This window comes from Aphis gossypii, chromosome X (assembly GCF_020184175.1).
Source record: "Aphis gossypii isolate Hap1 chromosome X, ASM2018417v2, whole genome shotgun sequence".
Lineage (NCBI taxonomy): Eukaryota > Metazoa > Arthropoda > Insecta > Hemiptera > Aphididae > Aphis > Aphis gossypii.
Window position 1 is genome coordinate 12,201,723 of NC_065533.1, and position 72,089 is coordinate 12,273,811.

A 72,089-nucleotide genomic window follows, 5' to 3' on the forward strand; every position below is an offset into this window, starting at 1 on the left:
CACTCAACGTTGTCGGATGACAATAAAAATTTATCGGAGTTTTCAATAAACTATAACTACCTACCGTCTGTATAATTACATGGCAATTATTACGAAGTTGGTCTTCGTCGGAAATCCCCTTGTTATACAACATTACATTAATAATATTATATTATTTTTTATTTTATTTTAGTTTTTGACAAAAATAAATCCATTTAATACTACATATCGTACATTATCTATTAATTATTAAAATAGTATAAATTCTATTAATACATCGTTGTTAGGAAAATTTAAACTCTAAAGTCAATATAAGGTACATTAGAACGGTGTGAATATAAGTTGTAGTAAAATGATCGCCTAGAAACTAAAATTAAAAATTCCATGTTATTAGTTACTTATTTTTTGATCTCATAATTGTATCCTCATACTATCGAAATGTGTACGAACGAACTATCAAAATAATAATTGACTTGAATTATGACGTAAATCACAACTCATATCTTTTAATATCTAAGATGGTAATGACATTTTTCTTAGTACATATTACATATATATATATATATATATATATAGATTTATATTATAATATGTACACACGCATGTTATAATATAAATTAAATTATATAATGATTAATATTTAACAGAAATATTATAATATAGGTAATTTAATAAATATGAATTTATATAATTATATATTATGGCAGGTAAGTAAAATTTTAGTAATTATTACTTAATATATTTGTAATTTAACATGATTCTTTGGACCCGATAACTTTTAAAAATGTACTAAATACTATTTATTCAATTTTAAATTGGATTTGAAAATAATTTGTAATTTGTCAGTAATGAGCTTGAACAGATAAATCTATTATAGTGTAGGTAATGGAATATTTTAATACAAATCGTAGTTGTGTTTTCCAGTTTATCTGCATAAACCTAAATTAGGCTATAGATTTTTAATTTTAGAATAAACCTAATTTGAATTGACATTATTAAAATATATATTATTTGATTTATTTGTATATTATAGAATAATTAATAATAGTTTAGAAAGCAATAAGTACTAATAAAAAAAAAATATAGAAGTAGTTCCTATATATTATTACTACTTGGCCAATTATTTTACTGCATAATTAAATTTTTTAGCATTAAACATATACAATTATTATAGCACTACCTCATGTTATTTCATAGTACTAGATATAATGTTAATGCTGATTCTAAGAACGTAAAAAGAAAAACGTAGATATTGAGTGTTTTTATTAAAACTCAGTCTTGTAAATCATTTTGAGATTGATGAAAAACAAATGTAAGTACCTACTAACATTAAAACACCATACCACATATGCTTTTGATCTCAATGTGTTAACGTTTAAATATATAAATTATGTATAAAGTAAATCCACAAACAAAGAGTCACAGCAAACAATGCTTCAATCGAGTGAAGGTATTTTACTTACTACCTCTGCATTTGTAACACCATACGCTTTTGATGTTGTTGTGTTAAAATTGTGTTTTATATATTTTTACATATTTCTACATACCGAGCAGAAAAACAAAATCAGTATAAGTTCAATCGAGTGAAAGAGTTACTTACCCCATGTCAATGTCTCCTCATTTACCTTAATTTGACACAATCCTGTGTTTACCATACAATAATAACTTACTTGAATCGTGTGCACAACTTTTCATTCTGCCTATTATAGTTGTGACTCAGTCATTTGACTAGACAATATATAATATTAAAATGGGCACTCATAATTACACAAAGTAGGTATCTTAAATTACATTACAAGTAAGGCTTTTATAATAATTTTAAAATCATCTGGGCATTTTTTGTAACCACCGATTTCATGTATGTAAAAGTATCAAATTTTAAGAATTCATAAATCGAAAATTATATTCAATAATTACTATAATTCATGATTTTGAGATAATACAATGTTAAAAAAATTAAAAATTTGTACAGATAAGATTTGTTAGATATCAGTATTTAATTCATTATTATAATATATTCTATAGTATTATAATAAAAAAGTGGCTGGAGTAGTGGCTATGAGTTGAGTTGTGTTTTCAGCGTCACAGTGTTTGTGATCAAAATTCAAACAGTATACTAAAAGTAATCGAATAAATTGAACTGTTGTGATAATATGACTTGTTAGCATCTACTCAGTCCAAAAAGTTTTTGACAAAAACATTTATAAAATGCTGAAATTTTGATTTCAGGTATGTATTTATCATATTTGTTGTACTTTTAATTATTTATATCAAACAACTTCATCTCAAAATTCCTTTCAAATAGGCCCAGGGCTGGATTATGAATTATGCCTTCTAAGCTATGGTCAAATACTTTTTTATTTTTATTTAATAATAAGTATTTTTTTGAAAGGTAACATTATTTTCAATGGGATCATGAAAAATAAATTTAAATTTAAATAAAACTTTTTTACCGGTATTTTTTAATAAACAGTGTACGTAGTTATATTTATGTTATAAGAGTACTTGATTTCTAAAACGCTGTACATTTGACCCTAAAAGTTTAGGTCACTGGACGATGAATGTTTTGAACTAATTCTTGCGTACATTTTATTACCTAACTGGCTAGGTACCTAGTCTTGATATATTTTTATTTGAATTTAATGTCGTATTTTTTTTTTTTTTATAATTCATTAATTTAACTGGAAAAGCTGCTCGCTTAGGTGTAAATAAATATATAATAATAAAACACGAGTAACGTTTGCATAATATTTGAATGCGTAAATTAATACGTTATGTTATTAATACATTTTCTTTTAGATTTTACTATGTTTGTATAATTTTTATTTGACTCTGTTTGTACAGTTTAATTTGATAATAATTTAATCCATTATTATTGTACGATTTTACGTTCTTGTTAACCTCTGCGTGTCATGTAAATATTGCATGCGCAAACTAACAGAAAACAAAATGTTGTAATATTATTAAATCAATTAGTATATTATTATTTATTTCGTATCTTATTTAAGTAGAATGTATTAAAAGTTGCGGTAAAGTTGTATGTCGTACTTGTAAGTTATTGAACGTTGCTTTGAAACTGCATAAAACTAATAACTATGTACTGAATTATTAGGACTGTCTGTTAATAATTTAAACAAGTACCTATAAACCATGTTATGTATTATTAAAACCATGAAAATGACCATTTCACAAAAAACTTTATTGGTTAGGGGAGTTCAAGTTAAACTTAAAAGTCAAGTGGAAGTGTGTGAACGTTTTGAACAATAATATGATTGGTTTTTGTGTGCATGCATATTATTATCGATCGCGGAAGTTGCTCTTAAATTACGTTGTCATATTTTATTCATATTGTCTGTTATTTCTGTTTGTTATTTTGTACAAGTTGACTAACCTGGATAAATATTATTACAACACATTTGTATTAAGAAAACGCATAATAATTATAAATCTGAATTAAACAATCGAGTTATTTATTTAAAAAATCTAAAAATTAAATTATAAATGTCAAACATTTTTCAAACTTAAATTACCTATTAAAATCTTATAACTAGATTAGACACATAATATGACTAGAACATAAAATCGATTTTCATCAAATTTGTGTAACTTTTTTGTGTACTAATTTTGTAACATTGTTGTTTAAAAGTCATTATTAATTTTTCATTGTATATTGCATATTTGACTAATTTAATTGTCCCTTTTTCAATGTAATAAACTCTATGGTTCTATTTTAAGATAAAATAAATAATATATTATTAAAGTATATTATGATATAAATTAATCATTATTCTCTATCTTACATGTTATCGATGTTTTGTATGTTTTATTTTAAATTTTGATTTTTACACAATTTATTAAAATATAGGTACAATTATTATTTTTTATTTTTAGTTATATGAGTATATAACTTAAGTAAAAATAAAAATATTTAACAAAGCTTCCGATAAAACACAAATCAATTTGTTATCTTTTATGATTGATTATAAAAAATTATATATTATACCATTACTCGTGTGTTTTCTTAATATAAATATTTTTTGAGTTATTTGATTTCGTTTAAAGGTTTGGATGTTTACGAACTAAAAACTAAAAAAAAAAAATACACGATATTTTATCGTATCAAACTGATAGGTACCAAACTTCTTAACATAATTTCACATCAATCGATACTTACATTTTTAATATCTATATAAGACAGTTCATTATTAGTTTATTTAAAATTATGTTCAACTGTGATTTATTCTATCAAACATTTTATGAAAAACGTTATAAGATATCTTTGGTATCGAAAAAAAAAACACTATATTTATTTTAATATAACTTGTAAAATTATTGTGGATTGTAATATAAAAACTGTTCTGATTAAATACTTCAACAAAAAAAACATAATCATTCAATTTCCAAAACAAGTACTTAAAACTTTTTTCGTTTTAACGTTGTTAGGTTTGGATTTTATATCACACAATTTCATAACTTAGATCTAAAATTAATGAATTTATATTTAACATAAAATAATGAAAAATTAATTCAATATTTTTTAACATCAGTCTGTTGTATATTTGTTGTGTATTTTATTAGATGATATTATTATTTTAATGGATGTATTATGTTAAACGTTAAACTGAGTGTTTATAAAAAATTAGTTCCGAAAGCGGTTATTATGGAATTAACTGAAATCTATGTAAATAATTAGATTCATATCCGAACCTAAAACGCAGTGTTTACATAGTAAAAAACAAATTATTTTTTAAAGCATAACTTGACATTATTTTATTATGTTCTTATATTTATAATTTTGTGTAAGTATATAGCCTATATAGATGTTTAAATTTAAAACGATGTGTACTCATATAATGACTATAGACTTACATTGCAATGCTAAACAAAGTTTTATAAAAACTACAAAACTAACGTTATTGGGAAAAATTCTGTTGACTTTAAAAATTATCTACGATTATAATAAGTCATTTGATTGGCAATGATTGCACCGTTTTAAGTGAAAAAAAAAGTCATAACAATAGGTATGTATAATGTGGTTTTCAATCGAAAAACCATCGGAATTTTATATGCGTATGAGGTATTGTATTGAAATCATTATCCTTATCACAGATTTGACGATTTGCACCGCAGTCAAGGACAATTCATATTCAATTGAAAAAAATAATTCTTTTTGTGATTTACTATAAAACTCGAAACCAAAAACATAATTTATTTGTGATTTTGATTTAAGCTTTAAATACTAATACTTATTTTTTTTAGATTTTTGTTTCGGCCATGATAAATAATCTTATTTGGCAATTTTTTGCAAATGTTCGTTGTATCCATGTGGACAGTTTCACGTGTATTCTAATGTTTTTGATGAATTGATGTTTATCATACGATTAACTTGTTTTTTTTTATGTTGAATTCTACGAGTTACGATTCTAAATTAAATGTAGATAGGTAGATATAGAAAATAAAAATAAAAATACAAATAAAAGTATTTCAGAGAATTTTTTATAATATTACATTATTTATATTGTTGTATATTTTATATAGTTGTTTCTATTGTAAATATTTATAAAACAAGATTAAAAAAAATCGTATTACATATATTAAATTTAGTAATAAATTTTGGTTTCACTACATTTAGATAGCCTCGAAAAATAACAACAAATAGATTTCTATCATATTATATAATATTACCTACCTATATATTATTGTGTGCTGTAGTTGTAACCCGGTGCAATATAATTTTGAAGTGATACCTGTTATGTTCATCGTTTAGACATGATGTGTTTTCCATCACATTTAAATACGTATAAATGGATTTCGTTCACTTTATTTATAATTTTCCCACATAAACTAAATTATAATATTATAAAGACGTAGAGCTATTTAAAGTTTAGATAATATATTCCTAAACAAATTATTATTTTGCAGAAGAGGTATTTATGTTTTTCCGATTTCAATTTCGGTTTGGAATACCGGCATTAATTTTTCCCAGTTTCGATTTCAGTTTGGGTATCGATTTCGGCTTTTATAGGTTTTACTGGTTTCAAGCCCTGTGGCTTATTGCAATTGGAGTCTGGTCCCTGGCAACATCGTACATGGCAGCTGGGAATGCGTATAGCTTTGATTTGCCATAAACAGACTCCTTCGAGTGGTAATTTTTATATTTTTATAATTTTTATATTGATCAATTACATACGGTTGGTCATAATTTATCATAAATTGTTGTATTTTTTAATTACCAAGCCAGATTTATTTTTGTATTAAAAAATAAGCCTGTCGCAATAGTTGATTACAAAAAAAAAACTAAAAACGTTTTTTGTTGATTTGTTTATAGTATTATACTAACTTATTTAAACAATACGTTTTTTATTTTAATTGAGAATTAATATATTTGTTTCAAAATTAAAAATTACAAAGTTAATTTAGTTTTCATATTATCCAAAGTTTTATTAAAACTATTATAAGAAATTGTTCATATTATAATAAAAATTAAATGGATATCTCAATTTATTTTTCTTTATTAAACTCAAAGAAAATAATTTTATATAACATAATGTTTGATTAAAGTTAAACGAACTATTTTATTATTATTTTTATTTTTATTTATTTATATAAATTTAAATTTTGAATTTTTTGATGTACTTTATCATACTTAGATCGTAATTTAAATAAATATGTCCGTGTTTACGTTCTTTGAAATTGTTGATATTGAAATTTATCTTAAAATGGAAAATAATGATACAGTCCTAGTAAACAATTTCCATATTTTTTATTAAAAACATATACTAGTAGATAGATGATAAAAATGACATAGGTAATTCATTTACATATTTTTAGCATACACGTATAAGAGGGTATAATGGACTAGTAATGGATCCTTTGTCACTGACGTTTGGGGTTTTTCTTTCTTTTGATAGTAGTTGTAGATGGCGACGAGATAATGAAAAACGTATAGGTACCTACCAACTTTTACTGTAATAAGATATTATAGGTACGAGAAGAGCACAACGCACGTGCAGAATTGAAACTATGATGTCTCGTTATAATAATAGATCTAACATAAAATGATAAAATGTAGATACATATCAATGCATAATGTATATTCGCAATAATAATTAATTCCCGCGGGACGAGGTTATGTGTGTGGCATCCCGTACTACTTTATAATTAATGATTTCAAAGATACAACAAAACTGCAGGACGAAACTCGTTTATAGTCATACATACTTCACGATTATTATTTATTTGTAATTTCGTTCGGGGATGAAAATTAATTGTTATTTTCGATTTTGTAAAATACATTTTTCCAATTCAGAAATGTGTTTTGTACAAAAAAAAATATATACATAGGTATATAATATGATATATATATATATATTATATATATATATATATATTTATATTTAAAGCCGTTTGAAATAGATTCCATAATCATAATAATACAGTCAGTTCCCCTGTCGTCGTCGGTTCAAATTCAAAACGAGAAAAAATATTAGAGGTCGGAGAAAACTATGTGGTTTTCATATTATTTATGTATATTATACGCGAATTCGCTACCCCATTAAATTTTTATTCTCGATGATTTGAAAATGTAGTTAATTTATTATAATAATAACAAAATGTAAATGATGTAATTTTGAAATTCGTAAGCCAGTCAAATACATATAGAGAAATAAATACATTTAGGAATTAGATAATTTGAGAGGGTGATATAGTGTTCTGAGTTCCTTAATTATATAATATCTAATCTTAGGGTCAGATCACGTATCCCTACAATGCTTTCCGAGTGACCTATAGTCACATAAACAATAGGTTATTTTCTATTTTATTAGTTTCCTAATAGTTTACGTGTATACAAATTTAAAAATTGAACATACAATCATTTGCAACTTTTGAAATTAATATAAAAGTGGAACGAAAGTAGTAGGAAAAGGCCGCTACTGGATACCCCCCGCTTCACCCCCCCGCCCTCCCAGCCGACCCACCATGCCCCACCCTAACCCCCCCGAATCGTTACCCCTCCACCCACCCCCCGCCTATACTGCCCCACCCTACGTCACAGGGCCCCCCCCCATCCATCCACCCCCCCCCCCGCCTATACTGCCCCACCCTATGCCCCACCCTACGTCACAGGCCCCCCCCCATCCACCCACCCCCCGCCTATACTGCCCCACCCTATGCCCCACCCTACGTCACAGCCCCCCCCCCATCCACCCACCCCCCGCCTATACTGCCCCACCCTATGCCCCACCCTACGTCACAGGCCCCCCCCATCCACCCACCCCCCACCTATACTGCCCCACCCTACGTCACAGGACCCCCCCCCCCCCCCCGCCGACCCACCATGCCCCCCCCCACTATCTACTACGTAATCGGAGCACCGTCGCCCCGCCCATCACACTATTATCATGTCCTATTATCGGCGTCGTCGACGGTGGCGCCATCTGTCCGAACATTTCGCTGACGCGGTTCTTCCGCCCCGTATCAGCTGCTGCTAAATACGATATGTGTTATCACGCTATCATTCTTATCTTCGACGGTGGCGCCATCTATCCGTACATGGGACTGACGCGGTTTTTTTTTCGCCTCGCATCCGTGCGATATCTCCATGTTATCACGCTAAAACCCCGCCACTTGCACCGTATTTCGTGAATAGGTCAAGTTTAAATATTACGACGACGACGCGCGCTTTTCGGGCCAGCTAAGTACAATATTATTTTAAACAAATCAGTAACACTCTATTCGCTTAACGTGTAACAAGTGAGTTTCATTCTAAAGGACAAAAAATGACAGGCAAAATTGAAACTATCTCTGTGGCTAGCGGCAAACGCGCGAGAAAAAATATACAACACATTCGTTAATAGTGCAACCGCCTAACGATTTAATCGACTCCACAAACTTCATCATAGACTTTGCGGGACGGAAATCCATCAACATCGGACTGACGACGCCGCGAACGTTTTCAACGTGACCGTACAGATTATAACGCCATCGCGACATGTATGCATTACAAGTGTTTTTCTGCAACGAATTTTCTCACTAATGCCGTACATTCTCTCGAATATATCTGACCCGACGGTTAAAAGCCGCGATAGACTTTTTCTCAAAGACGAAAATAACACACTGTCCAGAACTACTTATCGCGGTGAAAGGATGCTAGCCGTCGAATCGCACTTACAACAAGGATGTCGCGTGCTGTTGAGCGGGAGCGATCTATTAAGAATACACGAAATGCAATGGGCCATCGGCGAATCGATCTCACGCAAATCTAACGTCACGCGATGCGCAGTTATGGTTCAGATCGATCAGATAGCTACTTATCTAAGTACAAATGTCTATGCCCGATAATCGTCGACCGCAGAAGAAATTTCAACAGCCACCCACAATATCCACCCCGATCTTCATGCGTTGAATATATTTCCGAATATCGAGAACAGTTTGGTAAACCAAATCAAATTATATGCGAACAAACAGTTGGCCATGTGTTGGGCGACTAATATTCAAAATAACGGAATAGATTACATCCCGAGCAATGACGCGGCGACCGCTGACATCGAAGAGGTGATTATTATACAGTACAATATATGTAATAATATAATATTATTTCGTATTACGATAAAATATGTAATTATGTATAAAATATATCTTATAACATGCATTTATACGTTTATTATTTTTCACAGCTTGTTGGATTCCACGAAAACGAGGGGCCGGCCATGTACACATATTAACGACGCCCATATGTCTGACCTCCACATCCCGAATGCTGACCGAATATATTAAGATTAAACACATGTATTATGATATACAAATATATATATATGCACCATCTGTTTGTATAGGGTGCTATTATTTTAGTCATAAGCATAATATAGTTATAAAATAAGATTTGTACAATGCACTATTCCTTACATATTATATTATATTTTAGAAAAAAAAAAAAGTTGTTATGTTTTTTTTTATTATTCCATTTATTACAAAAACATAATTACAAATATTCAATATTGGATGTATAATATATATTATATAGTTATATTACGATATAAGTGTCGTATGCATTCTATGGTAAAATGTGAATACAGATATACCGTACAAGGGTCGAATGCATTTTAATAAATAGTAAATATTATAGTTTCCGAACTTCTCCGGTAAACGGATTGTATTGCATCACTCGATCGTGAATAACTAGACAGTAGGCGCCGTGTTAGCGGGAAAATTATTGGCTGCTTCTATTTCAAGACGAAGATCGACGTTAGAAATTTTTGCATCGTCGGTCTGTCGCGAACAATCTATGCAGATAAATGGTCCCAACTCTTTATATTTTTCTCTCGACAGATACGGCTGCGCGGTATCCCGTTCGTAATAATGTTTTTGGAAATCGGCGTAATTTTGATAGAACATCGTAAATAGGTTTTTGTCGAAACTTTCGTTAAAATCTTCATACGGATATTCGATTGAATTAATATACGCTTTAACGTTTGTCAGCGAACACGCATCGTAATCACCGCTGTAACCGTCCGACACGCTTCCAGGCGTATTCGTGAGAAAAGCGATTATTAAACACCTAGGTTTTTCCACCTGCGAGCACGTTTTAACCATCCAAGAGTGTTTGCTCGTTTGTGGTAAATTCGGATACTCGCAAAGCTCCCAATTTCTAAAAGCACAATTTATCATTTTTTTGCTATCTATGATTTTCATCAGCTTCAACCGCTCCCGGTCGTCGACTTTGATCACTGGTACTTTCCACAACACTCGCGTTAGCTGAACTTTAACTTTCGCCACCAGCGCCTTAACCGACTCGGTAGCCATGTCCCCGCCCACCACGCTGGTATAATGTAGCGCGCTCGTATCCGACATCGATCTATTCAATATTAGTTGTTGACTGCAGTTTATCAATATTCGCTTGTAGTCTTCGCAAAAACCGAAAACGTGTTTTAACGGGATACAACCGCTGAACGTGTTGTCTTTCACGAAATTAGCATTTTTGTTAGTGATATCCCAAGCAGCGTTTTGCAAGATATTCGCATCGGCGGGTGAATACGAACAATAACCCTTCATAGCACTAGTTATTCCCGGTTTTTTAACCCGCTGTACCTCAGTTGAATTTATTTCATACTTCATTTCGTTAAATAAATTTGCTAATCCATTATGTGCGATAGATATCTCAGTTAGGAGTTCGGCGGGCTTCGTTATTTTACCCTCTATATAGATAAAACTATCGCTCGGTAACGTATGCGCATCGCGATTCTGAATGGATATACGTATTTCGTCACCATTGTCGAGCGCAGACGATGAAAACGGTAAAAAAGAATGTAAAAACATTTCCCGTATCGGAGATTCGTTAACATACGCTCCGCCCACATCCAAGAAAGATTTGTCCATTGTTTTCGTGCGATAATATTACACGGAATAGATATTTACTTGTTGGTAATTAAGCGTAAAAATTTACGATTGACTAATGTCAGCTTTTTATTTTTTTTCAATGTTATCAACTTTTTTTTACGACGTTCGATGTGCTGTGGTGTGCTCCTTCTGACCGCCGTAGCTTTAATGCGTCTGTCAGCATTGTTGTTCGCGTATTTATCGACGTTAAACTTCAAACCCATTTTTTATAAGGAGCCGAACGTTCACAGTTTCGCCACGAAAATCGATTAATTTACCGTTTTGGTCGGTCAACGATACTCGTACGAAATCAATCGTATTTGTTTTCAATTTATACAGCACGCAATATTTTGGTATTTCGACTATTTTATAGCCGGGTGGAACGACTGGATAAAATTCGTGTATCGTGTGCGATTGCCGTCCGTTGTCGAATGAACCTAAAGCCAAGTTACATTCGACTTTTATCGTATTGACATTCATAATTTTTACCACGCGATCTGATTCATGTTTACGACCGCGCGTTAAAACTCGCTTATCGAAGCCCAATAACGGGGCGATACTGTCCTCAACGTTCAAGTCGATATCGCTATTACAATGAACTGCACATTTCAAAGTGCTATTGTCGGTCGATAAACTGAAAAAATTTACACCGATGTCCTTCAAAAGTCCACGTATTTTTGTTTCCAGAGTAATTATTTCATAACATCCGGTCGGTATTTTAATCTTTGTCGCCCCCTCCAGCCCACCGCGTATAATATGTAGTGTATCACATCCGGCTTCGACGTTAGGTATAGAATTATATGTCTGGATGCTTAGAAGTCCGATTACGGATTTATCAGGCAATTCTAGTGGTGGGAAAAAATGACATTCCAATTCGGAACTGTTACCGCTCAACGATACTGTTTGCGACGTCATGCCGGCGGCTGTGTATTATATTATATTATTATTGTTTTGCGGTTAAAAATTTTAAACATAAATGACCGCAGTTAAAAGTATCGTATGCCTGCGTTCTCTCATAGTTGTATTCGATATCGCAGCCCTTAAAATATTTTTCCAATTCTAACGGCGGACGAAGATTACCAAAACTATCGAAATACAAAACTGATTTTCCGGTTTTTTTATAGCACACCCAATGCGTGCCCTTATTTTTTTCAAAGTCTAGATTAACGACCGCAGCTTCTTCGCGTCTAGGTGCGACGGGCAACCTGTCTATGCAATATACGCCTCTGAAATGAGATATTTTCGCGCGTTTAGCGTATTCGCTAATTTCAAAATCGTAAAGGGCACGATTGGGCAGAGTTAGTTTTTTGATTTCGGTGACTTTTTATTAGATTTAATTTTTCGAGATTTATTATTTTGTTTTTTTTCGCGTCGCCGATTTTTTTTTTTTCGTTTGTTAGTCCGCGGTGTAATGACGCTAGATTTCCGTGCTATAGTATACGAGCCCGCGCTTTTATACGGCCTTAGATATACGCCTTTACCTAAATGCACAGATGTGCCGACGTCCGATCTAATACCGCGTATCGTTCTAACGATGTTAGCAACGCCGCCGGCCAAGGTGCCGAGCGCCGAGAGCCCGGCCAACACCGGGATTAAAGTTAAAGAGCCCCCCGTTTTCGGAACTCTGATGACACGAGGCGGTTTATTTTTATTTATTTTTTTCGAACGGCTCCCCGCAGCAGACTTTACATGTTTTCGCGCGACAAGGACAGTCGATTTTATTAAACTATTCATATTCGGTGTTCCCGAACACGATTTTAGCGATTTTTTTAACGCTTTTTTACACACCCCGACTATACTAGAGAACCCACAGCCACTACCGATTTTTCTTTTAGCCTTCATACCCGTAGTTACAAACCACGCGGCGGCTTTTTCTTAAAATCGGCGTCTTTTGCCCCCGCTCTGCTCCAAGCACGTTCTTCCAATACACTGTCGGCCGCACTGCGATCGGTCAAAGAATTACTTTTATCGTAAGCTATATCGTGTTCCTTGCACGCCGAATCCAAACCGTTTATTCCCGGCTGGCCGAGAGCGAGTCTTTTTTTTAAATTTGTCCCCGGCCCGCAGTACTGATAACCGGGCAGATGTAATTCAAACGGTAGACTATTTATTACGGTGTTCAGTAGTCCTGCTCCGCTATTGGACTTGTACTTCGAACGCGATAACATTATATGAGCACGTCGCTCGAACGTCACGCGTATTTATACAATGCGGTTTGTCGACCAAGTGATAAAGCTCAGAGTCGATAATATCGATCCGCTATCGTTATGTAATAACGGAGCTGCACCGCGCGCCCCGAGACATGGACCGCTGTTTCCGAACACAATACGCGCGCTAATCGTAGGCCCGTCCGGATGTGGTAAAACAAATCTTATTTTCACGCTTTTGGTTCACGAGAACGGGATTAAATTTGAAAATGTGTATATTTATTCAAAAACGCTAGATCAAGCTAAATATGTAATGCTCGATAAAATTTTGAGCGGCGTTCCAGGCGTTAATTATATAAATTCAGCGAGAACGAAACTGTTATTCACCGGAAAAAGCTCTACCTAACTCGGTTTTTCTTTTTGACGACGTCATAACTAATAATCATAACATTGTTCGCTCATATTTTACCCGCTCAAGACATCATCTTATAGATGTGTGTTACTTGGCACAATCGTATTCACGCGTCCCGAAACAATTGATCCGCGACAACGCTAATTTTATAGTGCTTTTCAAACAAGACGAAATGAATTTAAAACACGTCTACGACGAGCATTGCTCTGGCGATATCAAGTACTCAGAGTTTAAAGATTTTTGCATGGCGTGCTGGCGGGGCGGGCGATTTGAATTCGTCGTTATCAGTAGTGAAAACGCGCGTGATGACGGTCGTTACAGGCACGGCTTCGACAAGTACGTCATTATATAAAAAGACGGCGAGCTTAAATTTGCTACATTAACTCGGGATCATGGATAAGGAGAACAACTCGACAGCATCATCGCCTACGATATTGACGGATATAATTCAAGCGAGGGCGAATATAAAACAAAAATATAACGCGTTAAAAACGGGCAGGTTTGAAACGGATGCGTTAATAAATAACACATTGGTGTTATATCGAGCCTCTGAACGAGATACGTTCGAATAACAAAAGGAAACCTTTCCAGGCCACATCGTCTCCGCCCGCATCGTTACCGTCGAGGGCGACGTTCGCCATTGCCAGATGCGGATTCTATTGTGAATCGTTCCCCGCCCCAAGACTTCGCCTACAGCGTATGTAGATTTGAATGCACGTTTCGGACCTTGGACAAAACCAGTGTTGGACCGAATATACGGTCCAAGAAAATTATCTAACGACGCGTTCGAATTGGGCGGAAAAGAAATACATTTTTTGATAACGTGATACGTATAGAAGGCGATACACGTACATACCCGGTGACGGCGGGACTTATCGATTTGTTATTCCTTAAATCCCCCGAGTCGGGGAATATACACAGGCGGATTTAAATGTGTATAAACTGATCTTAATTCAGACATCGGCGCACAGGACGTTGAACGGTGATCGTATTCGTAAATCTAAAGGACCTAAATTTGGAATAATATCAAATTTGTTTTCGAGAAAAAATAATATTTTAACGGGTGCGGGTATTAATATACGATTACAAAAACACAATATCACTTATTGGAACGATCCTAACGAGTTGGTCGATAGACTGCGCCTACTGTATTCGTCTCTCGCTGCGGGCAACACGGCAGTTCGTAACGAGATAATATCGATTTGCGAAGAATTAGTCGAGGCTAAACTATTGAAAAAAATACCCAATGTCTAAGCGGGCGATTGCGACGGAACTTCACGCGTCGGCCAGAAGGAGCTATCCGCGGCGTCGAGTCATTGTTTACGGTAAAAACGATTTATTCCAAGCAGACCTCGTCGACATGCAACAATATTCCGCCGTGAATAAATCATATAACTATATACTGTTCATTATAGATTGTTTTACTAAACGTTTATTTTACGCGGCTTTGAAGACCAAAAGGGGTGAGGAAGTCGCTGCGGCAGCTGGTAAAATTTTTGCACAGAGCAGACCTAATCTATTACACGTTGATAAGGGTCGCGAATTTTACAATAAAAATTTCGAAGCCCTAGTGAAAAAACACAATATAAAAATGTATAGTACTTTCAGCGTGCTTAAAGCATCGATAATAGAAAGGGTCAACCGCACGATTAAAGCTCGTATGTTTAAAGAATTCACTAGCAGAGGTTCGCACGTTTGGATCACGATTTTACCCGCGTTAGTCGACGGTTATAATAATTCAATGCATAGAACGATCGGTATGACGCTGTAACGTGCCACGTACAATCAGTTGAATGATGTCGATTTGGAAAAGGTTTTGTGAAATAATTGAACTCTCGAAATTATTCTAAGTGTTTTTTATTAAAAATATTCTAAGTCCAATTAATTAATTTAATAAAATTGTGAAAATATTCTAAGTCCAGGAGACATAAAATATTAACTGGGTGACGTGAAGGTGCTTGCGCTAACTCTGGTGGATCACGTCTGAATTGTGCCTAATCTGGGCCCCCTTATATATCGTCCAGGGACTCCCGCGGTACCTTCAGATCCCTGATGGTCATCTGCACCTGCATCCGCTTCTTCCCACGCTTTGCGTCATCCGGCCGATAGCGTGCGTCAATTATGACTATAATATTCTATCGGGTGATTGATTCCGCACTAATATACTCTACCGGGTGGCAATTACGTATCCATAATATGTCACCGGATAGTAGTCACATGCCATTACCTCCCATCGGATAAGAAGCACACGGCGATGATACTTTTGATTGTTCCTACTTTTGTTATTAGAGATCCGGTCCTAGTCCGACACACCCAATCATTGCTTGCCTGGTTGCTCACCCTACATAACTATGAGGATATCCTTTACGTCCCCATGGTTTAGAGTATTGTTGGCTTTGGTAATTTATATATTACATTTAATATAATTATCAGAGCACGTTGCACCTCCCCACGAAAAAAAAGGTTTATGTCTCAAAGACAGAAATCTTTCAAAGTTCAGTACAAAATAGTTAAGTTACAAATTATTACAATGTTATAGTGTTTACAATAATCGATTACAAGTCATTGATATAAGACATACATTACAATTCTCTGTATGCTTTTACATTTAAAGTATTTTCGTTATATAATATGAATATATGATGTATATGTTGTATGTATAGTTTTGATTAAATATGGATTGATTACACTTACAAATGGTTAAATAGTTTGATTAAATATTTTGATTATAATATATTAATTATATATGGTTAGATTAAATATTTGGTTATATAATTCTATGTTTTAAATATGTTGGTTAGTTTTCTTATAATTTATAATTGTGATTACAATAAAATATAGTGTTAGTAAATAGTACAATATAGTGTTTATAATTGATTTGATAATTCCAATAAAAATGTGGTTAGTATAATGTGTTGATTACAATAGTTTCTTATATGGTAAATTAATTAATACAAATAATTTTTTTTTTTACTTATTATAATATATTAGTAGTACAAAATCTATAAAGTTCCCCACAATTCAAATTTATTCCATATCCCAATAGTAACTTATTCGTACAGTATGTTTTCTTAAATCTAAGTGTATATATATATTTAAAACTTTTAAATTTTTATCGTTTCTCTCCCTTTTTTTTTTTTTATTTTACGTTTTTTATAGATCACTTTCTTTTATTACATTTAATTCTATACGTTGCTCCTGTATTAATTCTTGTTTCTGTATTAAAATATTTTTATTTTTCATTATCGGATCAGCTATTGGTATGGATATTATCATTTCCGTTCGTGGTTTAAGATATGTAAAACATATTTTATTTTATTTAATTAGCGACGAGTGTCATCATTTATTGTTAATATATTATTCGCAACATCTATTATCGCGTTATTCTGTAACAGGAAGTGGTGACCTAGAATTCCATCTTGCGGTATTGGAAATTCTTTATCGACCACATGAAACTCTGTTTTTATTTTATTATTATTATGTAATATTAATATTATTGTAATTTTGCCTATGGTAGTTACTATTTTATCGTTAATATCTTTTAAATTTATTTTTTTCCTTTTTTTGTTTACTAATGTTTCGCCTGTTAATTTATTTATTTTTATTAAATTGATTTCACTATCGGTGTCTAAAAGAAGATCTATTGTATTTGTTTTAAAATTAGGTGATTGTAATGTAACATGATTTTCACTAATTACTGATACGATTGTGAAACATCGTTGAGTGACAACTCCTCCGTTACGGCCGTTATTTGGTTGATCGAACGGACGCCGTTCCCGTTCGACACTTGACCATTTCTCGTCCGATTTACATTACGTTCATCCCGTTGCTTACTATAACAGCTAACACTACCGTGTCCTATCTTATTGCAATAATTACAAGTTATCGGCTTTACGTTACTGTTATAATAATTATTATTATATTGACTATTATTATTACGATTAAAATTATTATAATTATTCGGATTTTGTATATTCTGACCACGATTATAATTTTGCTTATAACCGAATTTCTGTCCATCTGGATTATTTCCCTGATAGTTATTTGACCAACGATTTCCGTTATTATTTTTATTTCCGTTCTGATTTACTTTAGTTTCGTTATTTTGTAATTCTTTGTTAAAACTAAATTCGATTTCTAACTGCCTAGCCATTTGCATTGCCAGTTCTAAAGTTTCTGGGTTCCTAGCTCGTAATATTGTTTGTAAATCCATTTTTAACCCGTTTATATAAATTGCTAATGCCTGATCCTTTAGAGTTTGCCTTAAAATTCTCGCCTCTTCGGGCGTTTTATTTGCCAATGTTGCATTACATAAATTATAATATAGCTGTTCTACGCGACCCGTATAAGTTAATACATCTTCGTCATTTTTCATACGAACTGAATTTAATCCTATTTGTAATGTTTGTGGTGACAATTGCTGTTCAAAAGCCCCCCTTAATTTTTTTAATAGTTTCCCAATCACTGGTTTCCCTATACCGACATACTTCTAACGCCTTGCCAGTAATCCTAGTATTAATAAATTTCACTAATAAGGGTATAGTTTCTTTATCTACGGCTCTCACATGCATAATCGCATGCCCGTATGAACGAACAAACGTCTTTTGCATCGGCACAAATTGGTATCATAGCAGTGACCTGCTCAATTGTAGCCTTTACACTAGACATTTTTGTTCTTTGCTTCCTCTTTACTGGTCCTAATTCTGAGTGGACTAAATTTGGTGTACTACGTAACCCTATTAATCTTTGTTCTAATCCGGTATTTGAGTCTTCTCTAACAGTAGTATCTAACAAACTTTTCCCTGTTGTTTTTTCCTTATTAATTCCCTGTGTAGAGTCGCTACCCTCTTTCGTATTTATACTTATGTTTACTAATTTATTTACTTCAATATTTTTATTTAACTCTACTGAGTTCCGATTTCTTTTGTTTTATCTGTTTCCTCTTCCGAACTATTACTATCGTTTTCACTATAACTATTTTCTTCTTTTTCCTTATTCATACGTTTATTTGTATATTCATTTATTATAACTTAAATTAAATATGCTTTATTTCTTAAAATATTTTTTTTTTATTATTATTTTTTCCAATTATTAATCAACATTAATTTCTTTAAAAATATTTATCAATATTATTTTAGTATAAAATTCTCGTAATATTTTTATTATTCCCCCAATTATTTCTATCTATATTTTTTTATTTTTTCTCTAGGATTTTTTATCCTCTCTAAAATTTACAATATACGTCAAGTAATTCTTTCCAACACGATAGGACTTTCTCGCCTATAAAATTCACAATTATCTTTTAATTATAACACGGCTTATTCCTGCCTAATAAAATCTCCGATTATTAAAATCGCTAAATACGGCTCTTCTCGGCCTAAATAAATTCACAATTATTTTTTCACAAAATACGGCTCTTTTGGCCCAATAAAATTCACAATTATTTTTTTCACAAAATACGGCTCTTTTTGGCCCAATAAAATTCACAATTATTTTTCAATATACGGCTCTACTCGGCCCAATAAAATTCACAATTATTTAATTCACAATATATATATGGCTCAAATCCGCCCCAAAATAATTCCTTTCATCAACTTTTAAAATATGGCACTTTTTCAGCCTAAAATAATTCAATACTTTTATTTATCAATATATGGCTCAAATCCGCCCCAAAATAATTCCTTTCATCAACTTTTTTAAAATATGGCACTTTTTCAGCCTAAAATAATTCAATACTTTTAATTCTCAATATATGGCTCAAATCCGCCCCAAAATAATTCCTTTCATCAACTTTTAAAATATGGCACTTTTTCAGCCTAAAATAATTCAATACTTTTATTTATCAATATATGGCTCAAATCCGCCCCAAAATAATTCCTTTCATCAACTTTTAAAATATGGCACTTTTTCAGCCTAAAATAATTCAATATATATAAGGACTTATTACTTGCCTTCCCAATAATTCAATAAATAAGGTCTTAACTGCCTTCAATAAAATTCTCAATTAATATTCCTTTTAATTCACAAAATAAACTCTTTCTTTTTTTTCTTGCGTGTTCCTTGACGTATAATTCACTAATAATTTTTTCTATAATTATTTATTTCCGTATTCTTCACGTATAATTTTCTTTAAATAAAATATTTTCCCCTTAATTATAAAAAATTTTTTTTTAACAATATATTCCTCTTTTTTTTTATTATTTTTTTTTTAAAAAAAAAATAAATTTATTTATACTATTCTTACGATATTTATCTTAAATAATTTTTCCGCATAAAAAAAAATAATTTTCTTGTAAAATATTTAATTTAATAAAATAATTTAATTTTCGTAATAAAAAAAATGTTTAAATTAATTAAAATAATTTTTCTTTCCTTTTATATTAAAAATAAAATTATTGTTATTATTTTCTTTTAAAAATTTTATTCTTCTGCTATTATATTTTATAAATAAAATAAAAAAAAATAAAATTTATTTTAAAACTTAAATTATTATTTTTTTTTCTGAAAATTTTCTATGTCAAAATATTTTATTTATATTTAAAAAATAAAATATTTTTATTATTAATTTTTTGATTGACTTTTTTTTTTTAACTTATCATTTTTCCTGAAAGTTCTTTATGTTACTTTGTTGTATTTCCTTTTGGAAATAATAAAATATATTTTTTTTTTAGATTCTTAATTTATTAATTTTTTTCTGAAAAATTATTTATGTCTTTTTTTTCTTAAAAAAAAAATATTCTTATTTATTTATTTGTTCCTCGAAAAATTATTTATATTTGTAATATTTATATATTTTATAACTAAAATAAAGTTGTATTATTTTATTATTGAATAAAAATTTTATGCGTAAAAATAATCTAAGTGTATTATTAAAATATTAAATTTATTTAATCGTTGCGTTTTTTTTTATTATTTTTTATTTTTGCTTATTCTAAATTTTTCCCTTTTTAAATTATTTATTTAATTTTATCAAGATATTTTATTTAATTTTTCACGGGGAATATATATATACACCTTCACAATTAAAAGTAACTTATACGATGGAGTTTTTAATTCCAAAGGAGACGCGAACAGAGTTAGACGCTTAAAATTATTCTACATTAAGAAAAAAAATTATGCTTACACAACGATGGTTTGAGTTGATGCTTCCATTCTTCTTGATTGCTGAGCCGTGGTGTTACTTGTTGATTCTTTCTCTTTCGGAGTCGCTGAAGTTGACGTTCTGCAGTTGTCTTCTTCAACAGTGATTCGTTGCCGAATGTGCCTCCGTGAATTCTTCGAAGTGGATATATTTTAAATTTTTTCGAAAAATTTTCGAAGTGGAAAAAAAAATATTTTTTTTTTCGAAAATTTTCTAAGTTCGAAAAAATTAAAATTGTTCGTCCAAAGAATTCTTATTTGAAAGAATCCTACCGACTGCGCCAAATTTTGTAACGTGCCACGTACAATCAGTTGAATGATGTCGATTTGGAAAAGGTTTTGTGAAATAATTGAACTCTCGAAATTATTCTAAGTGTTTTTTATTTAAAATTATTCTAAGTCCAATTAATTAATTTAATAAAAATTGTGAAAATATTCTAAGTCCAGGAGACATAAAATATTAAACTGGGTGACGTGAAGGTGCTTGCGCTAACTCTGGTGGATCACGTCTGAATTGTGCCTAATCTGGGCCCCCTTATATATCGTCCAGGGACTCCGCGGTACCTTCAGATCCCTGATGGTCATCTGCACCTGCATCCGCTTCTTCCCACGCTTTGCGTCATCCGGCCGATAGCGTGCGTCAATTATATGACTATAATATCTATCGGGTGAGTGATTCCGCAACTAATATACTCTACCGGGTGGCAATTACGTATCCATAATATGTCACCGGATAGTAGTCACATGCCATTACCTCCCATCGGATAAGAAGCACACGGGCGATGATACTTTTGATTGTTTCCTACTTTTGTTTATTAGATCCGGTCCTAGTCCGACCACACCCAATCATTGCTTGCCTGGTTGCTCACCCTAACATAACTATGAGGATATCCTTTACGTCCCCATGGTTTAGAGTATTGTTGGCTTTGGTAATTTATATATTACATTTAATATAATTATCAGAGCACGTTGCAACGCCGATGCAGGCCGACGCTCATCCGTCGCGGGTAAAACTAAAATACGATGTTGAAAAAACGGGGAAAATAAAATTTAGCGTCGGTGACAAAGTCCGCATTAGCGTGTACAAGGGTGTTTTCACCAAAGGATATTTACCCAATTGGTCTACGGAAATATTTACAATTATTAAAGTGAATAAGACTACGCCGGCAACATTTATCCTTGAAGATTATACGGGGAGCCCGATCGCCGGCGGTTTTTACGCTGAAGAAATACGTAGGACAATGTACCCCGACGATTATCTGGTGGAAAAAGTAATTCGCACAAAGGGTCATCGTGTTTTCGTTCGATGGTTAGGCTTTTCGGACGAACATAATAGTTGGATAAATAAGGTGGATTTAAAAATATAAGCACAGTTACCGCGGTACGATGGACGCGTTTGGAGGTTCACCGACAAGTCGGTTGAATAAAATAATCGCGGATATAGAGGAAAAATACGAAAAAGAGTTCGCCTTACACGTCGATTTAATCGAGATAATCGATGGTAAAATAACGGTACTCGGCGGAAATTTCACAAAAGAGCTAGCTATACATAGTAATATAATTGACACAAACGTGGAAAAAATCTCGGCACTCGTACCGTATATCGATAAATATTTTTCGGAAAACGAAAATAAAATTAAATCTTTTATAGAATCCATAGACAGTATAAATAAAAATATTGAAGATTTGAAAACTGACTTGACGCACGCATACACCAGGATAGTTATACTCGAGAATAGAATCAATGGATATCAGTATTCACTCAAGACTACCGCTAGTAAGACGTTATAATATATTATATATTTATATATATATTATAATATAGCTCTTGCAATCGCAAGAATATTATGACTTCGGCTATTCTGGATATCCAGTGCATACTTGGTCCCCACTCAAAGTACATGATAAAAGAAATGTCTATAGTAGACTTGGACGGGTGGGCTAGCCAACATTGGATTTTTAAACATATTAGAACGCGCGAAAATACGCCAAAAGTCAATGCTGTCAACATGTGGTTGTATCGCAATTACCATCAACTGTCACCGGTTTGCGGGGACGTCCAATATTCGGAAATAGGAAAGATTTTAACATCGTTACATTTCGATTGCATTTACGTGAAAGGTGAAGAAAAACGGCAAATCATTCAAGACTTCATTCCCAATGTCAAAATCATCGAGATGGGCACAGATTTGGACTGTCCGCGACTCGACCAGCTACATGCGGGGCCGGGAAAAAATATACAACCGTGCTGTTTATACCATATGAATTTAGATAGCACGCAATGTACATATAATCGAGTTTTCGCATTGCTTAAATGGTTTAAAAATAATATGTAAAAATAATGTGTTATATTATTTAATTTTTGTATATAATATTTCTGAAATATATGTATATTATATTATATAATCGTGTAAAGAGTTTTATTACGCATATATCTGTGTGCGTGTGTATAACATGTATCTACTCCACATCTGCAGGGATTGACGGTTGGTCAGCGTCACACAAACGACCTCACATTCCATAACACGATTTTTAAAAATAATTTGTAGAATAATATAATTTCATTTCTGTATACACGATATTATTATATAGTCTCCTGCAAATAGTAAATATACATAATATAATGTCCACGAATGTCGAGTTTTTCACACAATCGTATTCGTTAGCCACATCTGGACAACCCTACAGGCGGTGTGTAAAATACCATCATCTGGCGGCGAAGGTCAACCCGTCAGCCGCGTACAACCGAAGCGACACATTCCGATTACAACGCGCAGGATCCGCTCAGCGGACCACCCTTTTCGTCCGTAATATGCGCATATGCGTTTATCAATCGATGTATCCGCTCGATATTGTACACGTCGATAGATTATGGTGGGGATGTCTGCTGATAATAATTTTAGACGAGCGGGCATCGGTCAGTGAATATTAAATCAGTCGTATTTTCTCAACTATCCGAAGCAGTCATCTCTTCATATTATCGTCCATCTACACTACAGTCTAGATTTTACAACATCTCCGTTCAAATAAAGTGAGTTTTGTTTAATAAAAAATAATATTATTATTATATGCAATCGAGTGTAATGTCTATAATTTTTAAAATATCATTCGTTTGTATATATTATATGAAACTAACAGGAGTTATATTTTTCAGTTCTGAATTCATTCTCTTACCACATTCAACAACGTCAATATCCGCAACTATACGATCTACTAAAAATACAAGTGACTCCGGTTCCGTACATTCATCAGATCAATACCGCGAATTTAAAGTGAGTTAATTTTAAGTCTAATAAAATAATTAAATATTTTTTAAAAAATAATAAAAATATCTATTCACGCATAACGACACGCGCATACACACGCGCTTACCAAATTTATTTTTATCTAACATTTACTGTTTCTGTTCACAGTACGAATATGGCATTTTTACAATCGCTTAAGGCTCAATTGAACTCTGTCAACCTTTCTGTCGGGGAATTACGCAAAGACGTTCGTTACCCCATACGGTCGATGAAAAATGTCGAGACAAAATTTGGAACTGCAGTGTCCTGCATATTATCGGACCCCGATGGCGCCGGTTCGATAAATATATTTCTACCCAAGGCGATCCAGATGAATGATGTAGATATTGAAACTTATAATTTAGGCGTTGTACCTCCTGTTAGTCTCATTTATAAGGGATTAAATAGAAGGAGCTTTATCATAGATTTTGAATGAAATCTATAATCGAAATCCTCTATGAACGGTTATCGATAATTTTCTATTATTATTATTATTTAATTGCTTTATTATTTTTAATAAAAAAAAAAAAATTCTAAGTTTATTCTTATTTATATTTTATCTCAACCCTATAATGATAATAATTTATTCGTAATAGTATAAAAGGTTTAGTTATAAGGTTTCGATATTTCTTAATATGTATATCTTAACATGTATTTATACGCATTTAGGAATTGTATAATATAATTATATTTATTTTGCGTGTTGAATAATTATTCTAGCAAAGATGAGATGGTTAAAAAAAAAAAAAAAATAATAAAATATGTTTTTAATTTTCATTTTATCTAGATCCTATAGTTTTAAGGGACATATAATATAATTATATACATTTAACAAGTTATATAATTATTTTGTCCGAGCAATGAGTTGGTTTTAAAAAATATATTAACATCGGTATTCTATAAAATAATATTTTATTTACATAAAATTAAATATATTACATTTTAGTGTTAAATTCAGATATTATTTTCTTTTTCCAATGTGGGGTATTTTCTTTACGGGGAATATCTTCCCACTCAAAGTCACTCAAATGAAATGATTGCGCGTCATCTGAAAATATGATACGTAATTTAAAAAAAAATATATATATAATAATTTTATCTATAATATTAAGACTCACTTAATAAGGGGTTATGTATATATTATATATATATTTTACTCTATACTATACATATTACGTCGAAACACCACGATCGACATTATAACTATATGATTCATAAGAATACTGAAATGGAAATAATAATAATAATTTAAATAAACGGTGTTAATATATTTTAACATCTTACAATACAACGAATTTTTATACATTTAAATACACAATATAATAACAATAATAACAATTTAATAATTTATGCGGTGATGACCGTGTGCGTACGTGGAAATGTTATCGGGTAACACATGACGCTTATCGTCAGCCCTGTTTAAAACTAATTTCATAGTCTTAATCGTACGCAATTCGTGTTTAAACGACCGTATAGAGACATTTTCTCTATACGGCGTGAAAGGCGTGTTGCTATAGCAAAGCGATGGATGCGCGAGCGGAGACGTGGCAGACGTGCAGGTGGCGATCCGGTGTATTTGGGCGACAGCTTTAAGCGCGGAATCGGCTGCGATCATTTTCCCCGTGTCAGAGTCTAATTCGTCTTCGGACTCGTCGGATCCCGCCTCGTCGTCCACGTCGGCGAATAAGCATCGCTTGTGTTCGGCGAGCGTGAGGTGATTACGAATCACGTGCCTCATAACACCTTTCGCGCGAATGCTGACGTCCTGTTCCACGTCGTAGGCATAGGATTTAGCACGCAGAGCTACAAACTCATAGACTGTACTTGAACCGCATTCGAATTTAAAAAGACCTGGGACACGTTTCCGAACGGCTGTATAACACTTGTGATCGCCCGGCAAATTGGATGTATCCATAAAACGCATGAGATTAGGATTGGTGATAAGGTCGTCGTAAAAATCATTTGTTGTCACACGGTAGAATAGTGAATCTGAAACACATACAATAATAATATAATATATATTTTTTTCTAGACTGCATATATTGTATACGTACCGGTATCGGTATACAACAATTCAATCCTATCTCCATAATGACGCTTCATGACGTCATAATGAAATCCGTACATTAAAACTTTACTAAGTTCTAGTACGGTAAATCCTATGTAGATAGGCTTGCAGAAATCCACTTCTTTGCCGTGTTGGGTGACCACCGAGAGATTTTCATTGTAAGTCGTACAATATTTGAATGTCGGTCGATTTATGAGTTTCCGCATTCTTTGCGGACACGAAACAAGTTCTAAGTCGAATCGGCGACGCATGTTCTCCATAGTTTTCCCTATATATACACACAATAGACGTTATGTAAAGTTTAAGTAGTTCAAAGTTTGAAAAAAATTATTTTTAAGCAATAATAATATTTATAAATAACATACCGAACACCGAATTGTTTAAATCTTTAAAAAACTTTTCTTCGAATTTGTTGGTCGCCCGCTTACGTAATTCCGTGTTTAGATTTATGTACGGGGCCAGCCATGGGGATTGTCGGAATTCCAATACTCGATGCGTCTGAAAAGTACGAAAAAAGTAATAAGATGCGTATACACATAATAATAATGATAATATTAATAATCACTTTTTCTACTACACGACGCCGTGGGCCATGGCTTGTTGTAAATTCATATAATGAACCACGTAGTGTTCTTTTCGCAGAAATGTCACCATCAACTTTCGCACAGTGGACCCGCGTGGTATGCTAGCGTGCGGTAGGAACGGCATATCGTTGTGGGCGTCGTGTAGGTGTTGAGGATACGAGATGTCGACTTCGTAAATTCTACCCACATCGTCCGTCTCGCGCATCCACTGTAGCTGGTCAAGTGCAACTTCCGGGTTCCCCGGGTACCACGAAAAATCGCTAATCGGCATATATTTGCACATCCCAAAACCATACAAATTATTTGCTAGAAGGGGAAAAATTGGTTAATATACACGCAAATATATAATTTATATTCTATAATCACCATCTAAGTATATGAGTGACGTTTTAGGTTCGTCGGCATTGTATCCAGGCGTCTCGAGATTGTTGGCGCGCGCGTGGCGCTTGCTCGCCTGCACCAGACCACCGCGTGTACCAGACTCCAAAAACAAAACTTTCTCGAAATCAGTTAAAAGTTCAAGTTGAACTTTCGTGAACTTTAACATGCAGTCAAAACTGAATCCGGGCAACGTGTAGTATTGAGCAGGGTCCAGGTGATACGTGGTCATGCATATATCCCTGAAATTCTCGAACACGTCGGCGCTTAACAACACGTCGACTTTAAGGTATAAATCGCTATAAGCGCCGAGTGAGGTGCAGCCGAAATGATTCCAGACCCTGGCCGCGTGACTATAATCCTCGTCGCTCACGTGCGTTTCCGTCAACGCGCTGTAGAATTGGAACTTATCCGGTAGCGACGTAGCGTCCAATTTATCCCACGAATCTGTATATTCATACGGATATATGCCTTTCCGCGTGACCAACTCCATCTCCGACGGGGCGAACACTTTCGTGACTTCGCGAAACTTATCAAAGTTCGCGGAGGTGAGGTTCTCCGCCAAGTGCGCCAAGCTCGACGCCATAAACCTGCATGTATCTACAAACCTGACGGAGAACGTGTTGTTAATATACTTCGAAAACGAAATATTTTCTCTTCGGTGTTTGCGATAACAGATATTCGGTTAGTGTCGCCGTCGTTCGCTAAATTTGTCACGATGAAATGCGCGTCGTAGTTAGACAGATTGTGTAGGAAGCAAGGTACGAATTTTGGTGTTTTCAACTTAAGATTGCACGTGTTACATAACGTTTTTAAAAAACGTCCAGACAAGTGGTCGTGGTGTGCAGTTTTACAGTTGCGTTCGCTAAACGCACAACTGCACAAGTCACACGTAATCTTTCCGCCATGCACACGACAATCCTCAACACTCATAATAATCGGCACATTGACTTCCTTATACAATCGGGCTATTTTATCAGCTACATTGAGAACGTCACGGACGAAACGCTTGGCTACGTCGTCCTCGGTCGCCGAGCCACGGAAAATGACAGGAACCCTCGGTATGTCAAACTGGTCAAACAACTCTATTGGTACTCCCTCCGCCGCGACAACATGGTACCCGTAGCTCATGGGGTGGTGTGTGTGTATCGCCGTTGTATTGACACCTTGTTTCCGGTCCGTTTTCAGGAGTAAGGCTTCGAAGTCGGCATACACTACGAATGGTAGCCGTTCCGTTTTACACCACGCCTCGAATTCCAGAGTATCTCCCTCTTTCGGCATCAAAGGTACAACCGGTTTGTGCACGCCGCACAGTAAACGGTGCTGGGCCAGCGCTCGCTTTCCGTGTAATTTATATTTTAATGGACGATCCTCGAAACTGGCGAAGCACCGTTTGCAGTAAAATAATCGATGTTGGTGATTATTTTTTTGCGGGCTGGCTAGGCGCGAAAAATTCGAAATGAACGCATAATGGTTGTCACCATCCTTCCCGGTGATTAAGAGCAGGTCGAAATGATCTGGCTTTTCTTCATCCGCGATGTGCAGTGGGTACGCGACAGATTGCGTGGACGACTTTTTATTTTTTTTATTTTTATTATTATTATGTTTTTCGCTATTTCTCACGCCGTATAAATTGACGCTCGTCCCAGGGTTAGACTTTTCAAATAACTTTATCTCCGACACGGGGGTGGGGGTCGATAAAGCAGAAAAGTCATATCGGTGTTCTTCCCTCGTATAATTAGCGCCTACTATCACGCGATTGTCATGTGCTACGTGTTTGGCGAGGATCGCCCACTTAAAACATTGCCGGTCAATATTTTGAGGGTTGATAACGGCCTTCCGGTTCAGAATACTTTCCGGCAACGGTAAGTACGACGATCCCCCCATGGGTGTGTACTCGTACACACCCAAGAGCAATCCGTCGATACACGATAAGGAAAATCCACTATACTTTCCGGCGTAACAATCCTCTTCGGCCTGGAGCGCTGCGAAATCGCGGTCGACCAAACGTTCGACATTACTGTGCCCGTATAATTCACGGGCCGAAGTTTTAAACGCGCGATTTTGAGCAGAATTGTCCAAGTTCGGTATTACGTATGTGGCCTCTAATTTCAGGTTATATTTTATCGGGTTAATATGCACGCACTCGCGTAATTTTGCGATTAATTCGGACTCTATCGAATTGAGGAATGCGCGATAACTGGCTACGTTATCAACGTTCTTCCTAAAATACCATACGATCGCCCGTTTATGCGATGACTCGATTTCGATAAAGCCCGGCGTATTAACCTTTTGCATACGCGCCTTTTTACGTTTGATGTTTTTACTAGTATTTTCCGTGTGAGACTCGCCTTCCTCGAAGGACGGTGGTGAAAGTGAAAGTGGTAGTGCGGTGGTCGCGAGGGATCTTGCGACTGTTCCGCCAACGACAGTCTGTGCGGGTGGTGGGGAAACGATAACCGGTGTGCGGGAGGACGATGAAGATGAGGCTTGAGGCGGGGGAATAGATGTGTCCGCACAGCGGCGGCTAGTCGAGATGTCCGTCGGAGTCGAAACATTTGGTTGAGCGTACGGGGTAGTGGGCGGTGGTGCCCAGTTTATGACTGATGCGCGACCTAACATACATTATTAATATTAAAATAGCTACATTATTATTATTTATATGAGAAAAAATTATTTACCCATTGAACCACCTACTCGTACAGCGCTGTGAAATTCGGGAGTGTTTTTAACGATCTCTATTTTAAAAATAATTTAATTAATAACCCTGATTTAAGCGAATCATCTATGTGTATATTACGGAACACTATCGATTAATATTCAATGTACTTACTATGACAATTTTGTACGTGGATGCTGAGTTTGTCTCGGCGGGTGAATATCTTGAGGCATATTCCACACGAAATCACCGATCCATCGTGAGTTTTGACATGTCTGTTCAAACCACGCTTATGAGCGTACACTTTTCCACAGGTTGTACAGTTAAACATTTTCGAGAATGTAATACAAACAACGTTTTAAAATAATAATAATAATAAAATGTAGACGAGACAATGAATATACGCAAGAACGTCGAACGTGTTTAAACTCTGTAGGCCGTCTGATCTGTATACGTCGGGACCGTTGGCATTTCGATTCAATAACTATTCGGCCGCTAAGAAAAACCAGCGCTATGTTTCGAGGTATATTATACGAGGAGTATGTGTTATATATATAAATTACACACGAAATATGCGCGTCGTGCAAGATGTGTTAACAATGACACTGGTCGCGATATCATACCACACATCTGTATGGTCAAAAACGACGCGACAGCGGCGGGGGCGGCGGTTATCTGATAACGAGGAATAACTGCCCGACATTGAATTTGCTATTCAAATATTTTAATTCATATTATTTTTGTTACTATTATTATTGACGCGTATACACCACGCGCGAACTATTACCATGTATACAGCCGTCAGTCGTCAGTTACTGTGAGACCTTTACACTGGCCGCAAGTGTCTTATTCGCGATCAGACAACTAAAACGAATTGCATGCGATTTTAAAACAAATATTTTTATACGTTGTATTAAAATGAATTTATTAAAATGTTCGACTGATTGCCGATCACTAGTGCGTTTGGTACACGAGAAATCGGATCCGGAATATCCCCAGTATACAAGCTTTTTATCGAGGCTGAAAACATTCGATTCACAACCGCCTCGATCGTATCAAGATAAATATTCGCTGGCTGAATGCGGGTTCACTTATACCGGAACTGGCGACTTGGTTCAATGTCACTACTGTGGCCTATTGCTGGTGAATTGGGAGGAAAATGATGAAGTTTGGCAGCAGCACGCCGTGCATAACCCTAAATGCGTATATGTGTTATTATATAAAGGCGCTCAATTTATTACGAATGTTAAAAATGAATTTAATGACATTCGTAATAATCGCGGTAATAGTAATGATCAAGTCCATATATGTAAAACGGAATCGTATGATGTCGTCGGATAATATGCAGTTTATTCATGCCGATTATAACACGATAACCTGTATAATATATTTTTATTGAATAAACATCTAATTATACTAAACAATTCAATCGCTTTAGTATTTGACTCCGTATCCTGCTAAAAGTATGCATGTATATATATGTTTTACACATTTATGTATATGTTTTTATACGTGTATGTATGTTTTTATACGCATATGTATATGTATATGTTTTACACATTTATGTATAAGTTTTTATACGTATATGTATATGTTTTATACGTGAATGTATATGTTTTACACATTTATGTATATGTTTTATACGCATATGTATATGTTTTGTATGTATATGTATATGTTTTATACATGTATGTATATGTTTTACACTTTTATGTGTATGTTTTTATACGTATATGTATATGTTTTATACGTGTGTGTGTACGCACGGCGCTCGTGGTAAAAGTGGCGGGGTTTTAGCGTGATAACATGGAGATATCGCACGGATGCGAGGCGAAAAAACCGCGTCAGTCCCATGTACGGATAGATGGCGCCACCGTCGAAGATAAGAATGATAGCGTGATAACACATATCGTATTTAGCAGCAGCTGATACGGGGCGGAAGAACCGCGTCAGCGAAATGTTCGGACAGATGGCGCCACCGTCGACGACGCCGATAATAGGACATGATAATAGTGTGATGGGCGGGGCGACGGTGCTCCGATTACGTAGTAGATAGGGGGGGGGGGCATGGTGGGTCGGCGGGGGGGCGGGGGGTCCTGTGACGTAGGGTGGGGCAGTATAGGCGGGGGGTGGGTGGTGGGGGGGTGGGGGGGGGGCCCTGTGACGTAGGGTGGGGCAGTATAGGCGGGGGGGTGGTGGATGGGGGGGCCCTGTGACGTAGGGTGGGGCATAGGGTGGGGCAGTATAGGCGGGGGTGGGTGGATGGGGGGGGGCCCTGTGACGTAGGGTGGGGCATAGGGTGGGGCAGTATAGGCGGGGGGTGGGTGGATGGGGGGGCCCTGTGACGTAGGGTGGGGCATAGGGTGGGGCAGTATAGGCGGGGGGTGGGTGGATGGGGGGGCCCTGTGACGTAGGGTGGGGCAGTATAGGCGGGGGGTGGGTGGAGGGGTAACGATTCGGGGGGGTTAGGGTGGGGCATGGTGGGTCGGCTGGGAGGGCGGGGGGGTGAAGCGGGGGGTATCCAGTAGCGGCCTTTTCCTACTACTAACGAAGCGTCGTGAAGTCATTGGGGGGAGGGTACCAGCTCAGACGCATCCATCAACTTACAATGTTCGCACTTTTGTTGTAATACAACAATGGTCGTATTCTCTGAATAAGTTTAATGGTGGTTGTCAAATCAATGAACATCATAATATAATACGCAAGTCGTAGTCGTCAATTCGCGTTTCGATGTAGAATATAATTTGATATTGAAGTAATAATAAAATGTTTACCTATTTACATAAAATATACTGATCAAAATGCTAACGGAACCTCGTGATTGTAAAATATTATATAAAATTATATAACCGTTAGTAATTTTTCAAGAACGTGTGTTGCGCACGATAAATTTTTTTTTTTTAAAAATTGTTAAATCGATCTCGCGCGCTCGGACTATGACTTGGTAATGACTTAAGTAAAGCCATAGTATATATTATTATTATATTATGAAAATGATGATAAGCTAAAAAATAAATAAAACGAAAACGCGTTCGAGAATAATAAAAAAAAAAAAAAAAAAATTGAATATTTCTATCGGATTTGCACTCTAACATAAATATTGAAATTTATAATGGGTTCATTATAAATTCAATTATACTTCAATATTTTAAATTGCATAACATGTTAATATATAGTCCTCCAGATGGGTTACGCTCGCTGAGCGGTTTAGCCGCGACGGATAACCACCTACAATGGAACATAATAATATATAATAATATTATATATATAATATGAGTTATTCAAATGGTTTGTATTCAAACTACACGGATGACGGTGCAAAATCGTGTCGCGCGCGCGGCGACGGCGGGTACGACCGCCCCGAACCGCACTCGTTTTAATTTTCAGGCGGACGGCCAAGTGTATAATATTATTAAACTGTGCTTTTCCTATAGACATGTTCCGACAGCCGGTTCGATTGCGATGATCCGCTAACGAATGCTGAATTACCATTTATAAAACTACCCTTGAAGTGTAAGGACATGCGACTATGTATATTATGATATTATTATATCATGATTTAATTTATAACTTTTTTATAATATATAATATAGTATTTGTCATATTATATAGGTCATTATATTATACCATAATTTTTTTAATCAACACAATTATTATGTATTAATTTATCACTAATATAATTTAAAAAAATGCTCGACATTAAATCACATGATTTGTTTGAAATAATCCTTTACTTTTATCAATGTAACGTGAGATAATATTATTATAATTTAAAAAAACAAAACTTAACGCAAAAGCATCCAAAGGTTCATCCATAGTAAAATATTTTAAGTTTTTAAAAGATAATTTTTTCAGAAAATTTTTGAATTCAAAATTATTTCTATTTACACTATAGACATTCTATGATATTATATTATGTTTTAGTCACACTTGCTAAAATTAATTTGCTTAACTTTCTATATAATTTTTATATCATCTCAAGAATATTTTAATTTTGCAAGTATATTATATAATTTGGACATCAATATAGGTTTAAAAATTAGATTTTTTTATTATACATTTATTTAATGTAAGAATTTTTTTTTTTTCAATTGTCATGAAAAATATAAAAATTTTATTCGTTGTTTGTCACGTTATATTATATTATTATCCATTATCATATTATATTTTTGTTGTATCCAGTTTTAAATATTATAAAACCTCCTTGAACAAAATATTTAATAAAATATTGTATTAGCACCAATACTTACTTAAAATTAATTAAATTTCAAATTTTAATAATATGATTTCACAATAATATATATATGTATAGTTTTTTGATATTTTTAAAAGCAATTTTTATTGGACCCTTATGAATTTCATTTTGTACATTTGTCATTTAATAGGTAAATGCATTGTTTTGTGCAGCATTAAAATCCTGCAATACACGTAGATATTTCTCATATTTCAATCAACATATCATGTTATATAAGCTTTGTGTAATTTATACATCGATAACACGTTTGATTTTTAAAAATAAAGCGCTGAAATTAAAATAGAAAAATATACGAAATACCTACAGAAATAAATTTCTAAAAAACAAGTATCGTTTTTTATTTCTTTTTCGTATCATTTTAATCCATCAAATATTTGCTCGGAATAAACAAAACCAAATTCTTAATGAAATTTTGCAGACCATATTATCATGGTTTCTTCTACAAATTCTCACCAAAGGATAAACATTCTTCCACTAATAAATAATATTAATTCAATTCCGGCACACTTTGCTCACATTTTCTATGACCGTTATTATGGCGCATATCCGATCGCAATAAATCTTCATCCTATATTGTAATCATATCAACATAATCTCTTGCGGCCTAATTCAATGTATCAACTCCTACAGGACCAATACTGCTTACAACAGTAACAACGCAGTAACTCGTTAAGCCAATTGTTAAAGACAGTTTGACACATTTACAAATGTGGATCTTTTGTAAATGTGTTAAAAAACCAATTGCATTAGATATACGTGGCATTATAGTATAATATTAAATAAATACGCGATTCTAAGTATAATATAATATTGTCGGTCTCGAGTTTATAGAATGATTTCAAGATTCAGATTCTGAATCAATGTTTTTGTTTTACTAAGTTTCCAGTCTGTTTATTATAACAAATGTTACTATAAAAAGTGGCATTAATTATTATCAATAATAATATAATATTGTAAAATTATTAAATATACACTGCAAATCATAAAACCGGAAAATATATGACTGATATAAAAAACAATAAGTATATAATATACGCTTTGAAAACTTTTGATATTTTATTCAATTAATTTGCGAAAACTAATAAGCCAACAAAGAATCATGCAAATTCCATAAAGTTTTAGTACTTAATTATAAGTGTTTTAATAGTGTTTTTTTTTTAAGTTTTTAATAAGTTATTCTCTTAAAAATCAAATTATTAAAAAAATGCTTCTAGTGTTATATTTGTTTGGAATGACCTAAATGTACCTTAATGGCTAAATATAATTATATTGTTAAATTAAGTGAAAAATGCTGCATATTTCACGGCATTATTATTATACTATACATTATAATAATATATAAGTAATATATTCCAAAAAACAAAAGTTCTGTAATTTTTTAAGTATTTTTCTGAAATCGCCGTAATATTTCAATGGAGTTTTTTCATCAAAACTTATGTAATCTATAACAAATTCAGATTTAATAACATTAATTTAAAATTTAAAATCGTATAATTGAGTATATTTTTGAGTATAACTTTCCGGGGTAATTTTTTTTTTTTAATCAAGGTTACAAAACTTATTTTGTCAAAACTCTTAATTGAAAATGCAAATAAAAAAAAAATTGTGACTATAAATTGAGTAATAATTCACCGATAGATAATCTAAGTTACATTTTTTGATGTAGTAAGAATAGCAAAAGCTAAAACAACTTTGTGAAGCAGCTTGATTTTATTATAATTCATACGAATAAATCGAACTAATATCCGCTGATTTAAAAGGTTTCGTTTTTTGTAAATCTGCAGTTGTTCATTCATCATAATTTCAAATTAAACTAATTTCGGTAATATCAAGTAGGTTTTATATAATTTACACTAATACTAACCATTGTTGGTAACTTAAGGTTTTGCAAATTTGGTCGAAATTTCTATCGATTTTAATAATTGATTTATTTTTGAAAATAAAATATAATTTGAAAAAAAAAATACGAACCGGAAAATAGCCGTTTGAATAATTGAAAAATTAAATTGGACGTATATTTAAAAAAAAAAAATTCTATTTGATTATGTCATTAAATCGGAATTTTATTATAATTGATCTATTGTTAAAAAAACTTTATTAAAATATCGTAACACTGATTTGCCCCGGAGATATTTTATTATTAAATTAAAAAATAAATACGAATTCCACATTTGCTCGCAAAGCCAACGATAAATACCTTTCGGTAGGTCATGGTTTATTTTTATTTGTATGGGAATGTGTGTGTGTGTGTGTGTTTATCGAATAGTCGGTAGCGGTTCAGCGTTACCCTGCGCAGACGCCGTGAAATGATATTGTAATTTGTAACATAGGTACTACATTATATAATGAACACCTACCTTACGCCCTCGTCTCGCAACCGTTGCGATACTATGGCTGCTCGTACTCGTGTATTATTATTTATTAGTATATTATTATTATTATTATTATTATTATTATTATACCGTTTGTTTGCACTTGCCTCGTGTCACTGTAGCTATTATTAATATTATATAATACACACACACATACATCTATACATATACCTATTATATACTATGAGCATGTTGTCAGGTTATTGTCGGTGCACAGTCATAGTCCCGTTTTCTGACCACGTGAATGGGATACGCAGGGCCGTGCGATTGAACGTCATAATAATATATATAACTACAGATTTGAACTACAATTGAAAAAAATTAACAAAAACCCAGATCAGTATGACGTTAGATAACTGTTTGTTTTTTCATTAATATCATGAGGGGTTCGTAAGTTTCTACACGTCGATAGAGGGCGGCGGGTAAAAAACCGCATACGTAAATTCCTATACACAATATATTATATTGTGACGTGTACATCTCTACACAAATTTAAAAACGAAATGATATGTAAGTTTCTACGCGGTAAAAAAAGGTACGTACGTATGTAAAAAAAAAAAAATTATAATATATTTCAAATCGTATAATTTATTATAATATAAATTCATATATAAATTATATGATATATTATAAGTTATCAAATCGATCAAATTTACAATAATGTAATATGTATATTTTTTAATTATTATATTATTTATATTAAAATGTATAACAGTATATGTATATATCATCAGATCGATAAATTATGATATCGTGTAAAACGTATTATATTTTATTATGATTATGAATTTATTATTATACAAAAATGTATTCCCCGTGTAGAAGTTTATATTCGCCCGTGTGTTATGTATATTGATTTAGTAGGCAATGAATTAATAAATGGAAATTAATCGCATAAAAAATATTTAAGTTTTTACGGGGTCCTATTGTAATAAGTTAGATTCTAACCACGTTTGAATTAAAGAGAGAATCTGATTATCCGTTTGTATTCAAATGGTATATTATGTTAAAGCAGTATTTCTTAACCTGTTATGTCACTATTAAAATATTTTGTACTTTGCGACACACACTAAACAAATAAAAAAATAATGGGTAATATTTAATTGTAATTGGTAATAAAAAATTATATCAAATATCCATTAGTTTTTGTAAATAGTATGAAAAATGTTTGTATAATATACTTCGCGTGACACATTAATAAGTGCATTTATTTGTGTGTCAAAATTGTGTCGCGATGAACTGGTTGAGAAACACTGTGCTAATAGGTAAGTGTAGTGTACAATTTTATTATACGACAAGCGGGAAATTGCAGTTTGTATTTGGAAATATTTTTAAAATCCTATGTTTGGATTGGACTCACGTAAATCTTAATGAAGAAATTAGAAGATTTGTAGAAAAATAAAAAAATATAACTATATTATATTACCGTTGAATGTATAATGAGTAATGACTTATGACATTTGCTTCTGATTGAAAAACTATTCCAGTTAAAATAATCACAGCACGTTGCAATAATTCAAAACATCGTAAAAATTAATATATATATACTTTTTATTAGTTGATTAATGAACAAATCAAAATAATAATTGGTATGGTGATTACTTTTAATGCTATTTTCATTATATAAGTAAATGTTTTAGATCATATTTAAATAAACTACCATATTGATAGGTTGAGATAATATAATCGATAGTATGTAATAGACATGGTATATTATAGTTTTAATTAAAAATAAACATTATACACCATTTTAGATCAATTTATGTATGGTACAATTTTTGTTTTGAAATAAAAAAAAAAAAAAAATTTAGTACAAAGTTTCTTCTAAACTATTTATTTATCAATTAAAAAATGTTGAAAGTTCATCGTCACAAGTTTTTTTTATAAGCGTTTTAAATTAGAATTTTGACAAAATTCATAAAATCTCAAAAATTTGCATAATAATTCTAGATAAAAATTCATATAATTTAAATTTTGAAAACAAAATACAAGATTTTAAATCAATTTTTGTTACTGAAATAAACGTATGTACAATAATTATTAATAACTATTTATTCTCAAAAAGCTTCAACTGTTGTTATTATTTTTTGAATGATCAAAAAATATTAACGATGAGAATTTTGAACATCCCACTGTTAATTAAATTATCTCCTTCTATGTACGGTTACATTTTATAAAATTAATATTTATACTAATTTTAAGCTATTTTAAATTTTTGTATATATTTTAATGTTAATAAAACCACGTAGACTTGGTCAAAAAATTTGAAAATATAACATATTATTCCACATGAGTTGTTCTTTTAGAAATTTAAAAATATTAAAAATACAGTGGTACGTTTTTTTATTTTTCATAAAATGTGTTGAAGTTTCAATTTTGACAACATTTTAATAGTCATGGAAATTTGCATTACATTTTCAATTTTAATAGTTCAACCAACCATATTAACACACCGTTTCTATTTATAATTATATTTTATACATTCGTTATATACTGAAGCAATGCATTGAGTCGGAAATGAAAAAAATGTATATTATAAATGCACACCTATATTGTTAAGTACCTAATATTATAAATATAAATCGGGTATTATGAATATAATTCGTTTGCTCGTAACTCGTGACTTTTTTTTATATTCTAGATTGGCTTAGTAATGTTTTGTATTGGTATTCACATTATGATACATTTGTTTTCAAGTTAACGTAGTAGATTCAAATAAATTAAATTAAAATTAGGTTCAAAAAAAATGTCAGTGTAATATATTAAATTAAATTAAGCTTATTAACTCGTAAAAGTTTTATTGCAGGTTATTATTATTGTTACACCTTTGTACCTTTGTACAATATTATATAATATAGGTCATAAAAATAATATTTGGTCGGTTTTCACGGAGTTTTTGCTTATATTTTTCATAACTTAATCAATATAGACATACAAAATAAATATTATAATGTATAAATAAAATACAAATAGCTAATATTTACTGGTTTTCTAAACGATTTCGATATTTCGTATTTAATTGGTTTTCAATTATACTATCTATAATATATGAATATTGAATAGGTACGATTAGTGTATTGATTTAGGTCAATACATGGCGCTTCGGAAAATATGAACCTTTATTGACGACGACATATAGTGGTGGATTCAACAGTCATTTTAATCTTCAAATGCCTCTTCATGGCTTCGTTTATAAAAGCAACTACCTATCAACAAATATAATAAACAAAATTACTACTACGTCCTTTTCACGAGTTCGCCGAATGACTACACCTACCAATTTTAATCCACCACTGCAGGCAATACGTCTCGACGTCATTTTATAATTGTATTGTACAGTAACTACTTACTGTAATGGAATACAACACTCATACACGCTGATCACAAGCCCACTTTAAATCCTTTAGACGCCCAGGGGCTAATACCAGCGGTCTAGGGCTCTAAGTAACCAACCACTGATACACACGAAAAAAATAAATATATATACGGTCTTATTTTCATATAAAAGATTTGAACAAAATTATAACATTTTGGCGAGCATATCGTTTTATAATTTTATTGTTAAACAATTATAATACCTATAAATTATAGGTCATAGGCTATAAGTCTTTAACCGCATAATCATATTATACGGCGTAACTGAATTTAAATATGTATTAAAATGCTAAATAATATATAATATATTGAAAACATGTATATTAATGACTATATAATACACAATGCGGTACCAATATTAAAGTCTAGTTATAATTGAGGGGTAGACAAAATTTTATCTTTGAAATTGCTAGGCAACACGTACATTTTGAAAACTGAAGCTCTGTGCGTATTTCGCTTGTTCGAATTTTCAGGGAAACTTTAGTGGTCAAACTTAACACCATACAGCGACACTAATTGTAGCTATATGCATTGGCCGACTTACAAATTGCAGAATGATATTGAGAGAAACAACAGTGAGGCAGTAGGTATCGGGTATCTAATCTAAGTTTGCCAGGGACGTACACAGAAACAAATTTTTAGGGGGCGTTTTTGAAAATAATTTATTAAAAAGTAGAACATTTTTTTTTAAAATTATTTTGTACCCATAACGTTAATATACATTATACAATAAATATTATTTCATTTTATTTATTAATTAGTATTTTTATTTTTATTCAAATTATATGAATTATTTTAATTCGTTAGTATTACATTTTTATTACACAAACCAAATATTTTGGCGGGTGTTTAAACGCCCAAAACACCCTCCTGTGTACGTCCCTGAAGTTTGCTCAACTTTAATATTTTTACTTACGAGTTCCAAAAACGAGTAAATAACTCGTGAGAAGTTGGCTCGATTGCGATCACGTTATCACGGCGGACATTCAACGATTTTTATCACACGTTATTTTTTTTATTTATTATAGCACAGGAGCGCTTGAGTGAAATTAAAAAAAAAAAAAAAAAGTCTCGTACACGATCCAGGAATAAAAATATACCGGGATTATCCCGGTTCGACAAGCAATATCCAGACAAATATTATTATAATATTGCGGAAATATCGTCACGGCAAGTATCGAGGAATTTGAATTACCTATGCGCGCTATAATAATATTTTTGCTTTTAGCGATGGCAGTGAACAATATTATATTTAGGTACAGGAGCAGTGTAATATAATACAACAATATTATTGTGCTTAATATCTACACGTACAAGGGCAACGGTATATACAGTGCCAGAGTGAAATATCGCGTAGGTATGTATTATAATACCGTCGAAACGTCGACTTACCCTCGTCACGACAACGATGACACGATATTATGTACACTATTTGCGTTTCACCTATTTATCGATTACTAATAAACCTACACGATATGTGCATCCAGGTCTGTCCTGGACCACGGTTACACGGCTCTCTCCAATGCGTCCGGTGCCCCGCTAATGGCTATCCGGTGACTTTCCCTTGACACCGCGGTGTATATTATTTTATCATTACCTATAATAATATATTCTTAATATAATCGTTCGGTTCTCTATAGAATTTTACAAATATATCATATTAATTCCACTACGAGTAGGAATAATATTATTATGCATACATATAACATATAATACATGGGCTTTGAAATATGTTTTTTTTTCCATTTGTGATAATAGGATTGTGACGTTATGATTTATTTCATTTTATTCTTGTAAAACTGTTCTAACAAAAAAAAAAAAAACTTTAAATTATCCTTTTCAAACAATCTTTAATATTCATGATATCAAAGTAGTGAAATAATTAAAAAATTTCTGGTTTCGTAAATAAAGCCTAATAGAGTAAGTACGTGCGAAGGTGTACTCATCTAAAAAAACTTTTGTTCTGCTACTGTTAAATAAAAAAAAGTTATTACAAGGTTTTGTGCTATTGCGTGAAGATAGAAAAACTTCAAAAGTGCAAAAGTTGAATGTGTTCTAACTTTGAAAATGAAATATAACGATTTTTGAAATTTGTATAACAATATATTATATATATTATAATATAATATATATATCTAATAAGCTGATATGATGCGTGGTTTGAGTCAAATAAAAAAGTTCCAACATACTTTTGTGCTACTGCTGTGAAGATAACTGTGTAAAAGTTAAAATTTCTAGTCGAAAATAAATTTTAACAGACTTGTGTGCTGCTGTCGTGAAGATAAAAATTCAAAAATTAAAATGTTCTAGCGCCGAAAATTAAGTCTAATAAACTTTGAAAGTTGTCTAACAATCTCTAAAAACTCTCTAATAAATTTGTTAGACTGTTTTAAAAGTTGACTATTACTCTTGTGCCGTATAAAGTTCACGAGGGTTAATTCAGATTAAACTTAACTCGCGTCATTTTAGCAAAGCAAAAAAAACGGTCAACTTTTAAAACAGTCTAACAAATTTGTTAGAGAATTGTTAGCGATTGTTAAACAACTTTAAAGTTTGTTAGGCTTTATTTTTGAAAAAAATCATCGCATATAATATAATATTTTTAAATAATAATATTAGATCAGATTTTACTACGTGTTTTTTTTTTTTTTTTTTACTTCTGGCCGCCACTGCCGTCGCTGACACCTGAATTCATGTAATACTTACCCTAAAGTGGTATAGGTACTCTCACAAATTACGCTCATTGGACATTCCATCCGCACTACAACCGAGTTGCCGGAAGGACAACGACCGTTACTCCTTGTCATGACTATTGACCGTAGCCAGTAAAGCTCTGTTAAGTTTGCCCATATTTGAGTTCAAACACTATACGTTGTTGTCGAATAACCATCGAATTTTGTTCACCACGCCGCGTTCAATAACTCTAAAATATGATTATCGATAGACGTTATTACGCCCAAACAAAACGATTATTATTATCATCTCTAAATCAATTTTGTAATGTATATGTTTTCTCGGGATGCCGCTGTTATGAAAACCGAATCTCCAATCGGTCAATATTGTTGTTTTACGAAATAAATATAATTTGTCTTCCTTTCCATTTCTATTAACTCTTATTAAAATACTATGTAAATAATAATAAATTCAAATGTTTTTCAAGAGGCTTTTCTCGTTATTTTTGATAAAAAAAAAAAATAACGTTCTTGATGGCAACCCATGATTCAAGCAGCGTTTAACTCAATCTGGATTACGAATTTACTACAAAATCAATATAATATGTTATATATCTTAACAATCGAACTTCCACCGCTGGGTCCTAGACGCGAACAACTAGAAATTGGGTTTCTCTTAAACTAATCGAGGGTAAAAACGACAATCACGGAGATGGAGTTCTTGAAAAGATTCATTTTAAAATAATATTTGTTCCAGATCAACCGTTCCCTTTTATATCCCTTCGAGATCTAAAAACTTTTATACAAATGACCCTTTGTTTGGATTTAGAGCTATAAAGGCCCTGAATAAATACCAGTAATATTATTTTGATATTATGTTAATAATTGCTTTTCATTTTATATTTAATTATTGTTAAATTGCAATATTAATTATCTGTAAACTATATTTTCATGATATAAATGCAAAAAATCCGTTAAGCGCGCTCGTATGTTTAATAATAAATAAATATATAATATATATATTTGTTAAAATAAAAATAAACATTTAAAAGCATACATACAAATTTCGTTATTAATATATCATATAAATATATATTTAAAAACAAATTGAAAATCATTGCTATGAAAATAATCTTTTTTGTCCGTATATTTATCTTCCCGATTCTTCCCTACACGTCATGTATGCTTAATAGTTAATATAAAAAATATAATACTTTATATTATTTTATCTGTATAATATAGTAATTTTCTTATTGGTATTATTAACATTAGGTATGTATATTCTCTAAATACAAATATTCATCTATATAGCCAGAAAATAATGTTATATCCGGACCGTAACAATTACTTTATTTGTAGTATTGGAATTTTTATATTTTATATTATTATATATATATCATGACGTAATGCTAAATGTTACCTAATCGATCTTCGAATGCTTTATTACTTTATTAATATTAGATATTTGTTATTAAATATAAATTGATTTGATTGCCCTTAAGCTATATTAATTGCATTATCATTACTTAAACCGTTACTTTTATCTTTTAATCGTTGAATTTTTTTGTTATAGTGCATCAAATCGTATGATCTCTTAACCTGACTTCAGTGACATTATTTGACTAGGTTCATAGATCATTGGTTAAGTGTTCCCTTGACCAGTGGTTTTACAGTAGACTTTAAAAGGACCGAAACGTCACAATCTATTATTATTAATTATTTTAATTTTCTATTATATAAATGTACATCAATACTTTTAATTAATATTATCGAAATTAACAATACAAAACGGATTCCAATAAACTCAAATCTTCTATGTGTCGTATCTACATTTGTAAGGCGGAGACGACACGCGTACGCTTCGTGTCCAATTTAGGATTAGTTGACTTAAATCATTTTCGTGTTAATAAATAACAAAATCGATATATCTATATAAAATGCAAATAATTTTGAAAATAAATGTAATCAATAACAATAATTATGATACTAAAAAAAAAAAAAAAGAAACTATTTTATTTAATGTTATTAATTCTCAGATAGATTAATTTATAATATTTATGCTACTATAGTCGCGTATATAAAATAATATATATATTTATGTTTTTGTTAATTATTTTTTATTTATATTAAAATCGATTGGATTTTTTTTCACATTTAATTTATATTATTATGTATAGGTATTTCAGTATTTGGTACGTCAGAATTGCCTAATACCAAAATGGCCACTTCAAAATATTCTCTCATTTGTCTGTTGCACACTGGTCATTGAAGATCACTTTTAAAGAGGTTGAAACTTATCGAAAGGATACGCATCATAATACGCACATAGGTACTACAAGGTAAGTACTTATTGTATCTAAACTATTTCAAAGGTGTACGATTTATGTTTGCATTTCCTGTTATTGTAGTAATGTAATATGCATATTAATGATCAGTGCTTTAAGACAATAACATATAGCTATATAAGTGGGAGTCAATTCCTCTCCATGTAATAACTGAATTTCTATTATTATTATTGTATGTTTATCGTTTATGCGCGAAAAAAAACTTAAAATGTATCAAAAGAGAGTACCTATTCGCAATAAAAAATAATACTTTTTGAGTATTACTTCGATGGTTATTTTTTCTTACGTTTTTCAAAATGTATTGGTGCCAGAACTAATTGAGTTCAAATATCGCTGACTTACAATATTATTATTGTTTGAATTTTAAATTTAACTTGAATCATTTGTTTCGTACGCTTGACATGAGACTGCATATTTTTGGTTAATTTATTTAATATTCCTAAAAGCCGAATGGTATCAAAACAAATGATAAAGCTAAAATGTTTAACTTTATTACTATAATAATAACTTTGGATAATGTATATTATTCAATAATAATGGACCAACATGCTTTGAACCAACAGGATTATTTTTATAACGGTCTTTGATGTAAATAAATTCCAAAATATTATGGTAAACAATTAATTAAATTTTGACATTTACTATGCATAATAATATGCATTACAAAGTGATCAATTATGTAGACAGTAATATTTTGTATGAAATCGTGTGACACAGGAACTATTTTTCATGTGGAGAGTGAAAAATATAAGGAGTATATTAGTACAACTACGATTATAGCAACATGATTTTGTTTTGTATAATGAAAAATTAAATATTATAACGAATATATTTTTTTAATATTTATATAATAGCAATTATATTTTATGCATTAATATAAGTATAGCGTATGGTGTGATGGGTGCAACGAATTATTCATTTTATAAACTAGGCGTTATATAATTCAAATATTATTAAAATCATATTTTTGTTTTGGGCACACCTAAGGTTAGGTATAGATATATCATTAAACGTATATATACATCTATATGTCTGGAATCTTATTGAAGCATCAAAATATGAAGAACAATTTATTAGGTAATTTAAACGAATGAAAATTCGTTATCGAAATAAATTCATAGCTAATGAACGAGCCAATGAAAATACTTTAATTATAAAACCCAGCTACAGGATTAAAACATTTAAACCCCATTAGCTGGCGGTCGAAAATATCTGCATTTTTTTTAGGGAAGTATTATTGCAGTTATTTGTAGTCACATTATTATAAGTATAATATAATGCATTTATATTGTAATGGTTATCTAGCAACATTTTAGAAAATAATTCTCTTGTTTACGGTTAACTTTCATTTTTCAACAAGCATGATGGCTATTTACAAGATGTTTAACTCTCCGAATCCTCGAACATCTCAAACTTTAAGAAACTCGAACAATTCGAAGTTTGTTGCACGTTAATGTTTGAATTTGATCATGTTCGAACATTTTTAACCTAATTATGACGGAGTATGACTGACAGCGGAATATTATTTATTTTTTATTTTTTAAGTTTAAGTATAAATATGTCTGTTTATTTTTGCTAAAAAGATTATTCTGCTATAATTATATTTTTAAATGTGTAATGGTTACATTTTTTTTTTTTTGAACAGTTTAATATATATATATATATATATATATATTAAGCTCGAGTTAATGAATATATAAGTAATAGATTCCACCCTATATTATATAATATAGTTATTTAATATGTCTATTTTACTATTGCCATCGTATTCGATTGGCTGTTATTTCCCCTTATTGTAAAATACGATGTTATAATTAGTACCTATAATATACATGAATATTTTGAGTTTGATTTTTACCCTCTTTTTCATTCATGGTTCTATCATTTAGATTACTGTTGAGCTCTAACTGTTTTCATTAGCAATCAATATTCAATACCGTAAATTAATAGGTAATAGGTACATAATTAATTAGTAAATGAATTCAATAAAATGCAACTATTTTTTTTTTTATATATAATTTATTTATTCAACGCATGACATGTACTATGCAATGCACATGCAATGTTCTGTATTATGTACTATTATAGAGTTGTCATTATTTATTATAAATCAATAAAGTAACGAGTAATGTATAATACATTTCGTAAAATTGTCAACAATATTAAAGTTAAATGAATAAACTAAAAATTTTTTTTGGTGGATTGTAAATTCCACCGATAATTCTTTTTTTGTATGTAAAATTGTCAACACTATTAAAGTTAAATAAATAAACTGAAATTTCCTCTAGTGTGGTTTTTTTCTCCAAAATACGTGAAAATCTTTTGGTACTATTTTTCAATTTGTAAAAATAAACGCCAACTTCGTTATTTTTTGACAAACTTAATTATTATTTTTTAAATTTTAAATTAAAATTAAATTCGTCAATAAAGACGAATTTTCTTTCTCAATTAAAGGCCAAAATTAATTATGTGATGCGTTCGATGTCGCAGTCTATCGTTTTATTACATAAGTTTTTGAATTGTTTATTACCTATTATTATAGCGTAGAACTTACACTGTAGATTATGTTAGTATGTAATATATTTATAAAATGTAAGTAAATAATAAGTTTACTTTTCAATTTGACAAAAAGTTTAAAGCGTATTATTAAATGTTCCTACCTATATAATTGACGCAAATTTAGTTTTAATTTATTTGATCTTTATTAGGTATAACAATATTGCAGTAGGACGTAGGTATAATAATAATATGTAATTGTACGTATATACTTATATAATTTACCAATGAAATTCACATGTTTTTTATTTACCTGCTTGAAAATTGATGGAATTTATATGTATTCCATATTAGGACCATATTATAATACGTAGCGGTGACAAATTATTTTAGCCTTGGGTCTCAAGATTTCTGAATGCGGTACTGATATTGTAGGAATGGGTGTGCATTAAGCGTAGTAGTTAGTTGTAAGCCGTCGTCTCTTCTTTGATTTTGTTCTACAATTATATTAAATATTATAGCCACTAATCTACGACAAAAATATCGTAGAAATAAAAAAAATGTATACCGAACAATACCAAGTGAAATGTATATGAAATTATAATGACTATTATCTAAGAACATAATTTTAATCTGTACTGTAATCTTGTATTCATTCTTATAATACAAGAATGAAACCATAATAATATATTACATAACGTTGCTTGAATGGAGACAATAATTCCATATTGACTTAAAAACTGATTTAAGCATAGAAACTAACAACGTTCTTAGATATTATATTGTCCATATCGACTACAAAGCTATTTATCTATTTCAAATTATTTTAATACCACTAAAATTTATCAATTATTATTTTCATTGATGAATTATCGTGAATTTGGTTTATGTAAAATAATAACCGAAATAAAAAATAATCTTAATTAATGTTTCATTTTACCGTTATCGTTCATTATCACTATTTTCTTCAACTCTACAGAATATTATTTTTACAAAATCCCATCGTTACTTGGAATTATTATAAAACCATCCATCATTTATACGACTGTAAGAGTTACGACCGCTGATAAATTATGACCCGAGGTCTGTCCATACATTATCTTTCGATAAGTGATAAACTGATAACTATATTTTTGTATAATCAGGACTTCCATGTGTCGGTATTATAAAAAGTATCATATGAACGGTGTTTGAGGGTCGGTTATATAAAATCGCAGAAGTGTAGAACTTTGTATAATAGTTATAAACTATACTGTACAACATCCAACGCAAATACAATATAGTGCTTGTATTTGCCATTAAACAGCAAACATTATTTAGTATTTTACCAAACATAGCGTAGTATGGCCCTAAACGTGATTGATCAATTTGACTGTCAACAACGAATAACATTATAGAAATTCAAAATAAACAAAAAGCCAGAGAACTTACTTCTGCTTTACAGTGGGCTATAACATTTCAAGTGCACCTACTTCGCTGTTTGTTATGAATAATAAATATAAATGGTTGTGTAAAGTTTGAAATCAATGGAAGGCAATCGGGCAATTCATTACTATATGCGAAAAACGTTTTTGAAGCTGGCAGATCAGAATTAATTTTTAATAATAATTTTACCAAACACATTGCTTAGGTAATACAACTTATAAATCAATACCGATGTTGGTAACGTATATAATTTCGAGGGTAAATTCGTGGTATATTTAGTTGAATTAAAAATTACAAAATTATAAAATATAGTATACCTAATCAACGTAAATTATTAAATTTCAAATTTCAAAATAATTCACGTTGATTCAAAATATTTTAGAATTTATATCTTATCTAGAAAATGATTATAAGTACCGATATACCTAGATATAGAACACTTTAATACATAATTAATTTTCTGACTTACAAAAAAATTGATTTTATCAATGGCCGATGTTATATTCTCACTTATTCTTACATTTACCCTTAAATTTTATTGATATTTCACAATCATCAACACGAATACACGATAACCAGTAAGTTATTTTTGAGTTTATTATCTATGTTACGTATAGTCTTTTCCAAAAAACACCATATGTTCCTAAATGGATACATATAAGTACAATTTAAATAGGTACCTTTACACAATTACGAAATTAAATATTTTAAACAAATTTTCAATCGGCCATTTGATATTTTAGATACTTAATTATATTATATTATAAAAAAAAAACTATTATTTTTACTTGTGTTTATGAATATTATTGATTTGTAGGAGAAAAATATATTCACTTTTTTAGTTTAAATTGTAAATGAATTGGTGATTGAGATTATATTTTTTATCTTACCTAATGCACCGTAAATGATGATTTTTACAATATTTAATATCAATATTGTGCAACTTACTTAATAATGAACTTAGATAAATTTCATAAATTGAAAATAGAGGTTGCGACCAATAGTCTTTATACATATTGATTATTGATGTGGTGTTTGATGGATTTTTCAACAGCACAATGTATTTATAATTTATGCAATAAAAAATAATTGATATTTTAAACAGATTTATTAATGTATATTTTAGTTAACTATTAATGTAAAAATTTACTAATCCAATAGTAATGAGCGCCATTTTTTCTGTTTTTCAAATGCATATTTTTCCATTGTTAAGTGTGCATAACTGTATTCATAATTATTAAATGTTTAAGGCGTTAAGTTCAATTCTTACTTATGAACATTTAGTTCGGTTTATTAAATAACGATTAATAATTGAGTTACGCACTTATAATAAAAGGTTATTGTTTTATATAGGTATATATAATTAAAAATGCTATTCATATTAAATTGGCTTTTAATGCTTTTATAAAAAAATATTGAACATTGTACACCGATTTTATATATTAAATTTGTATTAAACATTTCAGTATAAATATATTATAATAATAATTGTGTTAAAGTGCGATTTTAAAGGCGATGTTGATCAGTGGCCCCGCGAACGACGTTTGCTAAATGGAAATTCTGGAAATCCATCTCAGATTTAAAAATCAATGGATGAATGTTTAATGGATTATCATAGTAGGTACTTTTATTTTATGTTAAATTGTTGATGAATGATGACCTATGTCTTATAACACAAATTCTAAATTAGCCTACAGTTTCAAATTATTTATTATATTGTATGGGTTGTGTATGGTTTATTGTTTAAATACTTTGTTTATAAGGTTATGCTTGCCATATCACTGATGTCCATAGTGAAGGTGGTTTAAACACATACTAAATATCGATAAACTGCGTTTATTTTCTAGTTAGTATTTTTCAAAAATTATCATTGGAAATGTCTATTATAGATAATCGGTAGTTTTGCAAAATCGTACTATATTATTTCTGTTTTACAAGACGTGTTTCCGTTTAAGGAACGTTTTACTTTGGATAGTCGGCACATTACAATTTACAATTTACAATACATATTATTATATATGGACAAAAGTATTCCATTGTGATATAGTCTAATGGACCATCTCCGGTCAGAATCATTTTTCGTCTACAGTAATATATCATTGAATTAAAATTTAAGACATCCATAACTACAGTGACCCATTAGATACCTAATTTATAGCAAAGCGGTACACACTATCTCAACTTTTTTTTTATATACAACTTAAATGTTTTCTTATCGTAAATAAAAAATTACGTTTCAAGTATATTTATAAGTTTGTATACAAATATTATTAGTGTGATTTAAAATGAGCTCTTTGAAACTTCTATTCAATACTACATGTATTAATTTATATTATTTGTGTTTTAATAAAAATACTTGCTATCGTTACATTGCGACATAATTTTTCATATATTTGTGAAAATCAAATCATTACTTTGTTTTCAGCAAAATAAAATAGGTATGCAGTATGCTATTAACAGACAACTCTCTGTCCTACCAGGAATGAGAACAATTCTTAAAAATCTATAAAGATACAAGATACCTTTTTTTTTATAAATAATAAAATAAGAATTTTCTAGAAAATAAGCCATCTACATTTATGGATATATATATAGAATATATCAAAATACAAGATACATCAGGTCAATTTTTACCTTAAGGTATTTCATTCTTTTTTTATTTACCCGTAGTTACAATAGACTACACATTAGAATATTAGATATAAGATAAGTATATTTTTATAGATAATTATTTTCTAACTAAAATTATTGTCAATATGTACATTTTACTTTATTGCGATTTATTTATTCAGTTAAATAATACATTTAGTATTTACTTACTCTAAATAATACAATTGTAATATCGAGAGAGACGAATAATAATAATATATTATATTATATTTTTTAACAATGCAATAGTAATAAAAACAATAAAATAATATTACTATACCTATATAATATTATACTTATAATATTATCTTATAAACGGCTTACACGTGTAGGACGTAGGTATAATAATATGTATTCACCATTTATATTCTGCAGTGTTCGTCCGCTTAAAAATAATATGGTCTTATTTTTTTGCTAATTCAAAAATAATTTGCATAATACATTACAAAGTACAGACCCTTTTATAAACTCGTTTTTTCGAATTTATATGATTCATTTAGCGATTCCGTCAATCAGCTCTGGAAATGACTGCACGAGGTAATTTTTTTTTTTTTAACTCTTATGAAAAGACTAGCCTTTCATTATCGAGTCGATGGTGGGGCCGCTGCAGATCAGTGGTACTCGTCGTATTAAGTTTCGTTAACTGTTGCAGACATAAAATATAATATATACATATAATATGTACAATATACATGTATACGTCACATATAGCATTAATTAATTATTAAAGTTACCATTCGAACGCGGACCATATACTCTGCCACCGTGCACATATACTACGCACGAATAATATACGCGGACCTATATCTGCAGCGGCGTGCCCTTTGATCGTATGTAGGTATATACGCGTACGACGGTAAGAGGATTAATTGATTTTCCGCCAGGCCATCACGTCCCACGCGCGCCCATTCCGTGTATAATATTGTGTCAACCAGACGGTCAATCTAATTAATCGTTTAATGTTTATTGCATTTTATTTACTATTAGATAATTGTATTAAACAAACTGCAGCTGCAGCTGCAGTCGAGGAATTTATAGAAAACGTCCTGTATAATAATATAATATTATAAAACCGGTTGATTTCGACGTAGGTATACCGCAGGATTACAGCGACGGGAGCTGCTTAAACGTCGAGTCTTTGAAACGTCTAAATAAAAAATTAAAACGCGCGAATGATATACATATGCACAGCTGCACCGCGCACAGCGGTTGTATACCCGACGACGGTTAATCCGTTAAATGTGTGTGTAAATCGGCAACTATAATATTATATACCTACGTTGTACACGACGACGTTTAAAGTATTAAGTAAAACGTTTTCGTTTTTCTCACTTGAGTGTTTACTGAAAGTATAAACTAAATTGCGACCGAGAACGTTCGCGTACTGTGTACAATATATATGTACCGGGCAAAAAGCTTTGCCGTTTTCATCCTTCTACGCATACAACGCCGCCGCCGCCGCCCCTGTAGCAGACTTACTTAGCCCACTCAAAACACAACATATTATTATTATGTGGGTACGTATAATTTGTCTACACGACCATTTCGACATAATATTAAAGACGAATGTTGCTAATATTAGTGTACCGACCTACGCTATTACGTGTCTTTTGATCGCTATATATACATAGTTTAGTGAATCTCAATGTACACAATGCGTTTATCACGTGTAAATAACCGCAAAATATGAAAATCGCATTTTAAGCTATAAGAAACACTTTTGAAATTTTTTCATCCTTTTTGTTTCGAGCGTCAGCGCAATGTGCATGCAGTTGCAGTTTTGTTCGCTGCAGCCGTGCGGGTGTAAACTCCGATGTCGTAAATAATCCAATCACATTATAACCGTCGTGTCTGTTGTAACTTCTAATTGAATTAGAGTGTTCCAGTGGCGAATACAGACTCCGATGTATAGGCATGCTCATTTATCATAATGTATTATAGTTCTATTTAATTTAGAACTAATAAATAATACACAAGTTTGTATTAATTTATAAATAAGACTTTAATTTAATATAAAATATCATATACAATAGCACTTACTTAAATAATACTTTAATAATAATTGTAATTGAGACTTGACTAACTCTTTTAACTAAAATAAAAAAAATTGCCATTTACTCGTACGCGTAAATTTTATAAATTACGTCGAAGAAGCGCAACAGAATGAGCAGGGTAATTAATACGCGGCTGCAGCTAGTAGAGGGGGTCTCGGAGTAACTGGGTTTTTTACAACGATAATAAGGGTCGTATAGCTTGCACAGACATCTATGGCATGCTCTATCATTAAATTTTAGAATAAAGATAAACACAGATACCTAAGTAAGTATAACAGAAATAAATGAATTAATGTAACACATTATTATATTTCTTTTAAAATACGTAATATATTATTGATTATAAAATAATTTTTGTATTTTGATTAATAACGTTTTTATTTCTAAGCATGCGGCGCATGCTGAGCATGCCTGGAGAATTCGCCACTGGGCCAGTGTTCATTTATCGAAAATAGAAATAATTATATTCACTAGACAAACCTAGATTATATACTATTCTTACTTGGTCGCTTCGAGTTTGAACAATGTGATATAGTATATACTATATAATAATATTATAATTTATGCTATTGCCGCGCACCGTATGTATATAGTTAACCATAACTGAACGTCGGAACTTTTAATCGTATTTATGAAGGGCAAATCGTATTGTACGCGCATACTATTATTGTTTAACTATAATATACTACGTTATAGTACCTATATACGTTCCATTGTAGTACGTCGTTTATTAACCGACTATGTAATAATTCGACGTCGGACGCGATTATTGTTTTTCCGACGAGACGGGTTTGATTTAGAAAGAAAAAAAAAACGAATATAATATATATATTTTGTAGTCGGGCTGCTCGGACGAACATCGACGTAATATTATTATAATATTATTACCTATTCAGATGCGGTTTATTTATTTAATATATTATTGTATATTTTTTTTTTTACATCGGCAACCGTTTACCTATGTTTATATATACAGACATGCGAGTAGTACATAAATGTATATCTAAATAGAGACAGGACAGACCTGTATAATACCTGTACACACTCCTCTTCTCGAGTCGAGCATACGAATTCGGAACGAAATCGCTTTTGTCCTTCGGTAAAAGAAAAGGACTGCAACAGCACACATATACTACTCGTACATATATAATAATATAATAATAATATAAATACCTACAGCTAATAAAACGGCTCGTGTCCCTTTGTCATTGGTACAATAGACTGGGCTCACTCGTGGCTGGCGTAGTAGTACACGCGGGTAATAAGGTATAATATATTATATTATTATGTGTATACATAATGTATTTTATACGATTGAGTGCACATTCTTCTCCGTACGAACTAGTGCGCACTACGGTAAGCCTACCTTCGCGTATATAGTATATGTAGTTACATGAGCGTACATCACGAGTTATTAGAGAGCATAATTATAGTCGTACAGAACTATACGCTATACATAACAATATAAGATTAGTAACAACATATATATAACATACAATATTGTGTATTAATGTATAAAGTATTATCGTCATCATGTATTACGCACCTATCTCACAATACGCGTAATTCACACGATGTGTATAATTATTGTGCGTGTATGGTATTGTACGGTTTAGGTATAACGTTTTTTTTATGTACGACGCGATTTATCGGTGTTTAGTCCTCTCCGTAAGACCTACCTGCCGTAATTATGTACACGATGACCGCCGAAAGCTCAGACAGCGACGATCACATCGTAATACCATCGACTGTAGGTTGCGATGACTATATAATATACTTAAACACGACTATCTATACACAAAATTCTAATGTACAATATTATCGGATGTGTGTGTGTGTGTGATTTAGTCGGATGTGACTGAGTTGAGTGACCCGCGCTCACCAGACGTTCCGTTTAAAACGGAATCGTCCCTTTTTGATCATCATTATATCCCGTCGTCCTGGAAAAATTCGAACGGAACGCTTTTTATCCCGTTTTAAGACGATTTTTCATTTGTTACATTGTATCTTTAAAATAACATAGAGTATGAAATCTTAAACGGCTAATGTATATCCAGAATAAGAAATAACTAAAATAACAAAACAGTTAGGTATTTTCGAAGGCTGATGTAGATGAAAAATTGAGACATATTGTATGGCATATGCACTAAGAACTAAAGTACAGTGGATTCCGCTCAATGTGCGGGCACGTTGGGACCAGCCCTGTTTGCCCATAAATACCGAAATTAGTTCAAAAACACAAAAATTTATAATACCAAAATAAGTTTTATTTTGCACATGTGAACCATACAATTGAAAAAAAAAACTAAATATAACATACTAAATAAAATAACTATTTTTAGGTGGGAGGCATTTAAAAAATTAAAGTTTAAATGGTTATGCTTTTTATTACTGTCGATAAACACTATTTCATAGATCCAAAAAAACCCGACTAGTCGTTTTTAAATGCATATATTATGTGTAATACATTCTATCGCTATGATAAAATAAAACTGCCCACACACAAACCGAATCGAGTTCCCATATTATGCGGTTTTTTTTAACATAAGTTAAACACATTGGGACCAGACCATTTTGCTCATATTAACCGATGCCTATACATTAGGCGGAATCTACTGTATATTATATTATATAATAATATATTATCTATATAAAATATGTATAGTCAATCATGTTTGATATTATATTTAATGGCTTACGTCGTTGTTGTTTTTTTTTTGTTTATTTTCTTAAAACGTCCATCTCAGACTAAGTCAGTTAGGTACCACTCCATCGCCATCGCGGTTCACAACCGTTGAGTAGAACTTACTACGGTCATTTCGCACCTCGACTACGGTCGTCGGTGGCCGTTCACCTCGTCCCGTCGTCCCGAGTACACTATACAGTTTGTAGCGCTAATTTTCAGACACGGGGCCATTTAGAGTGTTCTTCAAACGTCCAGTTTTGCGTTCAAAAACAGCGCTATAGGTGTAAACGGTAAACTATAATAATTCATCAACGAATTTTTTTTGTTAGCGTCACCCGTCGACCATACAGAAAATCCGGACTTGGCGAGACGCGTATATTACGTAGTACTACATGCACATAAACGTCGTAAAATAACCGAACGCGTGTAGATAAATATCATTACGGTGGAAGGTCACTACATAATAATAATAATATATAATATTATGTATGCGTTCTGCGCGAGCCACTTGATCGGTCGTGTCGGAAGTGTATGTCACTATCGCAGAGTAGGTACCCATTAAACGGTTTACCGTCAAAATACGTTCCGAGAGCGATAATATTATTACCATTTTTATAGCTATTTTCTTTGTGGGTCGCACAAGACGAGAACGCCACGTGTTATTTATATTTTTCTACTATCTACAATAATAATCGTATATAATATGATAAACATTTTATACACATGTAGTCATGCGTTTATATACGCGAGTATCACGATTAAAGAATTATTTTTAACAAATCTAAAATCATTGTATAATAACAGGCATGACTAATAATAATTTATTGTCATTAGATTAATTTGTAATAACTCTAGAAATAATCGTACACGAGTTTAATATATTATATTTGATTATAATAATATTATAATGATATGATATGAACAAAAAATCAAAAAAAAAAACATATAAAGATAAATATTTGAATAGTGTAATATATAATATTTATGGCGATATACCTATATTTATCGTAATAGCAGCTATTTTACCCGCGGAATACATATTATTTAAAAGCCTTATTTGAAAATCTTAGACTTGGAGTCGATTGGGTTTCAAGATGGCGTATTTTTTTTTTCGTTTTGTTTTTAATAAACCATGGTATCATTTTACAGGTAAAAGGAATGCTTCAATAATGTTTCATATATCAATTTATTAGAAATTTAACACAAATATAGTACTTCAGACAGGTAATTTCCAAACTTTCCAATATTTTTTTCAAAGATAGGTAGAAAACCTGTGATAAACTATGACATTTACAGCGCCTGCTTTTTTAACAAAATCAAACTTTTTATTTGAAAAATATTACACTATAACTATTGATAGTGATGTGACGTTTTCATTGATTATTTATTTGAGGTATTGCCCGGACGTAAAATAATGTTCATTATTTTTATTTTGTACTTTGTTAGATGGAAGTATAGAATTATATTTATTTTTAAAATGTATTGTTCCCCGAGTTCATTTTATATTTTATATAAAATAATAAAATAATAATATGTCAATCATTCATATCTGTCTAAAAAAAAAAATATTATCAGTTCATTCACAATGAATAATACAATATAATAATATCTAATAGGTATATTATGATGTAAATTATATATTCTAACTAATCAATACGTATCAACTATCATTACATAATGCGTATTATTATAATTATTATTATTATCATCACTATTATGTGTAATTTTCTAACTAATTTAAATAGTTTGAAAAATTGTAATTTAAAATCATATAATTTTATACCTGAATTAACCACGTTTTGTTTCATTGTACTAACGTACATTTACAATAATTATCTTATACATACAGTGAAACTTCCTTTAACGGATATCTTCTGATAACAGAAACCTTTAAGTAACAACAGACGGGATTTTTTTTTTAGGGTTAGGGAGTAGATACATTTATACTATTAGTCAATGGAGAAACCTTCGTTAATGGGCACTTATAAATCATAATTAGAAAATAATGAACAAACGTGCTTACATTTTACACTAAATATAATGATGACGGACTGGTTTCAAACGCGACGATGACTGTTAATTAATAAGACATGAAGTATGGCAGCTTTACATTAATGAAACTAAACAGGCTCGAGGAAGTACAGAAACTTCAAATTTCATATTAAAAAATACAAGTTAACGGAGCTCATTGGATACCGTAAAAGATATGTGTTATTTAATTTTGTCAGAAGAAATAGAAAACAGTTTTACTTTTTCTTATAGGTACCTATTGTAGTCTGTAACCTTAACAAATTAATTTGCACACGAGATAGTACAGGGACAGACCAAGGCGATTAATTTTTTTTTCTCTCGGAATTGAGTGTATGCGTCTGGCTTTTGGATTTACATAATATGTATTGAATATTTAAATTAAACATTAATAATAATTATCAATATCTTTTAATTCAATTAAATGTACATAATTTGTAATTTTTAGGTACCTATAGGTATTTAAAAATAAAATTATGTATAATAATTAAATATATGCGGTAGGTACATAATAATATTATGTTCTCATTTTACACATTATATCTCCTCCATTTATCCCCTCCGAATAGCGGACAAAATTTTGTTAACCGAGAGTGTCTGCTATTCGGAGGTTTCGCCGATGTATATAATATATATATAATATACATATAACTCATTCTGTTAATATCAATTATTTCGGAATACGTATTATGCACAATTACACGTCATAATATATTATGCATATTTTGGCTCTCTGTCTGTTAATATAAATTGAATATGTGTTGTAAAATAATATAATAATATATATACTGTACAATACGAATTGTATATACATATTATAGGCTTCAGAATTATACCGGCATACTGCGTATGAATGTCGATAATAATTTCCGTCAACTGATTTGAATAGCACGGCTGCATTGCGAATAATATACTATATAACACAGAATCATAATATTATATTACAGTCACTGTCGATTGTCGTCGGTTTCGACAGATTGCATAAACCATAAACGCGTCAATGAATGAAGAAGTGTTAAAAGTTTTTTCCCTAGAAAATCGTTTTTTTTTTTTTTTTACTCGGATTTTACCGTGCTATTGTTGGTCTCGTGATGTTGTTAGCTGGACGAATATTCAACGAGAACCTAAAAAGATCGAAAAAGTGCCAATTCAATAAAATCTTTTCATAAAAAAAGACTCGATTTGCACATTTTTGTAAAAAAATAAAAATGAAAATAAACGGCTAAACAACACACAATGCAACGTGTTTAGGATGAAAATGTCTATTTCGGTTTTCTATAATAAAAACTTTGACCACCCAATAATATTTTTAAGATCGAAAAAAGTAATGATTTTGATGAAATTTTTTTTTTTAATTCTGATACAGTTGTTTTTTTTTATCATTTTTCTTTTTAGTTAAAACAAATTTACAACTTAAGGTTTAAATTTATTGCAAAAAAACGATAAAAAAAATAACAAAAACGATTTTTGGCAATTTTTTTTATTGTATATTATGCATCTTTATTAATTATAGGTAAATAAATTTTAATTTTTTTGGGCGTATTTAATAAATAGTTGAATTGTATTTGTTAAAAATGTTTATTTTTCTATTATCTAATCTAATTCACGACAAATTAGATTGTTAGTAAGAATTGATTAATTTCAAATTCAACTCAGAAATTGACTTTAAAAAAAATTGTGAACAGTATAATAAAATATTGTGTATTTAGCTGTCATATTTTGTTTTCGTTTAATTTTTAATTTGTTTTGCAGCTGGAGCTGTTAGCTATTACAAATAAAAGAATAGGCCTTACATATAGACTAAACGGATTTTACGACTAAAATGTATTAAAATGTTGCAACTAAAGGGGGAAAACAATTTATGGGCTGGGTCGTAGTGTTGAGCAATAAGCGTCTCGCAATCCGCCAGTCTTAGAAATTGTACAGTATTTTATTATCATCAAAACCATTCAAAAATAATGTTACTATAAATCATCACGCAAAAAGTATTCAAAATACTTGTTGTTTGATGTTTAAAAATTTGCGTACACACGAATAATTGAATACCTCTTGTAAGTCGTACTTCAGTCGTTTATAATAAAAAAAAAAATATCAATTAACTAGAAAAAAAAAGGTGAATAAAATTATATATTATTATTGATTAACCGTATAACAATATAATATGTCAGGTCATCGAATTAAAATTTAGACATTTTATTAAATAAGAATATCAAGCGAAAATTTTCATCGTATTGTGCAAAAAAAAAAAGAAATAAAACCAAACAATCTCAGCGTTTGTATAAAAAGTGTTGATATTAAAGTCTTAAAAAGCATCAAAAACAGCACAATAAAAAATGGATTTATGACTATAAAAAATATAAGGTCATTCAATGTATGTATAAAACATGAAATATAATGGTAAACTACAAACGCATTCGATAACAATCAACTTGAAACTAAACCTGCATGTAGTCAATGTCAATCATGGCAATACAAAATATTGTAGGTAATGAAATTTTTTTTATATAGGCATCATTATTATTATAACTTTAGTAAGTTTCCATTTACGTTTAAGCAAAATCATAATTTTTTTATTGATTTCATTTAGTATACTGCACAGTATCTATCTTATAGGTGTAATATTATGTGTTCAACAAATCTAAAATTCTAAAAATGTATTGTTCTAAACAATTTTATAATACTTACTTTATTTATTGGAATATAATTTATTTCGATTTACTAGAAATACAATTATTATCGAGAAAATATAGCTAAAAATGCAAAATAAAAATTTCAATGACATAAATCTTCACTTCCTAAAACAGTTTTACTTTTTGCTCTGTATGGAACAAGGTGCATTGTGCATTGCAAGTGTTAGAGAAAAAATATCAACTCTCCACGAATGGTCGCTACTTTTTGGTGTCATCTATGCATATGTTATATATATATATATATATATTGTATTTAATAACCCTTTTTGAGAGTAATATTTTAAATAAAATTGTCTACTGCATACATAATATTAGTATATTACTAAATATAAAATATTTTGAGCTGTATAATGTAGGCACGTCGTGATTAAGTAGAGTGTCGTCGCACTTATGTACAATATCAATTAATTTATGCTTTTATCAAGTTAATGTCGACACACGTATGATATGTATAATGGCTATATTTTTAAATTCATTAATTTTATACGTACACATTTAATCATATCTACTGTATTGTCATTAAAAGTAGGGAACGTTTAAAATGTATGGGTAACTCGTGCATTGTTGAACTGAAATATCTTTATTGGTAGGAAAGTTAATTTAGATGATACATTGGAGGGTCAAATCCAAAAAAAAAATTAGCAGTACTTTTCTTTCTAATTGTGAAAACTCATAAAAAAAATCAGAGGAAAATGAGAATTTTCAAGCAAAACAAATGTTTGACAAAATCAATTTTTTTATTCTTTTTTAAATCAAAAACGAGTAACCGTAGAAAATTTGAATTTATATTAAATTTTTACAGTAGAGTGTTGTATTCATTGAATACATTTTAAAAATATGTTTGAGCCATTTTAGATACATGCATTTTTTTTATTTAACACTTAATACTTAACATTCAGCATGTAATCCTTTTGACCCCTTAAGTATCAACTAGATAACTAGAATACTAGATCTAATTTTAAAGCACTTTCAAAGTTTGAATGTAGGTATGTGCTTTTATTGTGTAAAAGACGACGGATATCGACATAAAATAAAACAATTTATGTAGAACAATATATAAGTAACATTCATCACATCTATAAATACTAAATGCACGAATACTTTTTATTCTATAAAATCGTCACTTTTGAAGTATCCGTTTCAAGATTCTAAAGATATTAGAATTTAAATTATATTATGTTACAATTATTTTAATATGTACTTGGAATGCACTATTCTAGATCAGTAAAAAAAAAAAATAAAAAATAAAAAATAATATATCATTTCAAAATCCGGTCACAAATCATAAAATCTTATATTATTAAATAAAATAAAATATAATATCTTATGAATATTCAATATAGACTATAATACTATACGCATATGGTGTAATTGCAAACTCGGAGGTACTATATAAAATTCATATATATTGTCACTTTCAACTATACATATAGTATGTGAATGTTATGTAGTACGTATAGGCTATAGAAAGTGAGTGAAAATACTCATTTTTTTTCATACTTTATACTATTTTGTCAAAATATTAAGTTCAAATATGTAGTCGAAAAAAACATTTATTGACATTCATAAAAAAAGACACACATTGTAAAATCAATACATTTATTGCTCCGAAAATGAGTATGGGCTTATAGGAAAATAAACTTCACGTTAAACCAATTGATTCGCTTTATTTTTTTGCTATAAGAATTTAAAATAAAATAAAATAGTAATTTATTGATAATTTTTTAATTTGTTAATTAAAAGTTTGAAAAACGTTCTCTGCAGTGCTAACTAAAAAACGTACCTATATAATATATAGGCGGGTTTTGATTGAGTTGAGTGTGTGATTGCAATTAAACAAGCAGTATACTCTTCCACAAACTATTAAACTTTAGTAATTGTAGGTACCTAACTAATATTTACATATTCCATATTTTACATATATTGAATGTACACAATATAAACATCAGTTGGACATTGATTTGTACATATTGAATACACTATGTTCAGTAAATGCACTACTAAATTTAATTAATAATCATATAAACCTCAATCATGGTGGTTATTTTATTCAAGAATTTACTGTGCGTTTTATGATACTGCTATAAATACTAAATATACGTACAAAATGCATAATATAGTACACTGCATAAATTATATGCTGGTCTTTGAATTTTACATCTAGGTATTCAAATTATTTGATCATATAAATTAATTAATATTATACAATTTGGCACATGTTAACTTCATTTTTGTACTGTATAACGACTAAAATTTTAGAGATACGACTTCACTATTATTCTATTCTTATAAATCAGTGATAAAAAACACCATATAAATTTGATTTACCATAAAACCTTATCGTAATAAAAATAAGTATATATAGTATATTTTGGTAACCAATAAAATATGATTTGGAAAATGACATACCCAATACTTAAGCCGAGTTTAACTATAAACGACGTTTAACTTATCGTGCTAAAAGTTCTACTATATTATAATATGATTTGATTATATATGGTTGTTATATTTTGATGACGCACAATACCGCAAAAATCCTCCTGTATATAAAATACTAAAATACCAAACACGCAATCTATTCAAGTCCAGAACACTAGACATTTATGAGGTCCTTTAAAAGGTCATACATCAACTCTTTCCACTTGAAAAAAATTTAAATTACTATTTGTTTACGGTTATATATCGCTTTATTATTATTTGTACTATTAAATACATATACCTATATATATTAGTAACAAATTATATTTAAAACGATAGACACTAATATAAAATAATGTTACCTCAAGCGGCTCAAATCAATAAATCCATTACGTCTAGTATTAATGATTGTAAATTGTAATCGAATCTATTGTTATGACGTATATTAATATTATTAATATAATTAAATAATATTACATGTATAGTTACACCACGTATACCGACCACATTGAGCTTCTATTTTCACCAATTTACCGAGTTAATTATATTGTAATCAAATATTTTTCGTGATAGCTGGTACCTATAAACATTTTAATTTTACTTTTTGAAATGAATTTTTAACGTGTGCATTAAAAAATATATATTTTGTAAATGATAGAATTTTAATATCTATAAAGCCATTCGTCATTCATTTATATAATACTGAACCTTTATCATTTTTTTAGGTTTTTTCAATCTTAAATATCGATGATTTGCTATGATATAATAATCATTTAAACACATTTAAACTACGTCAGTAGTATGATTTGGACAGTTCTGATGTATGAGCCCTTGAGCCCTTGAGCCACACCCCCCTACCGCCACCCGCTCCACTACGTGTATGACGTATTTTTGCTGAGCCACACCCCCCTACCGCCCCCCGCTCCCACACGTACATGACGTATTTTTGCCGCCGCCACCCCCCCTACCACCACCCGCTCCACTACGTGTGTGACGTATTTTTGCTGAGCCACACCCCCCTACCGTCACCCGCTCCTACACGTACATGACGTATTTTTGCCGCCGCCACCCGCTCCCACACGTACATGCTCGCCGCCGTCATGGTTATCATGTTATCAATTACGCTTATCATTTTATTGTACATGCACCATATTATTGTACACGCACCATATTATTGTACATTTATATTCGAGTCATCATGCACATGCGCAGAAGAACTATTTTATCATATTATTGTACATATACACCAGTTACTTTCAACGTCTTTAATAACGTTTTTCATTAAATAATGCAAAAAATAATAATAATCTGGTGTTAGAATCGAACCGGGATATGTACAAACGTAACCAAACATATATTCCCCACTTCAACTCTAACTCCATTGATAATTATTGTTAAAACTGTTATATATAAAGTATTTTATTGTAACAAATAACGTCCTGGTCAAATTAAAAAGCATCGTCAGTAGAGATATTCCATTACAGACATGCATCGACAGGTCCGAGCAGTCTATTGTTATTTACATCTATAAGATATGTATTTAAGCCCCGAATTATGAGTCACACGTCCATCCTTTGTCATTAAGGAATGTACCCCTACCTATTATTGTCTGAAATGCACATATGCTTGGCTCTACAAGAGCAGACAATCATTCAGTCTGTCCTCAGCCTTATACTGTTTCTCACGTCTCAACCGTTCTCTCGCAGTTTTTATATTTTTTCAGTGTTAAATATTTTTATAAGTGATGGCTGGATCAATCGCTGACAACTATGCCTTGTATAAAAAGAAGACCTTTACTTATGTGCCACCGACACCACCAGCTGAACTCATCGAATCTACTAGCTACACACTAGACTTTGCATCCCGTAAGTTTGTACATATTGGTTTTGACCCGAGTGAAAAATTACAAGTCGTTGTTCATTTATTAACTTCATCGCGGTACGTGCATATTACTACAGATTTTATGAAAAAAATATTCGGGTTCATGGGGCATATCTTGTCGTTCATATCAGACACACCACAAAAATATAAGCGCGTTATATTTTATGAAGACGAAAAAATGAAACTATCGAGTATGATGTACAGCGGAGAAAATGTGTTGGTGATCGAAACAAAAAATCGTGATGGATGTAGAGTACTGTTGAATCGGGGCGACCTTCTTCGACTTCAATATCTCGAATGTTCTATTTTCGAGAGCATCGTGCGAAAAGAAGTATTCACCGCTCTATTGATTATAAAACAATATGAAGAAATTGTCGAGTACCTCGACAAGAAATGTAGGCAGCATAAATCACCGCCGAAAACTGTTGACGAGATGGTAGTTTTCATTAAGAACATACAAGACGATCGAGTCGTTAAGTCCGTTCCAAATTTCTCCAATCAAATACAGATGTGTGCAGCTGAACAGTTAGCTGAATCATTGTTACACCAGAACATCTCGCATGAGGTAATTGAAAAATATATTATTATTCCTTAAACAACAATTATTAAATATTTTTTTTAAATTTTAGTATTCCAATGAAACGACGGTCATTTCGCCAATGTCGTCACCAACACCAATGTCACCACCTACACCGATGTCAACACCACCACCGACATCACCACCACCGAGTTTCACAATGCAATCGCCGAGCAAAGCAGTCGATGAAAACGATGGGCCGTTACATTTCAACTCGCGATCATTATCGAAAACGTACAACTTCGATTCAGCCGTATCGGAAATGTATTTTGTACCAAAACGTAAACTATTTTAATTTCAGATATGTATTGTGTAAAATAAAAAGACATGTATATAAAAAAAGTATTTTCATTTATTAATATTAAGTTTTACAATATTTACAAGGTTCTTACTTCTCCGTTAAACGGATTGTAAGTTATAATTTGGTCGTGTAATATTAAACAATATGCTGAAGTGGAAGCTGGAAACGTTTCGTCTGCTTCTAGTTCAATCCTTAGGTCGACAGTTGACATTTTTACATTATCGTTCTGCTTGCTCATATCAACAACTATAATCGGACACAGATTTTTGAAATCTGATCGGTTCAGTAGAGGTGTCACTTAACTGTTGAAAATGCACGTAATGCGGAATTCGGATCAAGTAGATCTGAAATGTGGTAGTATTTCAACAGTTTTTATTATTTTAATTTATCATAATTTTTACGTATCTATTTAATGTAATTAATTAAATAATATTTCCCATCAATAAATATATTCAAACAAATTTTATAATTCTTTATAATCTCAAAGCGGTATATGTCGATAATAACAACTATTTTTATAAAAGTTAGCTCGAAATAATATAATAATCATAATTTTTGTCAAATGCTGCGTAAACAACACGACGGCACGGTATGCGTTATGTAACATGTTCTATTGTTAACGGAATGGCCTGTCCCAGCCGGTCTTTCGTTCTATTGTGCTCTACACGCGCAGGTCAGTTTACAGAATCGGTAATGAAACTGTCTAATACATTGATACCCAAAATAATTAAAAATCTATAGCGATGTACACAATTATCATGGTAAATACCCAATTAATATTTTACCTAGCCCTGGTTTAATTTGTCTTCATCGCCGCAAATGCTAAGACACTTGCTCTGTTGTCGACCGATGTACAATCAGTCTGTTCTAGACATTTATAGCGTTTACTTTGCCTTTGCTCTCTCCGTGTTTTCACAGTCCTTACACAACAGTATTAACAATTTTTCTCAGTGTTAATTTTTCCAAGTGTTTAAACACTTTATTTTCATCCGTTTTATCTTAAACATTTTAAACATGTTTAAATGCGATCAGTGCCCCTCGGTTTTCACCGCAAAACATAATTTAACTGTGCACCAAAAGAAGCATACCGGTGTGCGTATTCCATGCACCGTATGTCCATCAACATTTTCTTTCAAGACCAGCCTCAACAAACATTTGAAGAACGCTCATGGTATGTAATAAAAGTTTAAACTGTATCTTATTTATTCAATATTAATTTGTAACTATTATTTTTTCTAAGGTATCATTAACGTTCCGGCTCACTTGAGACCATTGCCTGCTGCTCCGATCATCGATCAGCAAACACGAGCAAGCGTGATACAGTTCGCGCCTCCTACCACCCCGCAGATTCAAATAGCGCCTCAAATTTTTGTACCGGATGTCCCGGCTGGCGGATCGCGCGTGTTATCCGAAGATGACATATGTATGTTCGCAATGGATGCATATGAAATGCTAGACGCCGATACAGGTTAGTTTTATTTAATTTATCCGAATTTATTAGATTTTTAAAAGACCCGCTGATTTTTCCTCCGTAGATTATTTTTTTTTTTTTTTGAGAAATATTATCGTAAGATTTAAAATAAATTTTTAAAATTACGTGTCGTTAAATTAGTTTTTATTAAAATAAAAGTGCGTTAGTTATATTCCCCACTTGTAATAATTTTTTAAATAAATACATCAGTAGATTTTATTTATCAGACGCGATGTTAATTAGAAATTTAATAGATTCAACATTAAATTTAACGCAGTAGATATTAATTATGGCTTTTTTTTTTTTTTTTTTTTTTCGTTAAAGAATCTTACACTTCTGCTGTAAATGGTAAACGCGTTTCTGTTGCCAACACCACCTCAGCTGCTAGGGCAAAAAAGGCGCGTATGGATCTCGTTAAATCCCCCGGGTTTAATGAAATTTCGTCGTCCGCAAATAGGAAGATCGTGTGGTACTACGCAAAAAATATCACCAATACAAAAATTTATTCAGACTTTCTCCGTCCACTTATACCTGAGCTAATAAATTTATTGAAAACACACGTACAAAAACATGCGATTAAATTTAATTTGAAACTTGAGGCGACCTATAACCGTCCGAACGTACCAAACTCATCGGAGAACAGGGCATTCAAGACTTCAGCGGTAGAAATTTTTTCCGACAGTGATATTAGAACGATTTTAGAGATAGCGTATATGAAGTTGATGAAGGAGAAGGATGAATATATGGGGAGAGGTAGTGGTTTTACTTTAGAATCCATAGACGGGTTATTATTGGCGGTGTACAAATATACTCCGATGGGTGGTGCGTCTTATATTGAGTTACCGGCGTATATCGACAGGAAGCGGGCGACTGTAAACCCACAGAACCTAGATCAGCAGTGTTTCAAGTGGGCGATTCTCGCGAGGCATGTGACGGGGACGGCGGTATGCCGTGTCGGAGAAAATTACATGCAACATGAAGATAAATATAATTTTGATTGCATCACCTTCCCTACACCTCTCTCAGATATACTGAAATTTGAAAAAAATAATATTAACGTGTCCATAAACGTGTACGGCCTCGATAAAAAATTTCAAATACCGAAATTGCCGAGGTATGAGGTCTACCCGCTACGTGTTGTTGACGAAGAAAAATCCAATCACTTCGACCTGTTACTGATAACGGACGGTGACAACTCGCATTATACATACATTTCAAATTTTTCCCGACTCATACGTAAACAAAAAACCGGACATGATGGGCGTGTCGTGTTTTGTAAAAGGTGTTTTACCAGTTTCGACAACCGAAATTTAAAATACAAGCTGAGCGGGCATGAGGCTCTAAACCAGCACAAATTGATTTGCGGGGCGCACAAGCCGATTCTACCGGAGATGCCGAAGGAGGGTGATAGCATTGAGTTTAAGGCGTGGAAAAAGACACAGCGACACCCTTTTGTTATTTACGCGGATTTCGAAGCATTGTTGGTGAAGACGGAGGAAAAGAAAGGCGAGAGTACTACAATTATACAGAGACACGAAGCGATGAGTTACGGTTTTTTAGTGAAGGCGAGCGACAACGTACCGGAGGAGTTATTGGAAGAGTACGAGATACCGGCGGGGCCGGTAATCTACAGAGGCAGCGAAGACAGAACGGACGTGGCGAGACATTTTGTGGAGATGATAGTTGAGGTGGCCCAGAAAATTGAAAAACTGATGAAGACAAATTTTCCTATAAAAATGAGTGAGGGCGAAGAAAAAACACATCAAGAGTGTAATACGTGTAATTTATGTAAATGTTGTTTAGCCGGGGGCGATAAGGTTAGGGATCACGATCATTTGACGGGGAAATTTAGGCAGACTTTGTGCTCTAGGTGTAACTTGGAGTTACAACAACCTAAATTTGTCCCCGTCTTTTTCCATAATCTATCAAACTATGACGCACATCTTATTGTAACGGAACTTGGATATGATACTCAGACTATCAACGTTATTCCGAACAGCGAAGAGAAATATATATCTTTCTCGAAATATATAAGTAGTACCTTCACTGTTCGGTTTATCGACACGTTCCGGTTTATGGCATCGAGTCTGTCGTCCCTGGCTGAAAATTTGGTTACACCCGAACATGACAACTTCCGTGAGACAGCCAAACATTTTGTCACCGGAGATATGCCGCTCGTGACTCGTAAGGGTGTGTACCCGTACGAGTACACGGATAGTTGGGAGCGGCTGAAGGATATGAGTTTACCGAGGAAGCAAGATTTTTATAGTACGTTGACAGAGATCGGGATCAAGGATAATGAGTTTGAGCACGCGAAGGAGGTCTGGGACCACTTCGACTGTAAGACGCTTGGTGACTACAGTGACTTGTATTTGAAGATCGATGTGCTGTTGTTGGCGGACGTCTTTGAAAACTTCCGCGACCTATGTATGAGCGCGTACAACCTGGACGCCGCTCATTATTTCACCGCCCCAGGCTTGAGTTTTGACGCGATGCTTAAGTTTACCGGTCAAAAGCTACAGTTATTGCATGATTACGACATGTTGCTGATGTTCGAAAATGGTTAGTATATATATTATTTTTAAAAATGTACATATAATAATCTTATTTATTTTTATAGGTATACGTGGTGGACTAGTGCAAGCGAGCAAACGGTATGCGAAGGCGAATAATGTCAAGACCCCGGGATACAACGAGACGAAGGATAAATCATGGATAATTTATCAGGACTGTAAGTATAATTTTTACAACAGATTTTTTCAAACTTAATTTATTTTTATTTTATAGGTAACAACTTGTATGGATGGGCAATGTCTCAGTACATGCCATACGATGGATTCAAGTGGGTTGAACCTACATTGAATGGATTAGATGATTTGAATGACACCTCCCCAATAGGACGTGTGTATGAGGTGGACGTGACGTACCCACAACACCTACACAACGAGCATAACGACCTGCCTTTCTTACCACAAAACAGTATGCCAAGTGGTTCGAAGGTAAGGAAGTTGATGGCAACGTTTGAAAAGAAGGATAATTATATTATACACTATCGAAATCTGCAGCAGGCGATTAAGAATGGACTTATAGTTGAAAAGGTAAATATTTATATTTTATATGATTTTTAAACAGATTTTTTAAAAAAATTTTCTTATTTTTACAGGTACATAGAGTAATACAATTCAACCAGTCTGACTGGCTGGCTAAATATATTGAGTTGAACACCGAGATGAGGAAGAAGGCAAAGAATGATTTTGAGAAAGACTTTTTTAAATTAATGAATAACGCTGTATTTGGTATGTCACTTTATTTATTAAATTTATTCTATTTTTACTAACATTTTTATTTTTACAGGTAAAACAATGCAATCGAAGAGGAAGGAGATGAAGATGGAGTTGGTGTCATGTGAAAGGAGATTGCAAAAACTTATAAACAAGTGTACGTTCAAACACTGTACAAATTACAATGAGAACCTTAATGCTGTCGCCCTGGAGAATAAGATTATTAGATTTGACAAACCTATTTATATTGGTAAATATACTTTTTTTTTTAAATTACATTTTTATCATTTATTAACACAATTATTATTTACAGGATTTGCAGTGCTGGACATATCTAAGACATTGATGTACGACTATCATTATAATGTAATGAAGAAATTCTACAGAGACAAAATTAAATTAATGTACACTGATACAGGTAAATATATTAAAACTATACTTATGTATATAATATATTAATTTAATATCATTATTTTTCCAGATTCACTAGTATATCATATTGATACTGAAAATTTTTATGTGGACTTGGCGGTTAATCGTAACTTGTTGGACCGGATGGACACCGCCAACCTGCCCAATGACCATCCGTGCTATGTGGCAGAAAGAAAGAAGTCTCCGGGGTACTTTTCTGATGAGGTGGATGGGAATGTGATTAGCGAGTTCTGTGCGTTGAGGGCAAAGTCCTACGCTTTTAATGTGTATGCTGGAGCAGAGGACAGAGTTGGTGGTGAAAAGATCAAGGCGAAGGGTATCAGAGCTCACGTTGTTAAGAACCACATGACGATGGAAGACCATAGGAAGTGTTTGTTTGGTGAAGCTGGAGTGGAGGTATACAAGGAGAATGTATCAATACGGTCATTCAACCACCAGCTAGTAACGATAAAGACCAGGAAGTTGACTTATAACAACTATGATGACAAGAGGGTGGTGTTGGAAGATAAAATAAATACACTAGCCCATGGACATTACAGTATAGAGTAAGTTATTAGAATATATACATATTAAAATTATTTTACTAACATTTTATCTTAATTTTACAGGAGAGATGAACCAGAGGATGAGTAGACAGAACTTCAACATTACTTT

General features: G+C 31.7%; 7 protein-coding genes, 1 long non-coding RNA gene and 1 pseudogene across 9 annotated transcripts in view; 5 read left to right on the top strand and 4 right to left on the bottom strand.

The window, feature by feature from the left end:
- Positions 1-8,696: 8,696 nt before the first annotated feature.
- Positions 8,697-9,894, top strand: LOC126552742 (uncharacterized; annotated as a pseudogene).
- Positions 9,895-10,158: 264 nt separating this feature from the next.
- On the bottom strand, positions 10,159-11,094 carry LOC126552344 (uncharacterized). The gene has a single exon (XM_050207034.1). The coding sequence runs from the start codon at positions 11,092-11,094 to the stop codon at positions 10,159-10,161; it is 936 nt and encodes a 311-aa protein (XP_050062991.1).
- Positions 11,095-22,033: 10,939 nt separating this feature from the next.
- LOC126552726 (uncharacterized) lies at positions 22,034-24,885 on the top strand. Its single transcript, XR_007606137.1, has 3 exons — positions 22,034-24,085; positions 24,209-24,326; positions 24,468-24,885. It is a non-coding gene; the product is annotated as an uncharacterized LOC126552726 (long non-coding RNA).
- A 706-nt stretch (positions 24,886-25,591) lies between these two features.
- LOC126552198 (uncharacterized) lies at positions 25,592-26,918 on the bottom strand. The gene is made up of 3 exons (XM_050206890.1): positions 26,772-26,918; positions 26,393-26,674; positions 25,592-26,327 (listed from the first exon to the last, which is right to left on the bottom strand). The coding sequence occupies exons 2-3, from the start codon at positions 26,664-26,666 to the stop codon at positions 25,678-25,680; spliced, it is 924 nt and encodes a 307-aa protein (XP_050062847.1). The 5' UTR covers positions 26,667-26,674; positions 26,772-26,918; the 3' UTR covers positions 25,592-25,677.
- A 35-nt stretch (positions 26,919-26,953) lies between these two features.
- On the bottom strand, positions 26,954-27,970 carry LOC126552199 (uncharacterized). The gene is made up of 2 exons (XM_050206891.1): positions 27,357-27,970; positions 26,954-27,296 (listed from the first exon to the last, which is right to left on the bottom strand). The coding sequence occupies exons 1-2, from the start codon at positions 27,952-27,954 to the stop codon at positions 26,980-26,982; spliced, it is 915 nt and encodes a 304-aa protein (XP_050062848.1). The 5' UTR covers positions 27,955-27,970; the 3' UTR covers positions 26,954-26,979.
- On the bottom strand, positions 27,969-30,403 carry LOC126552345 (uncharacterized). The gene is made up of 3 exons (XM_050207035.1): positions 30,202-30,403; positions 30,050-30,106; positions 27,969-29,983 (listed from the first exon to the last, which is right to left on the bottom strand). The coding sequence occupies exons 1-3, from the start codon at positions 30,356-30,358 to the stop codon at positions 27,969-27,971; spliced, it is 2,229 nt and encodes a 742-aa protein (XP_050062992.1). The 5' UTR covers positions 30,359-30,403.
- A 542-nt stretch (positions 30,404-30,945) lies between these two features.
- Positions 30,946-31,368, top strand: LOC126552346 (death-associated inhibitor of apoptosis 1-like). The gene has a single exon (XM_050207036.1). It carries the CDS (start codon positions 30,946-30,948, stop codon positions 31,366-31,368), a length of 423 nt encoding a protein of 140 aa, XP_050062993.1.
- Positions 31,369-64,756: 33,388 nt separating this feature from the next.
- On the top strand, positions 64,757-66,392 carry LOC126551840 (uncharacterized). Of its 2 annotated transcripts, XM_050206134.1 has the most exons (3): positions 64,757-65,357; positions 65,451-65,938; positions 66,003-66,392. In XM_050206134.1, exons 1-3 carry the CDS (start codon positions 65,237-65,239, stop codon positions 66,243-66,245), a joined length of 852 nt encoding a protein of 283 aa, XP_050062091.1. In that variant the 5' UTR covers positions 64,757-65,236; the 3' UTR covers positions 66,246-66,392. The 2 variants fall into 2 exon arrangements, with proteins under 2 accessions (XP_050062091.1, XP_050062090.1); XM_050206133.1 differs by having other exon boundaries at positions 64,757-65,938.
- Positions 66,393-66,741: 349 nt separating this feature from the next.
- Positions 66,742-72,089, top strand: part of LOC126551839 (uncharacterized) — a 5,817-nt gene continuing 469 nt past the window's right edge. Inside the window, exons 1-10 of the mRNA XM_050206132.1 lie at positions 66,742-67,422; positions 67,492-67,719; positions 68,047-70,284; positions 70,343-70,453; positions 70,510-70,820; positions 70,886-71,018; positions 71,077-71,253; positions 71,317-71,421; positions 71,485-71,980; positions 72,044-72,089. The exon at positions 72,044-72,089 is cut by the window's right edge and continues 469 nt beyond it. Of these exons, the coding sequence (XP_050062089.1) occupies positions 67,266-67,422; positions 67,492-67,719; positions 68,047-70,284; positions 70,343-70,453; positions 70,510-70,820; positions 70,886-71,018; positions 71,077-71,253; positions 71,317-71,421; positions 71,485-71,980; positions 72,044-72,068 (3,981 nt within the window). The 5' untranslated portion in view covers positions 66,742-67,265 and the 3' untranslated portion in view covers positions 72,069-72,089. The remainder of the gene's footprint in view (positions 67,423-67,491; positions 67,720-68,046; positions 70,285-70,342; positions 70,454-70,509; positions 70,821-70,885; positions 71,019-71,076; positions 71,254-71,316; positions 71,422-71,484; positions 71,981-72,043) is intronic.

Excerpts from the sequence above, each read along its gene's own strand:
- LOC126552344 (XM_050207034.1), bottom strand. The coding sequence starts at position 11,094 with ATGAAGTATGAAATAAATTCAACTGAGGTACAGCGGGTTAAAAAACCG.
- LOC126552198 (XM_050206890.1), bottom strand. The coding sequence starts at position 26,666 with ATGGAGAACATGCGTCGCCGATTCGACTTAGAACTTGTTTCGTGTCCG. Across the intron at positions 26,328-26,392 it reads ATTGTTGTATACCGATACCG|ATTCACTATTCTACCGTGTG; the intron begins GTACGTATACAA and ends TATGTGTTTCAG.
- LOC126552199 (XM_050206891.1), bottom strand. The coding sequence starts at position 27,954 with ATGGCGTCGAGCTTGGCGCACTTGGCGGAGAACCTCACCTCCGCGAAC. Across the intron at positions 27,297-27,356 it reads GTCACTCATATACTTAGATG|CAAATAATTTGTATGGTTTT; the intron begins GTGATTATAGAA and ends TTCCCCTTCTAG.
- LOC126552345 (XM_050207035.1), bottom strand. The coding sequence starts at position 30,358 with ATGTTTAACTGTACAACCTGTGGAAAAGTGTACGCTCATAAGCGTGGT. Across the intron at positions 30,107-30,201 it reads CCACGTACAAAATTGTCATA|AGATCGTTAAAAACACTCCC; the intron begins GTAAGTACATTG and ends TTTTTAAAATAG. Across the intron at positions 29,984-30,049 it reads ACGAGTAGGTGGTTCAATGG|GTCGCGCATCAGTCATAAAC; the intron begins GTAAATAATTTT and ends AATGTATGTTAG.
- LOC126552346 (XM_050207036.1), top strand. The coding sequence starts at position 30,946 with ATGAATTTATTAAAATGTTCGACTGATTGCCGATCACTAGTGCGTTTG.
- LOC126551840 (XM_050206133.1), top strand. The coding sequence starts at position 65,237 with ATGGCTGGATCAATCGCTGACAACTATGCCTTGTATAAAAAGAAGACC. Across the intron at positions 65,939-66,002 it reads ACCAGAACATCTCGCATGAG|TATTCCAATGAAACGACGGT; the intron begins GTAATTGAAAAA and ends TTTAAATTTTAG.